We start from the raw sequence: 60,948 nt of genomic DNA, 5'->3' as shown, positions 1-60,948 counted from the left end.
CCAGGCATGCAAAGCTGGTAGAGACTTACCCCAAAGGATTCATGGTTGCAATTGCAGTCAAAGGGGATTTTAACTTTTGGGTCACAGAACAAAAAACATTTTGTAACTTAAAATGTTAGAATGTTGTGTAAATTAAATGTTAAAAATCCCAATCCTGATTGTAATACAATAAAATGCAGAGAAGTCCAAGGGGGTGAATACTTGTGCAGTCATACTGTAAATGCACCATTTCTCGCACATGTAAGGGGGACACAGGAACAGTGGGGTAAAGGGCCCCTCCCACCAGGAGACAGGACACTGCAGTGACGTAAGAATTGTACCCACTCTTTCTCCCTTTATCCCCCCTTCTCTGCGATCATTGTCCTCATTACAGGAGGTTAGGACTGGCACCTAGAGGGCCCTACACAAGGACAGCATCAGATGGTGATTAGTACCAACACCTGGGGGTGGGACCTGAGCCAGTCTTCTGCCTGTCAGCCCCCTCCAAGGGATACCCCTCTCCAATGCCCTCAGGTTTGGTCGGCAATATGGAGCAGGGAGGTCCCTTCTCGGGACCAGGCAAGACAAGTGCAGCACACCCGCTCTTGCCTTCGGGTAAGCGAAATTCTCCTTGAACACATTCCCTAGGTAACCGCCTACCTCAGCCACTCACACTCGCCATGGAGCAGCACGCCCGCAATGACGTCATCATTTTGCGCTTGAGCCCACGCACGCGGCCCCTGGCGTGTCCCTGTCAGGACACGTTGAGGAAGAGTCTCCAGGAATTCAGCTGGATGATCAACACCCAGAAGTCCTCTCTTCTTCCCAGTCAGAGCATGAACTTTTGGGACTGAGATTCGACAGTCGCCAGAAGAGGGTGTTTCTCCCGGGGGACAAACAGCTGAAACTGCAGTCCTTCATAATGCGCCTCAAGGTGTCTCATAACCCTAAGGTTCAGACATGCATGAGAGTCCTCGGTCTGATGGTGTCAGCTACAGAAGCAGTCCCATATGCTCAATTTCACCACCACCCTCTTCAGGCAACAATACTCAGGCGTTGGCGCAGAAGTTCGCTGCACCAGAGAATATCCTTCTCAAGAGGAATCAAGAGATCCCTGGAGTGGTGGCTGAACCCCTACCGCCTATCTGAAGGTCGGATATTCACAAAACCATCCTGGCAGATTGTCACGACGGCCTCAAGGGATATCATTTCAGGGCTGGTGGTCTCCGGAAGAAGCTCTTCTACTGATCAATCTTCTAGAAATCAGAGCAATTCGCCTAGCCCTACAGTCTTGGCTAGTGATGGGCGAAATGTTTCGCCAGGCATGGATTTGTGGCGAATTTTCGCGTTTCGCCATTGGCGGATTGTTTTGCGGAACGGATGAAAAAATTAGCCGCGGAAAAATTCGCCGCACATCCAAAAATTGCCGCCGTGCGACGAAATAATAGCCGCAGGCGATGAAATAATAGCCGCGGGCGACGAAACAATAACCACGCGACAAAATAATAGCTGCGGGCGACTAAATAATAGCAGCGCAACAAAATAATAGCCGCGGGCAATGAAACAATAGTCGCACAACATTTTCGCCGTTTCGCAAATTTTTCACCGTTTCGCGGATCTTTTGAAAGATTTGCGAATTTTTCGTCGAAACGGAACAGATTCGCTCATCACTAGTAATGGTACCAACTGGTAAATAAATAATTATATATAACTATGTGTGTGTTGTCTGCAATAACATTATAGCCATATAATAATTTACTTTCCTGCAGGCCAGGGAAATGCTATAAAGGCCACTGGTTTGGTCCTGTCTATTGATACCTCTCTGCACCCCACACTTGCTATTCACATGTGGCTGTGCGCAGTGATTGGCTGATGTGCCACAGCCTTAAAGGGAACATATACATGGAAACACTTTTGCCATTTACATTATTCCCTTTAGATTTCATGATATTAGCTTTTGTTGTTCTGCTCGGCTACTACCCAGGCCAAACAGCAGAGGGCAATGATATTCAGTATTGTATGAGCCCATATCATGTGATAAACACCTATAGAAACATACAGTGGCTTGCAAAAGTATTTGGCCCCCTTGAACTTTTCCACATTTTGTCACATTACAGCCACAAACATGAATCAATTTTATTGGAATTCCACGTGAAAGACCAATACAAAGTGGTGTACACGTGAGAAGTGGAAGGAAAATCATACATGATTACAAACATTTTTTACAAATAAATAACTGCAAATAAAATTGATTCATGTTTGTGGCTGTAATGTGACAAAATGTGGAAAAGTTCAAGGGGGCCGAATACTTTTGCAAGCCACTGTATAAAAAGGGAAAATATATGAACCTTTATGAATTGGGTACCATTTCATAGTTAAAATTGTAATTGGACACAAGTATGGTTTAAAGTCGCTGTCTGGGCTTTGGCAACTTGAGAGACCCACTAGTGATAACTTACTGCCAATACACAGACAGGCACAGGTATTTTGTTTAATTCAAGTTGGAGGAATGATGTTTGAATCCAATATGAAATATTTTTGCTGCCCTTCTACCAGAAGCACAGAAATAAAGGTGCTGGTTTCCTAGCAAAGCCCCTCACAGAAATGGGTGGTATGGGACATTATGGGCTGAGCTGGCACAACAACCTCATTATGACTGGAACTGGCACAACTAACATTTTGTTCCCCAAAAAGCCCATTGCTACAGAACCTGAGTTGGGAACAGCATCTTCCTGTGTACAGCATTAATATTCATATTCAAATGCACTCTTGTACCCCCACATAGTAGTGCTGAACTCCACTGCATCTGTCCTGACTCAAGTGCTGCGAATGCGCCTACTGACTCTGGGAAACCTGGGAGCTACAGCCACCCAGAATGCGGTGGTACTTCTAGGGGCCTGACAGCAGGCTGTGACAATTTGTGCAACAGAATTGTGCTAAAATAATCACATGCTAATGCAGTTTTAAAGCCATGCGCTAAAAGTGCCACAGTCCCCACTCTGAGAATGCTAGCCTAGGCCGACATTTCATTAGCAAAAATCTGGCACATGCAACTGACACATTGTGTGCAATGGAATCAGCTTGCCACTTGGCTACAATGATGCTGGAATTCTGGGGTAAAATGCTGCATAGTGGGTAAAAAACATAGCAATTACGCCTCAATATTGCACTTTGCTCACTGCACCATGTTCATAAATGATCGTCCATGTGTTACGATACATGTTTCGTAACTGCACCAAGCTGTGTGTGGAACGGCTAGCTTTTATCTTGGGAAATCTAACAATGGGAAAAGCTTAAAGGAAAAGTAACATTAAAATTTTTTAAGTAAAAAATCTATTCTACCCTGCCCCAATAATTGCCCTATACTGCACACCATTTATTATTTTGAATGCTTTATTAGAAAATACCTGCTAAAACTTGGCATCCGGTAATTTGAAATAGGGCGATATGGCGATGCAGGGAAGAATCCACTATGCGACGATCAATTGATCGATCCTAGCCTTCCTTCTGTATAGGAAGGAGTCGGGGTAGGATCTATTAAAGTCATTACCTTCTCAGCACCTCGCTGCACATCTCTATTACATCCACCTACATTCCTGGTTGTCTCCCCTGTTCTGTCAGAGCCATTATATTGTCCAACTGCTCACAGCCACAGCATCGCCCTTGTCCAACCTCTCTTGCTTCTCAGCTTTGCAATTCTATAAGCAATGCTTCCTAAACCACCAATACACCCAGCACCGGATTTACATTTAAAGTCCCATACGGAGCTGTGGGGAGAGGTCCCTCTTGCTCCGTATGGGAGCAAAATTAAAAAAAATTCCTGCGGTGCCCCTACATATCTGCCGCTATAGGCCGGTCCTTTGTGGCCTCTCCACAAATCCGGGCCTGAATACACCAACAGATTCACTTGCTTGGCTCAGTTAACAAACAAATAGATATTTGTCCAATTTGGCTGCCCATGTGCTGGAACAAAGTGGCCCATTCTGATCATTTGCCACCAGGCTAGGAACTGGATACTAAATAAAGGCACATGCCAATCTGTTGGGAGGACAGCTTTAACACAATAATGGGCTCTACAACAAGCTAGGTTATCTGACCTCCCCCAGGTATATCTGGGAGATTTTCAAATATATATTTAGACAGGCCCCCCTATAAAGCCAATAAGCTGCATACTCTGTCTGGAAAAAAACTCCAAGGGGACAATAATTGCAATAGGTGCCTTAGGAAAACTCCACCTAAAAGTATTGCACTGGGCTTTGTGAATAATGGTTCTTCCAGAGACATCAGTGTCAGCATTTTATTGGTCTGAAATTTACATAGCAATAAGAAATACTTTTCCAAGGAATAAGAAAATATCAGTAAATGATTAAGCATTCCCGTTAAAATATAACTTAAAGCAATGTATAATGCCTGGTATCCTATGCTAACAATTAGAATCAATGATACTACACAATAATAACACATAATGTGCAAAGGATATTGAACAATTGGTTGTACATAACAGATTGTCACTAGGTCACACTATATATTGTGATTCAGCGGGTGTCACATACTGCTTCCAGCTGCCTCTCAGAATCTTGGATGTAGGGACAGGCAAACTTGATCATTCTGGCTCTTGTTGAACTACAATTCCTTTGATGACCTTTATGAGATGCTTTTTATATTCAAGGCTGTTTTTAGGGTGCAATAGAGAGGGCATGTATGCTGGGCACCCACCATGTGCAAAAGCTGGATGTTAATGTCTTTCTAATGCCAAGGAACAAATCTGCCCATACATTGAAAGATGCTCTCATTTGGCAAGGTTTGGCCTTCGGGCCAAACAATCAGATCGCAATGACGAGGATGCAGGCTGATGGGGCGAGGACTGTATCAATGAGCTGATGCAGTCCTCAACCTGATGGGATTTAAAAGCCTGCCTGATTGATAACTGGTTAATTTTTGGGCAGGCAGAAAGGTTGCCAACATGGTCTAAAGGGGCCAAATCAGCAGCTTAGATCTGCCTATGTATGGCCACATCTAGTCTACCTATGGTCGACTTGGAAAGGCAGGTAAAATGGCCAAGTTGTGCTGCTTTAGAAAGGGGAAAAAAAGGGAAAAATATAGCAATTACTTTTGGCACCAACCAGGGCCGCCATCAGAAATCACGGGGCCCCCCCTCCTCCCACACCCCCTCCAGTGACCCATCAATACAAAAGACAGACAGACATTGGTAGCCAGGGGTTACATTTTGCATTGGTGCCAGGGCAGGTACCCCCTAAATCAGGGGGCTCAAACTCAATTTACCTGGGGGCCGCAGGAGGCAAAGTCAGGATGAGGCTGGGCCGCATAAGGGATTTCACAAAATGCAAGCCTTCATGGACTTTTTTATCGGATAATGCAAGGCACGGCGGGCGGGAGCTGCTGATTGCGGAAATGACGTTATGCCATCATAACAGTTGTTATGGGAAGACGTTCTGTGGGCACAATTAGCTCCTTAGTTAGCAGCTAATTGTGCACACAGAACGTCTTCCCATAATAACTGTTATGATGGCATAACGTCATTTCCGCAATCAGCAGCTCCCGCCCGCCGTGCCTTGCATTATCCCTTGAATCGCAATAAAAATCGTGATCCATTCATTGCTTTTGCGAAGGCATTGGTGCGGGCCACAAAATATTGTACCGAGGGCCGCAAATGGCCCGCGGGCCGCGAGTTTGAGACCCCTGCCCTAAATCATTGCTAGCCAGCCCAGGGCCCCCTAAAACATCAGTGGTCCTCCCCCAAATTACTCATACTCATACCCCAGGGCACCCCCAGCATCCTCCGGCTCCCCCCAAGCATCCTCATGCTTCCCCCAGGGCCCCCCAAGCATCCTTCAGCTTCCCCCAGGGCCCCAAGTATCCTTCAGCTTCCCCCAGGGCCTATAAGCATCCTCCAGCTCCCCCACAGCATCCTCCTGCTTCCCCCAGGGCACCGCCAGCATCCTTCAGCTTCCCCCAGGGCCCCCCCACGCATCCTTCAGCTTCCCCCAGGGCCCCCCCAAGCATCTTTCAGCTTCCCCCAGGGCCCCCCAAGTATCCTCCAGCTCCTGTGATGTCCCCCTCTATGTGCCGCCACTCCCAGCTGCTTCTGTGCGTTTATAAGGCTGCACTCCGTGCGTGTGACGTCAGTACGCACGGACGCAACCTTATAAAAGTGAGGATGTAGCAGAGAGCCGCGGCACATAGAGGAAGACACAACTAAAGATTGGGTCCGGCCCGGGCTTGATGAAAGGGGGCCCAAGCTAAGGGAACTCTAGCGCGGCCGGGCCCCCTTTAAAGCTAAAAGGGCCCGGGACGATCGTACCAGCTGTGCCCCCCTGATGGCAGCTCTGGCACCAACCCCAGCACCCGCCACCTTTGAATTTGGCCTTTACTGTCCTTTAGGATATTGCAGAGCTATCAAAAGAGATTTAAAAGAGGAGTCAACTATTTCTGGGTGATATATCATTCGAAAATGATTGCTAATGATAGGGTGGTCACTGGGCACTGAATACATTTCCTTTTTGTCCATTTATTAGGGCAGTTCTGGGAGGGATCCTGATGTATGATGGCCACTACTGCTGCCAACATAGCAACAAGCAATGCACAGCTGAGGCAGACACTGCATTTCACAGGGGGGTCTTTCCCACGATAAAATATTCTTCCTAAAATACTGGTGTCACTCTGTTGTCTTATACAGGAACACTAACTGTGGAACAAATCTCCCAGGACAGAGATCAGTTTGCCAAACTAGTTCGAGAAGTGGCAGCCCCTGATGTGGGACGCATGGGTATTGAAATCCTCAGTTTTACCATCAAGGTATGACAAGCTGGGAACAATATGGCAAATCCTATATCAACTAGTTATTATATGCCTTACATTCTAGTGCATTGTTAGCTAAAATTACTGCAATAAGAGATACTTGATTAGAAATGCAAGAAAATGGTATTCCCTCTGGCTGTAAATGGAACATATTTCCGCTACAACTATAACTTTGTGGAAATAAAGGTGTGTTTTCTCACAACAGGAAGCTGCAAGTGCAGCTTTGTCCTTAGAAGAGATTATTGGAAATGCTCATTTTTGATCTGCCTTAATTGCAAAGCAGTGTCATTGAAATAGTTTAAAATCTTCCTCGGTCTCCTTTCTCTCTACGGGATGTGTATAACAAGGTTGAATATCTAAGTTCCCTTGGTAAAGCTCAGACTGCTGCTGTTAGGAGAGATGCTGATATTGGAGTGGCTGAAGCAGAACGTGATGCTGGTATAAGGGTGAGTGGTAATCCTAGAAGTAGAAGTTACTGGACCCTATAGCAAAATAAGTTTAGGGACCCTCCTCTGTCTTAAGGAATCTGAATAAGACATTTGCTTAAACACCTACTGAAACTGCCTGTTAGTCCAGTGTGCCACTGGGCCCCCTATACACCTGCCTTTTCCCCATTAGACAAGAATGTGACAGCAGAACATGCAAGTAATATCTAACTTCCCACCCCGGTAATTAATAGTAAATGTTGAGCTTCAAAGGCAATGTTTTACTAAAATGTTTTTTGCTATAGGAAGCATTGTGCAAGAGGGAAATGCTTGATGTGAAATACCTTGCTGACACAAAAATGGCTGACTCCAAACGTGAATTTGAAATGCAGAAAGCAGGGTTTTCCCAGGAAGTTAACACTAAAGTAAGTAAATCCTTTCTAATGTTTGGTTATTAAATTATACTAACTACTGATATCAGGTGCTGCTTGATATAGATTTTAGTTCTTTAAATCAGTAATAGTTACATAGTTACATAGGGTTGAAAAAAGACCAGTGTCCATCAAGTTCAACCCATCCAAGTAAACCCAGCACACTTAACCCACACCTACCAATCTATACACTCACATACATACACTATATATACAACCACTAGTACTAACTGTAGATATTAGTATCACAATAGCCTTGGATATTCTGATTGATCAAGAACTCATCCAGGCCCCTCTTAAAGGCATTAACAGAATCTGCCATTACCACATCACTAGGAAGGGCATTCCATAACCTCACTGCCCTCACCGTGAAAAACCACCTACGCTGCTTCAAATGGAAGCTCCTTTCCTCTAATCTAAAGGGGTGACCTCTGGTGCGCTGATTGTTTTTATGGGAAAAAAGAACATCCCCCAACTGCCTATAATCCCCTCTAATGTACTTGTACAGAGTAATCATGTCCCCTCGCAAGCGCCTCTTTTCCAGAGAAAACAACCTCAACCTCGACAGTCTCACCTCATAGTTAAAATCTTCCATCCCCTTAACCAGTTTAGTTGCACGTCTCTGCACTCTCTCCAGCTCATTAATATCCTTCTTAAGGACTGGAGCCCAAAACTGCACTGCATACTCAAGGTGAGGCCTTACCAGGGACCTATAAAGGGGCAAAATTATGTTCTCATCCCTTGAGTCAATGCCCTTTTTTATACAAGACAGCACTTTATTTGCTTTAGTAGCCACAGAATGACACTGCCTGGAATTAGACAACTTGTTATCAACAAAAACCCCTAGATCCTTCTCCATTAAGGAAACCCCCAACACACTACCATTCAGTAGATAGTTTGCGTTTATATTATTTCTACCAAAGTGCATAACTTTGCATTTGTCAACATTGAACCTCATTTTCCAGTTTGCTGCCCAGTTATCTAATTTTGTCAAATCGCTTTGCAAAGCAGCAGCATCCTGCATGGAACTTATAGTTTTGTACAATTTAGTGTCATCAGCAAAAATAGAAACAGTACTGTCTATGCCCACCTCCAGGTCATTAATAAACAAGTTAAAAAGCAAAGGCCCAAGGACTGACCCCTGCGGTACTCCACTAACCACACTGGTCCAATTAGAAAATGTTCCATTTACCACCACTCTTTGTACTCTATCCTTCAGCCAGTTCTCTATCCAATTACAAATATTATGTTCTAGGCCAATATTCCTTAATTTGATCATTAACCTTCTGTGAGGTACTGTATCAAACGCTTTAGCAAAGTCCAAGTAGATGACATCAACTGCCATTCCAGCATCGAGGTTCCTGCTCACCTCCTCATAAAAGGCGACTAAATTAGTCTGGCAAGATCTGTTACGCATAAAACCATGCTGGCACAAACTAATAGTATTGTGAACTGCAATGTATTCAAGTACCCTATCCCTTATTACCCCTTCCAAAGTTTTCCTACTACTGATGTCAGACTAACAGGCCTATAGTTTTCAGTAATGCCCAATCTCCAGTTGTTGTTTGACTATGACTACCCTTAATCCTAAATAGCCTTCTGCTGGCAACAGTTAGAGCTCCATTAAATAGGTTGGAGACATAGCATATATAGAACATTATCAGTTAGGGTAAGATTCTTAAATATCAATATCATTTTCATAAAACGTGCACATTTTCAAGGATTCAGAATTGGGTGAATCCAAAGTGTTCCGCCTTAAAATGATGTGACTTTATAGCTCTGGGTAATTTTTCTGTTCATAGTTAGTGCTTTTTTTCTTCTTTTTATCAAATTTAAATATTCAACTTAGAGTTTGGAGTCTGTTAATGCTTTAGCTAAGTTTTATGGAGGATTCAGTATTTAAACCTTATATTGTTATGGTTAGTTGATCCATAAGAATTCCTTGATATTTGTTTGTGTCCTTTTAGTTTACTGTTTGTTCCATGAACTGTATCCAATTACTTCTAATTATTTTCTCACATTGCTGTGTAGGCATTCCATCCCTCCTCCGCAATAAAGAAATTCTAATTCCAAAGTCAGGTTGATTTGGACTTTGATTTATGCCTTAAGACTTTGGATGAAATAGTTGTAAAAACAGTAGAACTAGAATGACTATTATACTCTGACTAAATGTCCTTTGTGGTTTTCATTTTCTGTTTTATAATTTTTATAGAAAGCAGAGGCCCAGCTGGCTTATGAACTGCAGGCTGCCAAAGAACAGCAAAAGATCCGACAGGAAGAAATCGAGATTAAAGTTGTGCAACGTAAGAAGCAGATTGACATTGAAGAGAAAGAGATTGTCCGTATGGACAAAGAACTGATAGCCACTGTCAGAAGGCCAGCTGAAGCAGAGGCATACAGAATGCAGCAAATAGCTGAAGGAGAGAAGTAAGTAAATGCTTTAACTTGATTTGATTACTTACCTGATTTGGCTACAAATGTAGGTAACATTTGTTCACATTACATGGAGGTCCCATTTAGGTACATTCATGGCCTGTCCTCGGCCTACGGGTTTTTTTCACCCTGCTTGTTCTGTATTTTAATAAGCCCCAACAGATATCAGCCAGGGAGGGTATCATTTAGGCAGATACACAGGCTAATAGGCTGCTGACTCAGTAAAGAGTGGCAGAGTTCACATTCTGTGTCTGTAATTTTCTGCTGTACATTAAAAGAAATGTCTATTGTATTTAAATAAGTAAAGGGATGTTTTTCTCCCAGAATTTTCCCTTTCCAGGGTGAAGCAGGTGCTCTATGCTCAAGCTGAAGCTGAAAAGATTCGGAAAATTGGAGATGCTGAAGCTGCTACCATTAAGGCTATTGGCAAAGCTGAAGCAGAGAAAATGAAGCTGAAAGCAGGGGCCTACCAGCAGTATGGTGAAGCAGCAAAAATGGCTATGGTGTTGGAATGCCTACCCCAGGTGCCTATTTGTTTCACACTGACTAATAGTGGTAGAAATGCAAAGGGTCCCTTTTTTGTTATTTTTTGTATTATCTTCTTTATAAGGAATAGTAAAGGGGGCTGCTTCCATTGTTATGCAACTGTTTAAATACACTATCTAGTTTTATAAGGTTTAGTGCCTATTGATAATTCAGATAGTGGTTATGACTCTTGTGCTCTTTCTTTCTCTCCTCTCTTCTCTCTCTCCTGTGTCCAGTCGTGTGTCTCTGTACAAACTATGGCTCCTGCTATAGAGGTTTTTTGATGTTTGGTTTACTAGGCCACCAAAAAATATCAGACCAATAGGCAACATACCCCCTTCTAGTTTCTTGTGAGAGTATTATTACATAATGTAAGCTCTACAGAGCAGGGACCTCCTTCCTACTGTGTCTCATACCACTATGTGTTATTTATTGTATTTATTATAACATTTGTCCTCCCTGTGTGTAATTGTGTATATTGTAAGATTGTACATCGCTGCATATCCTTGTAGCACTTTATAAATGAAGTAATACATACATTCATTCATACATACATAAAAGGGTATTGGGAGGTGATAAATAATTGGTGTAATGATGCATTTTATGGGTGTGTTGTGCCTTATTCTGTAATACCCACTCAGCAAATATGAGCTAGAGGCTTTGTGAGAGTGGTTGATGGGTGTTACACAGAGCTGGCTATGCATAGAGATATAATGCAGTGCACGAAAAGTGTGCCACGTAATTATTTTTATTATTTTTTTTTAGATTGCTGCCAAAGTATCTGCTCCTCTGGCTAAAGTGGATGAAATAGGCATTCTTAGTGGGGATAACAGCAAAATAACTGGAGAAATGAATCGGTTGCTTGCTGAGGTCCCAGCTTCAGTACAAGCACTTACTGGAGTGGATCTCACGAAGGTAACTACACGGACCAGCAGGTGGCACCATTGTAACAAAATTAATTTTTACCTTAATATCTTTGAATAAAAATGATGACTGTAAATTGCAAAAGTGCTTAGAATTATCACCCTCAGCCATTTACTCACTTATTTTAAAGGTTTACTTGTCCTGTAAATTGGATGATCTGTTATTTGTTTAATTTCCACATTTGTTAATTCTGCCCTGTTTATTAGTAGGGTTAATGTAACAAACCATAAAGGACATGGCATTTTCTTTTGCATAGTTTCAGAGCAGTGCCATCTAGTGGCCATTAAGAGTGCTTGTCAGTATTGTGCTTATCTGTAGAATGTTTGAATGCAGATACGTTCATACATTAATTACAGTAAGCTCTTCCTATTATTTTTTAAAGTTAAATGATGCTTACAAATACAATGTATTTCTCAATGCCAAAGCATACAATTCCTTCTATCAGTTTTAACCTGTAAATGATTACATTACTGTGTTGTTTTGCTTTAAGTTCATTGATCTTCCTCTTGCTATTGTTGCAGATTCCCCTGATCCAGAAAGCCACAGGCATCTTGGCGTAAGGATAAGAATAATGAGTCCACCTCCATATGCACTCAACATGAGATTGCCTTCAACAATGACAGGACTCTATTTTTTACAAAAAAAAGACAATTTCTCGTTCATTTTAACTAATCTGGTGCCTTATGTGTTAGGGCCAGAAACAGGAATAGTCATATCTATCTTCTATTTTTAAGTTTGTTCATGGATATTTTTTCAAGTAGATGGTTACTGTTTGTTTGTATAATTCAAGCTGTTTGTATGGCAGAGTTCTGCTTTGGCTGGAGTTGCTGCCTCTGTGCCTTCAGTTTCTCTGGCCTATGGTGTATGCTTTCTAAGCTACCAAAATGCTGCTTTTACCTGTCAATGCAAGAACTCCAGCCATTTTGTTTTTCATTTCACTATAGCCCTGAAACAATGTACCACCACTCTGTGTTAGTGTGCATGGGGGGTCTCTTGGCTCTATATAAGGGGAAACCAACCTTTAATCCTTTTAGCCTCTAAACTGCGTCTCCAACATGGTTGGAAAGTCATTGGCTGTAAGCCCTCAAGGTGAAGGAATGCAGGCTGGACAATCCTGTACAATATACAATATTGTGTTTCTTTTTGTACTTCCCAGCAATAGGCATCCACCATTGCTCTCTGCTCTGTTTCAGCATAAATTTGAAGGAATATGTTAATTTTTGTGCAGTCAAACTGGGCACACGAGAGAACTGCTGGTCTAACTGAATCAGAGACATGTTCAGGGAATGATACATAGGGCATTTGGATTAAGGCTTCTGGGAGAAGAAAGTGCAGAGGATCACCGCCTATTAACTTGAATGGAAAGCATCATGGGTCACCCTGCATGGGCAGTTATTGCTCTGAAAGGTGCTAGTCTGGATCAGAGCGTTGCTATATGTAGTGCTGTGTAATTAAGGTGCTGTGTGTAGCTGTGCACACTCTGCAGGTATGATCTGCCCTATATTTACTTTGCATTTTATAGAAGGTTATGTAAAAATATAAGGATCGTGGATTGCTATTAAATGCAGAAAAACAAGAAAGTGCTACAGACATGTATGTAGTTGGGGATGCCCTTGGCTGGCCCCATGCATTGTTAAATATGATCTCTTCTCTTATGCATAGCCTACATAGCTGCTGACCTGTCAGGAGTGGCTGATTTGGCAGCCAGTCTTGGTGCCTGTGAGGCTAGGAGTGCTAAATGGAACCTTTCTTATCTCCCTTGCTGTGCAGTGAGAAACTAGTGCCCCTATGGTGCAACTTTTACTATGACCAAAACGCTTTATTGCTCTCCACAGAAGTGTTCATGCCAGGGATACATTTGGTATAGAAAGAAAGGAGTGCTCTAGATACATTGTTATATAATATCTCAAAAGGAAGAAACCCTTTAAGCAAGTTATCTGTGCAATTTTCCTAAAGCTTGTGTAGTTTACTCTTGTTGAAATAAGCCACAGCACTATTCTACACAACTGCCATTATGCACAGCCCGCAGCTGCCTGGTGGGAGTTGTATTTGTGCAACAGTCAGCACCCTGCTCTAGGGGCATGGCTAAGGTATTGCTTATTGTTGCACCCTGTATCTGCCTGGGTACCCTTGTTAGACAGCCATATGGGGATCTTAAATATGATTGATGGGGGGTGGTTATTTCAGAATACACTATTATATTAATATATTCTTTATGTAGTCCATCGTTTTGGACCCGATGATCTGGGAAATATGTGAATATTTTGTGAACTGTAACGTTATTTTTATTGGTTGCTTTGCATAACATGGACAGTGTAAGCAAGCGTTACTGTGGTTTCAACAATGTTTAACACAATTATTTTGTTACATGCTTTTATTTTGATTTTATGTTCTTATGCTTCATAATACAGTCTTTTACCTATGAATATATAATCTTGTTCAGTTCTCATTATTGGCAAAGGTGTAAAGGGTAAATATTTATTAAGGGACATTTTTCTTTGATGCTTATTTTTTCCTCTCAAGAAGGACAGTTGTATAGGCTGCATATGAATCCATGTGCCACGAGCATATATCCTTTCATTCTGCTTCATGTGCTTTCTACACACATTTAGCTATTGGTAAGTCTCAGTCCTTCGTTTTTTGCAGGAATTTGTACCTTTCCCATTTTTGTAGGCTATTAGATTTATATGAGTACGGCACAGATCTTACTCCTTTTTTCACACAGGCGCATGTAAGTGCTCAACACAGGTGGAACGGAACATGCTGCCTTTTAACTGCATTCAACACTGCATTTTTTTGCGGTAGAACACTGCCACAGAGCAATACAGAATGAAATTCCCTTCTGTACGAGCCCTAAAAGATGCTCCTTGGCTACTTAATGATTCACATTGACTTTTTGATTGTGGCCAATAAAAGCTGCTGGCTCAGTCCCCCAAAACCAAGTTGGCAGTTTACTGACCTGTCTATTAGGCCTCTCCTACAAAGTGCCGACCAGTATCAGTATCAGTATAAATCAGCAAGTCAGCCAAGAAATAAAGAGAATAAATGAGATCTGTATGCAGCTTACCAATCTCTGTGTACTGTTATTATAGGGAAAAAGCAAATCAGTTGAACACAAAGAGGACACTGGGAAATGGCACGACAATGATTTACAGCAGATTTCCCAGATCACCAAATCACTTGAAAGCTTAGGGACACATCTGTGTATGTTGCTGGGCTGCTATGACTGTAAGTACATTGCAAGTAGTGCAGACCCTCTAGCTGGAATTTCTAGACGTGTCGTTGGTGATCTGATTTTACTGCTACAAACTAACTGGTGCCTGAAGGTCTTCTACACACAACTAGTTTCCTGCTGGGAGAGAGGCAGAAGGGAAAGATTAGGGGAAGAAGTTCATGTTCAGCCACCAATAAACCCCCCACTTTAGCTGCAGTCTGCACCTTGCTCTGGATTTTTGTAGGCTACAAATTCAGGCCCCATTGCCAGCTCTGCCGCTTATGAATAGAGCTGCCAAATGTATAGGCATATTCAGGGGGATAGTTAAAGCTCATGCAGAGACTTGTGGGAATTCTATGTTCAGGGAAGGCAATGTATTCTTTGTACACATGTTTCTTATAGTAAATGCCCCTTACTGACTTTTTATTAATACGCAGGTTCCCACATATACCAGCAGCCCTCTCTATGTGCTCAGAGAACCATTTAACCATACAATATTACAGTGCAGCCAACACTTATAATTCCCATGTTTATATATGTAGCCTTAGCATTACTGTCAGAATTTGGGTGCTTAAACCCTTCCAGGAGACCCGTGACCATCTTTGTACTCCTCATTTTAGCTTCTAGTATCTCCTCCTCCCTCATAGAGTACAGTACAAACCTTGGGTCATTGATCATTTTATTAGTTTAGTGGTTATAGCATCTCACCACCCTGGCCCGTCCATGTGTACAGTCTGTTATTGTTTGTATGTTTCCCCTCTATTATACCGGGTTTCAGAAAATGCTTTATAAAAATATATATAATGTGTGTGTATATGATATAAACTGTACTGCTGATAGGGCATCGGGGTGGTTTCCTTGGTGCTGCTTGGTTCTACTCTTTCTAGTGTATGGAATAGGAAAATCTTCTTGTGCCTTTAAGCCCTTTACCTTTCTGTTTCTAGGTTGAATTCTGGGGAATAATTTACTCGGTGGAGCACAGGCATCAAAGTTACAGCCTGCAGTTATTGTGAACTACAACTCCCAACAGCCTCAGTTACTCCCGAGTATGCTGGAAATCATAGTTCACGTGAGCTGGAGATGCGGCTTTGGCATGCCTGGTTTAAGAGACAGTAAGACATGAGGAGGCCAATTCACTAACATGGATGCTGAGTTGCACCAATGTTACCATAGCAACCAATTTAGTGGTGGCCAGTCATGTTGGGAAACAAGAGTAAGGATCTGATTGGTTACTAATGGCAGCTGCACTGATTCAGTTGAAAGTTAGAAAAGCAGCCCAAAGATATCTATGATTTTATTGCTCTGTTAAAAATGTCTATATTTGAATATGTCTGTATTATTCAACCCTCTCCCCCACAACCGCTTAAATCCTAAGAGTGAGAACATACTATAACCTACTATATACAGTGGAGGAAATAATTATTTGACCCCTCACTGATTTTGTAAGTTTGTCCAATGACAAAGAAATGAAAAGTCTCAGAACAGTATCATTTCAATGGTAGGTATATTTTAACAGTGGCAGATAGCAAATCAAAAGGAAAATCGAAAAAATAACTTTAAATAAAAGATAGCAACTGATTTGCATTTCATTGAGTGAAATAAGTTTTTGAACCCCTACCAACCATTAAGAGTTCTGGCTCCCACAGAGTGGTTAGACACTTCTACTCAATTAGTCAACCTCATTAAGGACACCTGTCTTAACTAGTCACCTGTATAAAAGACACCTGTCCACAGAATCAATCAATCAAGCAGACTCCAAACTCTCCAACATGGGAAAGACCAAAGAGCTGTCCAAGGATGTCAGAGACAAAATTGTAGACCTGCACAAGGCTGGAATGGGCTACAAAACCATTAGCAAGAAGCTGGGAGAGAAGGTGACAACTGTTGGTGCGATTGTTCGAAAATGGAAGGAGCACAAAATGACCATCAATCGACCTCGCTCTGGGGCTCCACGCAAGATCTCACCTCGTGGGGTGTCAATGATTCTGAGAAAGGTGAAAAAGCATCCTAGAACTACACAGGAGGAGTTAGTTAATGACCTCAAATTAGCAGGGACCACAGTCACCAAGAAAACCATTGGAAACACATTACACCGCAATGGATTAAAATCCTGCAGGGCTCGCAAGGTCCCCCTGCTCAAGAAGGCACATGTGCAGGCCCGTCTGAAGTTTGCCAATGAACACCTGAATGATTCTGTGAGTGACTGGGAGAAGGTGCTGTGGTCTGATGAGACCAAAATAGAGCTCTTTGGCATTAACTCAACTCGCTGTGTTTGGAGGAAGAAAAATGCTGCCTATGAACCCCAAAACACCGTCCCCACAGTCAAGCATGGGGGTGGAAACATTTTGCTTTGGGGGTGTTTTTCTGCTAAGGGCACAGGACAACTTATTCGCATTAACGGGAAAATGGACGGAGCCATGTATCGTGAAATCCTGAACGACAACCTCCTTCCCTCTGCCAGGAAACTGAAAATGGGTCGTGGATGGGTGTTCCAGCACGACAATGACCCAAAACATACAGCAAAGGCAACAAAGGAGTGGCTCAAGAAGAAGCACATTAAGGTCATGGAGTGGTCTAGTCAGTCTCCGGACCTTAATCCAATAGAAAACCTATGGAGGGAGCTCAAGCTCAGAGTTGTACAGAGACAGCCTCGAAACCTTAGGGATTTAGAGATGATCTGCAAAGAGGAGTGGACCAACATTCCTCCTAAAATGTGCGCAAACTTAGTCATCAATTACAAGAAACGTTTGACCTCTGTGCTTGCAAACAAGGGTTTTTCCACTAAGTATTAAGTCTTTTTTTGTTAGAGGGTTCAAAAACTTATTTCACTCAATGAAATGCAAATCAGTTGCTATCTTATTAAGTTATTTTTTCGATTTTCCTTTTGATGTGCTATCTGCCACTGTTAAAATAAACCTACCATTGAAATGATACTGTTCTGAGACTTTTCATTTCTTTGTCATTGGACAAACTTACAAAATCAGTGAGGGGTCAAATAATTATTTCCTCCACTGTATAATCTCACAACATGTAGACGTCGTGCCACATCTATAATGTCACCCCCAAGAAAGCCTTTGGGATTCCTGATCATTTATACCCTTAGTACAACGAAGCAGCAGATACTGTATAACAACGACTGTTATTACATTACATTAACATTTATTTATAAAGCGCCAACATATTCCGCAGCGCTGTACAATATGTGGGTTACATACATTGGACATACTGAGTAACATATAAAGCAATCAGTAACCGATACAAGAGGTGAAGAGGGCCCTGCCCAAAAGAGCTTACAATCTACAAGACTGTAATGTGATTTATCATTATTATCTGCATGTGAATGATGTGCATGCCATGTGACACCATGTGACCTGTGCTGCTCTCTCTCACTGGACCCTATGCAAGTGTTTCATACTTAGTTACATAGTTACATAGTTACATAGGGTTGAAAAAAGACCATTGTCCATCAAGTTCAACCCATCCGAGTAAACCCAGCACACAACCTATACTAACCAATCTATACACTCACATACATAAACTATATATATACAACCAGTAATACTAACTGTAGATATTAGTATCACAATAGCCTTGGATATTCTGCTTGTTCAAGAACTCATCCAGGCCCCTCTTAAAGGCATTAACAGAGTCTGCCATTACCACATCACTAGGAAGGGCATTCCACAGCCTCACTGCTCTCACCGTGAAAAACCCCCTACGCTGCTTCAAATGGAAGTTCTGTTCCTCTAATCTAAAGGGAGGGCCTCTGGAGCGCTGATCCTTTTTATGGGGGGGGAAAAAAAGAACCTCCCCTATCTGCCTATAATCCCCTCTAATGTATGTACAGATTAATCATGTCCCCTCGCAAGCGCCTTTTTTCCAGAGCAAACAACCCCAACCCTTACAGGCTAACCTCAGTTTAAATCTTCCATCCCCTATACCAACGTGTAATTGTGGATAACAGAGTACAAGTAATTATGCTGCACTCTAGGGGGCTGATTTACTTACCCACGAACGGGTCGAATGGAGTCCGATTGCGTTTTTTTCGTAATGATCGGTACTTTGCGATTTTTTCGTATGTTTTGCGATTTTTTCGGATTCTTTACGAATTTTTCGGATCCAATACGATTTTTGCGTAAAAACGCGAGTTTTCCTATCCATTACGAAAGTTGCGTAAAAAGTTGCGCATTTTGCGTAGCGTTAAAACTTACGCGAAAAGTTGTGCATTTTTCGTAGCGTTAAGTTTTAACGCTACGAAAAATGCGCAACTTTTCGCGTAAGTTTTAACGCTACGCAAAATGCGCAACTTTTTACGCAACTTTCGTAATGGATACGAAAAACTCGCGTTTTTACGCAAAAATCGTATTGGATCCGAAAAATTCGTACAGAATCCGAAAAAGTCGCAAAATATTCGTTTTCAAGTCGGAACTTTTCCAATTCGGGTCGGATTCGTGGGTTAGTAAATCAGCCCCTAGGTGTGTATGCTATGTAGCTGCACTAGGGGGGGTGAGCAATAGGCAATCCATGGCATCTGCTCAAACACATTGTGATGAAATGGCCCAAGTATTGGGTTTGATACCTGCCTTACTAATGTTACTAATTATTATATGAGTCAAGGTCTTGTTAAAGCAGGGCTAGGCTACTATTGCCCCTGAATTACAGCTCTTGGCATCCCCATAGGTATGAATTTCTTTATCAAAGGCAGGGTATATTTTCAAATATTACTGGAGAACTGCTGAACAAAAAGCTAAGTAATTCAAAAACCACAAATAATAAAAAAAATGAAGATCAGTTGCAATCTGTCTCAGAATAGCCCTCTCTACCTCATAATAAAAGTTAATTTGCTGACGTGTGTGAGGGGGCAGTACCCAAAGCAAAATTGCAGCCAGACGAGGCAAATTACCTTGTAGTTAACATTTCTTCAGCGAAGCTGGTTACCTAGATATAACAATGTGGGTGATTGAATTCCAAAAGTATATTAGAGACATGAAATTTAATGTACATTACAAAGTACTGATGTGAAGAATATTGAACGGAAACCTGATAACACTGTATATAACACAATGTGCTAAATTAAAAAAACTAGGTCATTTATCCCTGAGGTCACTAATTATTCTCTAACTACATTTGAGAAGGTGGTCACATATAATGTAAAAAGAATGTGGGATGTACATAATACTAAACCTTTGTATGTTAACTTGCCCTTTGCAGAAAGGAAGGCCATTGCCTCTCTTAAAAATAATAATTCTATTATAATCCGGAAGGCAGACAAAGGGGGTGCCACGGTTATAATGGATATAATTAAATATATATGCTGTGAATCTGACTTTAACTTTCCAAAAGGAAGTTGACCTGTTGTTGATGCAGGCTTCTGAGAATGGTGTTATTCCCACACATGTTAGGGCTCTGGCACACGGGGATATTAGTCGCCCTCGACAAAACTCCGGGTTCGCGGGCGACTAATCTCCCCGAGTTGCCATGACCCGCCATCCAACCGGCGAACATGTAAGTCGCCGGCGGGATGGCACACGTGACGGCGCGATTTCGGGAAATCGGCGAAAAAGACTCGCGAGGCTTTTTCGTCGATTTTGGGAAATTGCGCCTCCGCGTGTGCCATCCCGCCGGCGACTTACATGTTCGCCGGTGGGATGGCGGGTCATGGCAACTCGGGGAGATTAGTCGCCCGCGAACAGGGAGTTTTGTCGCGGGCGACTAATCTCCCCGTGTGCCAGAGCCCTTAAAGAGTTTCATGTTATCTACTTCCCAAGATTGACAAATATCTTGATAACTGACCAGGCAGACCAATTGTATCTGGCAAAGCTTCAGTACTGGAACCTTTGTCTAAATTTGTAGAGAAGTTTTTGCAACCAGGATACTACTGATCCGCTAGGTAAACTTCGTAGCTTTGAGAATTTAGAGCTGTGCAGCACTGACATACACAGTTTATATATGTCAATCCCACAGGATGAGGATATATAAGTGATAGACGATGCACTTCTTGAAAAAAAGTTATGGCACCACCTCATATATTTTCTTGTTGATTGCCTATCACTTGTACTGCATAAGAACTACTTCAACTTTGTGGGAATGTATTGCTGATAACATCAGGGCATGTCAATGGATTGTGCAGTTGCGCCCTCAGATGGTTGATGCTCACTGCAGGGGTATTACCCATCACTTATGTGTGAAAAAAGTTTATTAAGTCATATTAAGCCACACCCTTAAATCCAGGTGCCTCCTTCTCCTCTGTTGATAGTACAGCATCCCCCAGCACATAACAGTTACACACCATACGGACCCCGCTAACAACTATTTGCAAATGCTAACAAACTCACAGAACAAACCCCTGCAAGGTTCACCTCCCACAGGCAGCATCGGGCAGTCCTGTTTTGGCTACACACTAGACTGCACATGATGAAATCATGCTGGAGACCTATTCATTTAGTTAACCAAATCTGAATCTACTCGCAGTCTGTTCATTTAGATCCAAGCATATCAGTTGATTTTGCCCAAAAAAGTCCAAATTAGCCAACTTTATCAGCATTGGTAGGTGTTCTAATAACTGTGCAGAATAATGCAATTAAATCTACCTTTTCGCCAGTCATGGATTGGCAGCAATTTCCCACATTTTGCCATCAGCAAATTATTTTGCAAAACTGCATCAAAAATTTGCAGAAACAAAAAAAATCACCACAAAAAAACAGAGAAATGTTGCTGAATTATACATAAGTGTGTTTGTGTGCCCCACAACCTATATTTGGCACATAATATACATAATAGTGCTGTCTATGTCACGGCTGTGCAACTCGAGGCCCACGGGTCAGATGTGCCCAAAAGATTTTTATTGCTCCCAGTATGCTCAGGGGCTTCATAGACTTCACTATATGATATGGTCCTTTTAACTAAAAAACGGCCCTCCAACATGCTGTGTGACATATAATTGGCCCACTACATGTAATAAGTTGGACAGCACTGGGCTACATAAATGTACAGTAATACAACTAACAAAGGTAGTGCCCCTTGGGCAATCATAGATCCACATAGGGAATTTGTTTTTATTCATATAGCAAAACTGACAAACAAATGCCACATATGTATATATAATGTATATATAATTTAGTCAATATAATCAGTGGGTAAAGATTTTTACCAGTGTGTATAGGAGGTTCTCTTATTATTTTAATCCGATTTTAATAAAAACCAATAAAGAATTATATTTTATTTGTTCTATAGGTGTGCCAGAGTTACATATGTGTCTTTCCGCAGAGTTACATATGTGTCTTTCCGTCTTCTGCTCTGCTTATAGGAGGTTCCCTGACATAAGTGTTTTGGGAGTCCTATAAAATAAGTGACATACAGCATTTGTTACTGACACATCTCTCTGGATGCAAGATGCAATAGTTTATATTTACTGAGTAGTTTAGGGTCCAACAATGAAGCAGCCTGGTCATTGCCAGAATAATGAATGAGCTGCACTGTTCCTACACTCACCGGCACCCTTACTAGTAGGAAACTGACCCCCCTCATATATAACTTGTATATAACATTTCACCAGCTAAGGCCAAACCCCCTGAGGGTGAGTATAACGCCCATCTCTGCCCACTATTCAGGCCAAGGAAGGGACACCCTACATGCTAAGGAGCCCCAGTTACACCTGATTTAGCAGCAGCAGCAAGATAACCCATGATGAATTAATGGATCCTTCCAACAGGAAGGAGGTTCTGCACATATAAGGGCAAACTAATGGCATATAAACCTCACTCATGAACAGGGTACATTTCACTCTGTCACATCACTGCTCACCAACTGACTAATTGCTAAAGCGCTGTGACAGTTATTCAGTTGGTGAGCATTGTGGTGAGAGGTAAGTGATCTTCCCTTCAGAGAGATTATTTGCCAAAAACACTTTATTTTATTCCAAAAAGAGTGGCTATAATGATAGTGCTGTACCCCTGAGACTAGTGGGGGTTGGATTTTAGTTCATTTTGGCAAAATTCTTCTAAAATGGGCTTTGGAGATGACTTTAATGCTGGCTCTGGCTGAGAGACACAACCAATATTTGACAGTTGGGGGGGGATACCAGCAAAACACACTCCCCCCATTAAAATATTGTTATTAATATAATCATTTGGGTTGTCCTGTGCTGTACTGGACAGTATTTATCTTTTTCTAGAAGTGATGGGCTCTTAGATTAGGGCACCTTTAACCCCCAAATGACTACCCTGCATTGATGTATTAAGGGGTACTAAGGCACGTACTTGAAATCTAAATCTGCTATTATTTCCAGCAGAATTGCACTATTTTGCCCTGAATAATACACAGTGTTAGAATATTCAATTATTATTCCATTAATATCCAATTTAGCACCTATGTTCATAAATCCAGGCCCAGGCCTAATTTTCTGTTTCTGCCTCTCTACAGCTCTCACTTATCAGTTACTATGGAAACACTGTTTGCTTAACTACTACTATGGTTTTTAGTTTGGGGGGCTTACATCTAAAACAATGGTTCCTAAACTGTGGGGATGGCCTCCTTAGGGGACCCAGAGCGATTGGATGGGGGCAGGGTCAGAAATGATGGGGCTATATAATACCAAATCATTAGCCCACTGGTCATCTGGACCCCCTGGTTGGTGGGCCCTACCGACAAATATGGTCCCAATAAAAATAAAAAGCCACTCATATGCATTGCCAAACCCCGATCTGCCCTTTCATGACAAATCATACCTTTAAATATCTTGGGCCTGATTCACTAAAGTGGGATAAAAATTATCGCACTCTTTTTTGCGTTAAATAGTTGCGATAATTAGCGCACGATTCACCATAGTATTATTGCGTGTGTTAAGTCGCAATTTTCGCATGCAGTATTTTTCTCACTAGTTTTAACGCATGCGTTCATTTCCGCGCTGAAAAGAATACGATCGCATGATTCACTATAACTTAGGCGCACTAAATATCGCATTTGGCTATGCGAAAATTAACACCTACTACAGGCAGGCGAAAAATTATAGAAAAGTACAGTAAATGAGTTTTTGGCAATAAAATATGGACTTACAGTGTTATTTATTCAAGTATGTGTCTTTTTACTCAATTTTACTAAAGTCTTGGCATTTATGGGATTTCGCTACTAATATACAGTACTATAGCGGTGAATATTTTGTCGCGATAATATACAGTACAATAGTGGTAAATATTTAGTCGCGATATTATACAGTACAATAGTGGTAAATATTTAGTCGCGATATTATACAGTACAATAGTGGTAAATATTTAGTCGAGATATTATACAGTACTATAGCGGTAAATATTTAGTCGCACAAAATACATTACTAGGTATAATAATAATAGAAAAGTACAGTAAATGAGCTTTTGCCAATAAAATATGGACTTTGCAGTGCTATTTATTCAAGTATGTGTTTCCCCTAGAGTGACACAGCCGCCAGTTTGCAGGAAAATGGTCATTTTTAATACAGTCATTTTACGAAAGTATTGGCGTGTATGGCTAACATGGCGTGCGTTCATTTGCGCGACTATTTATATGCGGCTACAAGTGATGAAATGTTTCAGGAGGCATGGATTCGCAGCAAATTTTTGGACGTGCAGCAAATTTTTCCACAGCAAATTGTTTCATGCATTTCGCAAAACAATCCGCCAATGGCAAAAAAAAATTTGCCACGCAAAAATTCCCCGCACATCCAAAAATTGACACAGGCTTCAAAAAATAATAGTCGCTGGCAACAATTTTTTTGCCCGCACACATTTGCTCATAAGCATAAGCATCTACTATTTATATGCTGCCTTTTATATGTGGCTAATATTCATATGCGGCGACAATTTATATACACTATTTCTAAGCTACTATTTATATCCGGTGACTAAACGAGAGCGTTATTTAGCGCATGTACCGGCAAATACCGCATTGAAATAGAAATAGTCCTCGCAAGTTAAATAACACATGCAATATCGTAAAATAGCGCAAGTATGCTTATAGTGAATCATGCGAAAAGTCACGAAAATTAAGACACAATAAAATTTTTACTGCTCGCTATAAATAGCGCACATTATTTCGCACTTTAGTGAATCGGCCCCCTAGTCTTTAGCCCATTTTGCTGAATAGTAAAACTTGCGTTAATTAGTACGTAGCGTATTTTCTGCCGAGTGTGATAACTCTAGCTCTTCTTTTTTTTTCTTACTTATATTTTTATTGTTTTTTGGGGTTTTTTTTTGCAAATAAACATTTATACAGCACCTCTCTAGCACTCTGTGCTCTCCCAGGGCAAAATGTCGCCAGTTTTATGCTGCCGATTATCGCGTGCGTAATGTCACGACAATTAGCGCATGCAATCAATAGCGTGCATGCGAAAAATACCGCGCACGCTATTTATCGCGACAAAAATATCGCATGAAATACTGCACGTAAAATGGTGCAAGTATGCTTATAGTGAATCGTGCGAAAAGTCGCGAAAATTAAGACGCAATAAAATTTTTACCGCACGCTATAAATAGTGTACGTTTTATGGCACTTTAGTGAATCGGCCCCCTTGTCTGCTATGGGACCCCTGACCTGTACTGCCCTGTTGGTGGCCCTGCCTAAGCCCAATTATTCCCTAAATGCATTCTGTCTGAAGTTTACTTGCCCTTATATTATATTCTATGGTCTCTCTATACAGATTGCTATAGTGCTGTTCCTGCTGGACTCTGTGCGGTGTTTGCTACCTGCGATTTTCAGGTTTTCATTGATTCCTGAGAGATTTTTTGGCTTCCCCTTTAGTTCGATCAATTCCATTCTGATCTGAGCTGGTCTAGGGGAAGCCACTTTCTACTGAGGGTCTCCCTTGGGTGCCCCGGCCTTGTGCCGGCCCTCAGGTGTGAGGAACCCCTTACTATCTGAACCAGAAGAGTTTAACATCTGGCACTTCTGGTTCCAACGGCACCTTCTGGCACACTTCTTTTAAGAGGTAATCTTACTGATCTTTAACCATTTATGTAGCAAGTCTGCCCAGAATACTGTCTGATACTGATATGTGACTGGGAATAGAAAGCTATAACCACACATACATGTCCTATTGCTGAGACTGCCTGTGTCTGTGCTGCCAATATAATGCCCCATTGTATCACTTGCCTTTAGGTGGCTGTACTTTGAGGCAGCAGAATGCCAGAGGTAAAGGTAAGGAATCACTTTATTCTCTCATTTTAAGTAAAGGGAATGTGGAACTCTGCTCTCATCTAACATGCTCTTTCTTTCTCTTTTATTCTCCTTGAGTGCCTGGTTTCATTATACACGATTTGACACCTTGCATCATTTTATAACATATATAGGTGGAAGCTGCCATATCACTCACCTCTCCGCAGATACTGTATCTCCTATAATTTAATGGTAATGGCACTCAGGGTGCTTTAAAGAGGTTTGTTGCCAGGGAGCATTTGTAGATGGGGACAAATGTACAATAGATGGGTGTAAAATCCTTTCTTTGAGACCATTTTGTATTACTTCTTACTACATACACTGTCTCTCAAATTTAGCCTCTACCCTGGCAGCATATAGACCCATTGAGAACTGAGTGCCTAACGTTCTTTTACCTACAGGTGCTTTTCACAGTCCTGGAGGACTACATTAAGCTGCAGACCATCGACGAGGCCCTTCTTGGCTACTATGGTAAGTATTGTAAGTTTTTGACCCCAGAAATATAAAGTTGTCACTCCCAGCATTCCCTTGTAAACATTCAGAACTTTTCTTCTGCTGAACTTCAAGCCACTGTCCAGTTTCAGGGCTACTAATTCTCTAATTTTCCTTTGGGGAGGGGGACCAGAACAATGCTATTACCGCTGATGGGACAACTATATTAAAGGAGAGGTTATACACTATTTAGCGATTACAGTCACTGGTAGTATCTAGCAAATTACACCCCTCCAATAATATGGGGATTCATTCTCCTTTAGCTGAATAGTACTCTGCAGTACATGACACGAGTATATGATAGAGCAGCCTGTGATTTCATTTAACCCAAAATGTATTGGGAAAAGCGGAAACATGGCCACTGTCCTTGGCAAAGGCCTCTGTGCTGGGTTCTTATATGTAACTGGTTCCCTCTGTAAGCTCAGTGTTTAATTTCAATGTGTTTCCCTGCAGAACATCACTACCTTCGAAGGTATCCGGACACCGACGACTGGTAAGTAACATGAAAATGATCTTATCAATTATCTTACCTTTCCCAGATTAGATTGTAAGCTTTTTGGGAATATTTATAAGAGCAAATACTCTAACTTTGCCTTAATCTTTCTTTTTCAGCTTTTTCTAGAGCCTAAAATGTTTTTTAGTTGATTATTATTTTAATACTATACTAATTTTTATACTGTATAAAGCACCCAAACAGACACAAGTGATATTCCACTCTGCACCCTACAGTGCATTGTGGCACATTTTGTATCTGCTCAAATGAATAAGTGCATGTACAGTAGAAATACAGTGAAATAGTAGGTAGGAAGTGTCACTAATGATCTGTTGGGATTTTGCTTTTTAGGGATCATTTCATCAACCAATATTATGTTGATAACGACGTTGGACATCTGCGGGACATGGCCCACTTTATCCTTATGGATGCCTATCGGGTAAGGAATCCAAAAGAGAAGTTTAGATAAACAGGGAAGAAAATTTAAATGCAAATGTTTTGTGTGACTCTAAATGATGAAATGGGGAAAATTACATTAAAAACAGGGAATAACATGAGCAGATCCAGACCCTCCCTGAACAACTAAAGCTATTCCCATTATGCAGTTTAAAGGATTAAATAGACCCATAAGCCAGTACAAAGTTAATATGTGTGTGCAGGAACTAATAAGAAAGGAGTTTGTGAGTTTTGGCTACTGTGTCCTGTAAACCAGGAGTAGCTGAAAAATGCAGAAGGCCAAGCCTCCCTTTAAATAACTGCAACTTGAGGCCAATAATGAAACTAAAGCAAAATTGCTTTATAGATCTGATTTCAAGGGGAACAGCTAAGATATATAGATTCCTTTCTCACATTGGTACCTTCCTTTATGTTACAGAAACAACTTGAGGAGCTGGAGGTAACTCTTTATGACATCCATAAGGTCCTGGCTTTATCTGAGGTAAGTGCCATTATTATTATATTTGTTATTATTATTAGTGAGGTTATTTATTGTATCAACTGTATCCCTATTATTATCATTTGTGGGTTTATTACTCACCATATTCCAGCAACTGCCCTTAATAATATTATCAATGCTATTTCTTTTATACCCTCTAAATACCATTACTGTGCCGCTGTTACAAATCAGCAGTAGTTTAACGCAGAGTCTTGTCTCTCACAGCAGGAGCATGAGGTGGAGCACATACTGGACCAATATGAAGAGACACAGCAAGCCCGGAGAGTAAGTTTCCTGCCCACTTTACTATTCCAGAAGATTTTTATGGGTGGTTTGTTGCTGAATTCTTGAGGCCACAGTTAATGTTGGTCAGGCTATAGGGAATAATGTGCAATATTGTGTTTTAAAAGAAGCATAGTGTAGATTTGTGCAGGTAACAGAAACAGGGGAATATTGTAGATAAAAATAGTGCTTTAAGCCATAGCAACCAACTGCTAATTGCAAATTTTGGATGAATATTAAATCCTATGTAGTGCTGCTATGGGTTCTAATATCTGGATACCAAAAGCTCATAAATAATAATAATATTAAGATAGTACCTTTATATTATCAGAGCCAATGACTGTCAAGAACTCTCTCCTATTCTCTTCTTTGCAAGATAATGCAGGAACTATTACAGTAACACCATGTCTAAATGCATATATAAAATGTCCTTTTTCTCCCACTTGCTCGCAGGCTTTGGGACCAAGACTCGAATGCCTAAGTAACAAGATCGTGGCAAGGCAGAAGGAGCTGGAGGAAGCAGCTAAGTATGTATTATACATGTGATACATTTCCTACTCAATTTCTGACACATAGGAACACAATGAAAACAGTGTGAGCTGTCACTCTAGCATTCCCCATCCCTACAGCAGAGCTTGTACCTATAGCAAACTCAGCTCTGTTACCCACATTTGGCACAGGGCACAGTTTTGTTGCAGGTATACTAGTAATGTTATGGTAAATGGCTAATGTTACATTATGCCGTCAGTATTAGTGTTTCTGGTCTAAAAACTTTTAAAACCGAATACAACTTTGGCTAATTTTTAATTTTCTTTTTTGTGCAGGATCAAATCGGAAGAACAAGAAGAGGAACCCCCTGTGGTGGTGCCCAGGCTGAGCACCAGGAAGAGGCTTAGAAAAGCCATAAAGAAGAGATTTCAGAGGATTCAGGTAATTTATTTAATGTCATTTTCTTTTAGACCATCTTTATTATACCACGTGAGCCACTTAGGATTTCATAATTATAATTAAAGATTATGTGCAGCCACAACCCCTTATACAGTACCTGCCATTGGCCATATAATGTCATGTTCCCATAAACCACCTTTACTGTAATATCTCAGTCATATCATTCTGTGTTTTCAGCCATAATAATTAACAAAATCATACAGAGGGCTATGTTTTATTGTCATTGTCCCTTCCCATATAAACTAGGCCGGGTGTTTGCACAGTGACATTCCAGATGGCTGATATGCTGTAGGCCCAGAATAAGTCTTTGATATCCAAAACAACAAAGTACATATCTGTCATTTATTCTCTTTTTAAACATTTGTAACCAGTTTGTTCTTTTCTTTCCAGCGTTCCACCAGACAAGTCCTGCTGAATTTTCTCTCCCTTTTCCGAAACCCTCCACCTCCCTGACCCTCCTGTTTTTTATCCCTTATGTGTGTGTGTGCTTGTATGTGTGTTTGTATGTGTGTGTGTGTGTGTAAGTGTGTATGTGTGTAAGTGTGTGTGTATGTGTGTGTGTGTAAGTTTATGTGTGTGTGTAAGTGTATGTGTGTGTGTGTGTATGTATGTGTGTGTGTGTGTAAGTGTATGTGTGTGTGTGTATGTTTGTATGTATGTATGTGTGTGCATGTGTGTGTGTGTATGTGTGTGTACCTTTCTGTATGCATGGATTTCTGAGTGTGTATAGTTGTATGTTTTGAATTATGCATGTGTATATGTGCATTTGTATGTGTAAATATGTAGATCTGAGTGTATGGGTGCATTTGTGTGTCTGGTGTGTGCATGATGTGTGCATGAAGTAGTTATACACAGCCATGATCCAGGGTGATACACCGATTGCCATTTGGAGTCAGAAAGGAATTTTTCCCTTCAGTGCAGATTGGCCTGAGCGCTAAGGGTTTTTGCCTTTCTCTGGATCATCGCCTGTTTAGGTCTCTGTGCATCCCATGAAGTTGCTGCTCCCGGCACCATTCTGGCTCCACCCATCGCGCAGGCCTAGCCAGAAGGTATCACCCCTAGGGGGGGCTAGAGCCATTTTTGCACACTAAAGGGCAGGGAGAGGGAGAAAGTTGGTTTCTCGTGGGCGCACTACCCAATCCCTGCCCTTTAGCTGAGCCATGTTTGGGAGCCGCAGCTGGTATTAGGGAATGCCCAATATTTTATTATTTATGGCTATGATATTAATAAATCCTGTGCCTCCGGCAGATTTAGCCATAACCATGTCTCTGTGTTGTTATTGAATACATGGGGTGCTGGTACATATTGAGGGGATAAGGGGGGTTCTAGCACCTCATTATGATAAAAATGGCTGGGGTAATTAATATTGCTAAGTGTACGGCAGGGTGGGCTAAAGCTGGTGTTGCTGATAGAGAGGTTTGGTTGTGGAACTGGGTTGGTTACTATCTCTGCAGGTGGATTATTAGAGAGGGTTTGGCGTGGGACTTATAACTGGTTAATATATATACAGGTATGGGACCCGCTATCCAGAATGCTCTGGACCTGGGGTTTTCTTGATAAGGGGTCTTTCCCTAATTCAGATCTCCTACTAAAAAAATTATTTAAACAGTAATTAAACCCAAGAGAATTGTTTTGCGTCCAATAAGGATTAATTATATCTTAGTTGGGATCAAGTACAAGGTACTGTTTTATTATTACAGAGAAGAAGGAAATCATTTCAAGTGAATTACTTGATTACAATGGAGTCTATGGGAGATGGCCTTTCCGTAATTCAGAACTTTCTGGATAATGGGTTTCCGGATAAGGGGTCCGATACCTGTGTATATATATATATATATATGGCTAGGAGATGGCAGAGAGGGGCACAATAGACAGCGACAGCATGTGTTTATGTACCCTTATCAATGACTTGGTGATGTTCCTGCTATTGACAGACCATTGAACCCACCCCATTGCCCTTGGAGATAGGGGACAGGTTGGAGTTAGGGTAACAAGTAGAGCCCCCAGTATAAGTGAGAATCTTTGGTCCAATTGGGACCAAACACAGCTAGGACTGAAACTCAGAGTTACTTATAGTGAAGATTTTGACAGGTGCATTTTTGTCTAACCTTTTACATTTAGGAATAATTTACAGAAATATTTGTAATGGCACGGTTAAGTTACAGAAATTCCTGGAACCATTCACCTACCAACCTTATAGTGACCTGGGGGAAGGCTTCTGTGAGAGGTAGGGGGGCAAATGGCAGTGTGAACAGGAGCTGCCACTCACCAACACATTACAGTACACGCTACTAACATGCCAATCCCCACAGAAATATATACCCACTGGGACAGGCTATATTTCCTTATTTTGGACAATCAAATACAAAAATGTAATTGTTACTTTGTTACAGAGCAAGATTTTAAGGTCAAATGTTTTTTAAAATTATATTGAAGGATTATTTATATTCAGACAAATGGCATAAATGTTAGCCCGCAAAGTAAGTCTTTCCTAAGGCAAAACACATCAGGTTGGGGTTTTTCTAAAAAAAAGGCAAATCACAGATCATTAATGGCATTAATAAGGCAACATTAGTAGACATTCATAAGGCCAGACAGTCTTATTGCAAGGCCAGGGCTTAAAGCCTGTGTAAGTAATGACTGGGAAATGTTATGGTGTAACAGGGCCCTATTTTCAAAGTGTCAAATTAGAAATCTGCGCCCTCAGCGCTGGTTTTATATGGCTTTTTTCAAGCTAACATCCCTTTCCCAACCCTTTGCTTTCCAGAATTCATGAAACAGCTTTTTAACATGTTTTTTACCCACATGTGATGGCATTTAAGCTGCAATGTTTGGTGTATATATAAGCCTCTCTGTTACACACCTTTTGTTAACATTAACATTTGAGAAAGTTGTTGAAGTCTCCCCTGGCACCAAAAACTATAGATCCAGTGCCCTCTGCTGGCAGAACATTGCCATGACATGTGCCGTTTCCTATATAGAAGAGGCAGAGTTTCCTCAGGCTGCTGTTTTTGTTCCACAACCACAGCACTCCAGTTTGGAATTTCAGCAGCTATCTGGTTGATAGGGTCTAAATTACCATAGCAACCAGGCAGTGGTTTGAATGAGAGACCGAAATATGAAAATGAGAGGGACTAAATAGAAAGATACGTAATAAAAAGTAACAATAATAAAATTGTAAGCACCCAGAGCAATCATTTCTTAAAGACCAATTGCAAAGTTGCCAGGAATAGGATATTCTATTGTATATTAAAAGTTGAACCACCCCTTTAATTCTTAGTGTGCAAGGTCCCTTTTAGTCACACTCCCTATCACAACCCCTGTAGGTTTTTGTAAGCGTATAATTATATTGTGTGACTTTGTATTACTTATCTTTCTATTTAGGCAGTCTACCTCATACTAAAAAGTTAATTGAAAAGTGTATCTCTAATAAATGAGTGCCTTGGTATATGCGGAACGGATGAAAAAATTCGCCGCACGTCCAAAAATTGTCACCCGCGTCAAAAAAGAATAGTCGCGGGCGTCAAAAGAATAGCCATGCAACGAAATAATAGCCGCGGGCGACAAAATAATAAATAATTCACATTTTTAGGCGATTTTCTGAATTGTCATAAAAACCAATAACTTTAGGAAAGCTTTACAGATTGGTAATTTGGTGTAGAAAGGACTCTTTACCCTTGTTGGATTTGTCAGAATGTGTACTTTCCAAAAATATATGGTTTTGTGGGGGTCACTGTATAGTTAGGGGAAGTTTCGGCACATAATACACTGACAGGGGGCTCTGTGTGCAAAAGCTGAGCTGGCAGGCGAGAAATCCTTATGCGCTATTTTCATTTTGGGGTCAGTACATACTGCAGACTTTGGTATATCTATGCATATTGGGCATCAAACTGTTCAGTAGACCTCTGGTGTTTCTATTTGGGGTGATTTGCCTTTATCTGATCTTTAGCAAGAAATTGTGAGAGATAAATGCGGCAAATTGCAACATTTTTATGCGATTTTCTAAATGATTTTTATTGGTTTGATGCCAGAGTTCCCAAACTTTGCACAGTCAGTCACTGGGTGACTACGCATTCAAGTTTTTTTTTTAAAAACCCGCAAAGTGGGAGGGGCCAACAACAGCCAATCAAATTTTACCCATTGACTTTTATGGGAAAATTGAAACTGCTGCCAATCTTACAGCTTTGAGGCTACACTCCCCATACTTGAATCACATAGTCATGGGGTCAGCCTGAATGAAAATATGATGACTGTTGAATGCCCAAAAGTGGGCGGAGCCACCAACAGCCAATCAGAGTTTACCTATTGACTTTCAATGGGGAAATTCAACCTGATGCCATTCTCACAGAATTACAGGAACAGTAACACCAAAAAATGAAAGAGCTTTAAAGTAATAAAAATATAATGCACTGTTGCCCTGCACTGGTAAAACTGGTGTGTTTGCTACAGTAACACTACTATAATTTATATAATAAGCTGCTGTGTAGCCACGGGGGCAGCCATTCAAGCTGGAAAAAAGGAGAAAAGGCACAGGTTACATAGCAGATAACAGACAAGTTCTGTAGAATACAATAGTGTTTTATCTGTTATCTGCTATGTGCCTGTGCCTTTTCTCCTTTGAATGGCTGCCTCCATGGCTACATAGCAGCTTATTTATATAAATTATAGTAGACTTTCTGAAGTAAACACACAACTTTTACCAGTGCAGGGCAGCAGCACATTATATTTTAGTTACTTTTATACACTTTCATTTTTTGGCGTTACTGTTCCTTTAACACCAGGGTCCCCAAACTTTTCACAGTTGGGCACTAGTGGACTGCAGTTTTAGTTTTGAAAAGTGGGGGGAGCCACCAACAACCAATTAGATTTCACCTATTGATTTTTATTGGTTTGTTGCCAGGGTTACCAAACTTTGCATAGTCAGACACTGGGTGACTACGCATTTAAGGTTTTTTGTATTTTTGTAAGTGGGTGGAGCCACCAACAGCCAATCAGATTTTACCTATTGACTTTAAATGGGGAAATTCAGCCTGCTGCCATTCTCACAGTATTAACGCCAGGGTCCCCAAACTTTTCACAGTTGGTCACTAGAGGACTGCAGTTTTAGTTTTGAAAAAGTGGGCGGGCCACCAACAGCCAATCACATTTCTTTCATTGTTTTCAGTGGGGAATTTTTAACTGCTGCCATTCTCACATGTTTAATATCAGGGTCCCCAAATTTTGCACAGTTTGTCACTGGGTGACTATGTTCCAATTTTAGAAAAGTGGGCGGGGCCAACAACAACCAATCAGATTTCACCTATAGACTTCATATGTTTCAATTTGAACTGCTGCCATTTTTTAAATATTAATACTAAGGTCTCCAAACTTTGCAGAGCTAGTCACCTGGTAACTGCGGTTCAGAGTTTGAAAAAGTGGATGGAGCCACCAACAGCCAATCAGATTTTAACTATTGATTTTCAATGGGGAAATTCAACCTGCTGCCATTCTTACAGTATTAACACCAGGGTCACTAGGGGACTGCATTTTTAGGTTTTAAAAAGTGGGTGGAGCCACCAACAGCCAATCAGACTTCACCTATTGATTTTTTTTTTGTTTAAATTTAAAATGCTGCTTTTCTCACACTATTTATGTCAGGGTTCCCAAACTTTGCACAGTCAGTCACTGGATGACTACATATTCAGGGTTAGAACAAGTGGGTGGAGCCACCAACAGCAAATCCATTTCCACCCATTACATTTCATTGGTTTATATTTAAGCTGATGCCATTATTTAAATATTAATTCCAGGGTTGTTTCCAGAGTTAGTCACTGGGTATTTGCTGTTCAAAGTTAGAAAAAAAGTGGGCGGAGCCACCAACAGCCAATAACATTTCACCTATTTACTTTCAATGGTGAAGTATAAAATGCTGTCAGTCTCACAATTTTTATGCCTGAGTCCCCAAAATGTGCAAAGTTGGTCACTGGGGGACTGCAGTTCAAAAATAGGAAAAGTGGTTGGGCCACTAACAGCCAATCAGATTTCATCCATTGAATTTTATTGGTTTAAATTTAAAATGCTGCCGTTCTTTAACTATTAATGCTAGGGTCCCTAAACTTTGCAGAGTTAGTCACTGGGTAACTGCAGTTCCAGGTTAGAAAAAGGGGGTGGAGCCACCAACCGCCAATCACTGTTGTCACTCATTGACTTTCAGTGGGGAAATTTAAGTTGCTGCCATTCAGACACTATTAAAACCAGGGTCCCCAAACTTTGCACAGTGGTTTTTACTATATAACTCTTGTCCAAGGTCAGAGAAAGTGGGCAGAGCCCATTCAGTGACTTTATGTTTTTCAACCCAACATGAAGTTTGTTCCCAAACTTCCCTTTCTAGTTTGTGATATTCTTACTACCTTCTTCTACCCTGCTCTATGTATATACTTATATATATCTTTTCTATAGTATACTAAAACTAGTTCAATTAAGACTTCTTTAATAATTTTTCCTTGCCTGCCAAATATTTTTTTCCCAATGCATGAATTATTCACTTTATAATAATTAATTGACTGGGTGTATATGTGACTGGGATTAAATGTATGAGTGGGATTATGTGTGTGACTGGGTGCATATGTGACTGGATTAAAAAAACACAGAGATAAGATTTAATGCAGTTCACAATGTAAAAGAATGTATGTCAATGATGAGGTTTGCTAATAAAGTTACATTAGAAGAAAACTTCATAAACTGTGTCTGGATATGCAAATGTCAATGATGATGTTGCAGACAGAAAATGGCTGCCTGGTTAAAGCAGATCTTTGAATTTGGAAAATGGGACAGTTCAGGTTAATGGAGGGGGATCAGACAGAGAAAATTATGCAGTTCGGGTGGGGAATATGTGCCCAACCTAAAGACATGGTAAGGATTTATAGGGTTTACATGCCCTTTAAGGCAAGAAAGCCGTTAACATCTAAAGCATACTACAGAACGTGGGACCATTACCACTCCTGGTGTGATCAGCAGGATCTAGATTTTAGGGAATACAACATTCAGGCAGTTCTGGGCTTCCTGCAAGCTGTGTTGGCCAAGGGACTCTGTTTAGGATCTCTGAAAGCACAAGTATCCCTCCCTGGGGCCTGAACCTTGTGCACAGCGCACTCCTTGAGTCTCCATTTGAACCACTGGAGTCGGTTGATCTTCGCCTCCTGACGTGGAAATAGCCTCCATTCGACGCGTTTCAGAGCTGAGTGTATTATCATGTTCCCCCCCTTTCCTAATCTTCCAGGAGGATAGAGTGGTCTTACTACAGTTCCAAGTTTTCTGCCCAGGGTGGTCTTATCTTTTCATATTAATGCGAAGATCATCCTTCCTTTTTTTGCAATAATCCTCAAAATTCCACCATTTAGACGTGGCGAGAGCACTAAAAATATATACTGCTCGTACCAAATCGTTCAGAAAAACCGAGCCCTTATTCGTTCTCCTTTCAGGACCTGGAAAGGGCACTCTGCTTCCAAAACCACACTAGCTCGTTGGATCAAAGAGACAGGCGGTCTTACCTGGCACAAAAGAGAAGGCCACCCCTACGACTGCGAGCTCATGCTACCAGGGCCTTGGGAGCCTCTTGGGCTCACAGAAATTTGGCATCAGCTGATCAGATTTACAAAGCGGCTACCTGGTCCTCCTTACACACCTTTACAAGATTTTATCAATTCAATACTTGCCTAACTGCAAGTGGCAGTTTCCTTTTCCTTTTTTTATTTTTAAAGTTAAAGTTATATGCTTTTTTCCTTACTATTAAAAATATAGAAGATTCAGTCCTCTCTGCTGGAGGCAGTAACAAGAAAGGTTTGGTTTGATGTTTTCTGTAACTTTTTTGTGTAACCTTTTTAGAGTTGATAATTTTAACCAAATAGAGTATGCTTCTCCCAGGGTCACCCTTTCTCTGTCAAATAGAGAGAGCTAGGAGACATACTGTTCAGAAGGCCATAGAAATGTTAGTATTTTGCACAGCATGCTCAAATCTGCCAGGCAATGCTGTATATAATAAATAATTCACAATAATGTGGAGCATCTCTACCAATTCCTTTGCGAATACAGCTTGTGGATGCTGGGAGATAATGCTGCTCCTAATCCTGCTTTGATGTGGATTTATTTTAAAACTCACTTTTTCTCTTCAATGGGAACTTAACTCTATACTATCAAAAAAGCACACAGAGGAATACTGAGTAGCACTTTTCACTTCACTAGGCAACAAAGATTCCTAATATAAAACCATGAATGTCTTAATATTTCATGATTAATATCTCTCTCATCAAGCCACAGAATGTTACAATATGCAAATTGCAGCAAATATCCTGGATTAACCATTTCACTGGCAGCTGATTTGCGTGTACCAACTGGCAAGAAATAAGCACTTTGCACTGATTAAAGGAGAAGGAAAGGTAAAAACTAAGGATGCTTTATAAGAAAGGTCTATGTAAATACAGCCATAAGCACTCACAGAAACACTGCACTGACTTCTCTGTCAAAAGATTTCTCTATGTCTGTAATTCCCGTGCCAGAGACACGCAGCTCTCTCCTGCTCCCCCCTCCCTCAAGAATACTAAGAACTCACCCCCCCCCCTTAGGAATGTGGATCTGAGCCAATCAGCAGGAAGCTGACTTACTAACTGAGCATGTTCACTTTGTCTGGGTGTCTGTGCAGGAGCGAGGCATTATGGGAACTTTCTTTACACAGCTCAGTGTTTTTTCTTCCTGTTTGGCTTCTGATCATCTGAACAGGTGAAATATGGGGAGACTTAAGGGCACTATTGAGACAACTGAAGGTTGGGGGGTCATTTATGAACACTGGGCACATTTTCCCATGAGCAGTAAACCTTGGCAACCAATCAAAGAAATTATACATTATATACCTCTTGCTTTCCACCACAAATGAGGTATTACATTTCTCTTGTCTGTAACCAACATTTTAGGTGAAATATGTAAAACAAAAAAAAGAGAAGTTTAAAAGTCATTTTCAGCTTTTTCAATAAAATGATTATGTTTACTGACAAAAACATTGTTTATAAAATCCCTGATTCTCCCAAGTCCACCAATAAAGAATATGTATTGTTATGTATTAGTAACCCGTCCAATAAATAAAACAGGGTTTTGGAGAAAGAGTGAAATTCTAGCTTGCCACAGTCTTACCCAGATTTTCAAACTCTTATTCATGTATGAGATTTTTGCAGGCATATTTTATCAATGGGCAAAAGCAAGAGTTCACCCTTTCATTAATAATCTTTGAAAAATCCTATAGAAATGAATAGAGATAATTGGCATTGGACTGTAACCAGCGTGAGTTTCGCTCTTTGATACATTTGCCCCTTAAATACCTAAAAGGAACACAAAAGTTAGTTAACGTGGCATAACTAAGGTCTGAAAGTAAAACCTCCACAAGTATTTTAGAATCTTTAGAATCAAGTATTTTAGAAACATTTGGCCCGTGATCTCCGAATTGTTTGGCTGCTCTGACTGCTTAACTTTGTGAAGATTTAAAGGGTATCAGTACTGTGATTGACTGGCTCCTGCATTGTTCACACCTCAGATTTGAGATGTAATCCCCTGTATTGTCCACACTTGTAATCCCTTGTATTGTTCATACCTGTAAGACCTCAGACATAGACCGCATTGTTCACCTGTTCACACCTCAGACAGATTGTATGAGCAGTGCCAGCATTGCATTATTGTACATAGTACAGTACAAACTGTTCATGTTAGAGTGGTAGTAGTGGTAGTAGTACTTGCATAGTCATGATAGGTTTGCCTGTCTCCTTCCCTACTCTTCCTGCCCGTGTGTGCCATACTCTGCCTGCCCTATGCTGCCTGTGTGTGCCATACTCTGCCTGCCTTATGCTGCCTGTGTGTGCTATACTCTGCCTGCCCAACCCTGCCTGTGTGTGCCATACTTTGCTTACCCAACCCTGCCTGTGTGTGCCATACACTGCCTGCCCTATGCTGCCTGTATGTGCCATACTCTGCCTGTCCTATGCTGCCTGTGTGTGCCATACTCTGCCTGCCCTATGCTGCCTGTGTGTGCCATACTCTGCCTGCCCTATGCTGCCTGTGTGTGCCATACTCTGCCTACCCTATGCTGCCTGTGTGCGATACTCTACCTGCCCTATGCTGCATGTATATGCAATACTCTGCCTGCCCTATGCTGCCTGTGTGTGCCATGGTGCCAGGTATGGTCTTAAATGCTCTTGTGATAACATGGGTGTGATTTGAAGTGGGTGTGGTTTAAAAAAGTGAGTGGTTAGCACTGGCTTACAGTAATCTGCACTTAACCACATAGACCAGAAAAATTCTGGCACAGTTGCGCAGTATCAAAACTTTGGCAATGCCTCTTCTCTGCCAAATAAATAGCTAATGTTACTCCATAAAAATAGTTCAAATAATGAGTTTCATTAATTAATGAAAGTGGAGTTTGCCCTAATTTTAAACCCTACACTCCTTCCTTCCCCCAACTCTGCGCTGTCATTGCTTGATATGTACGTTACCTGAGTTTTTGCTAAAGTTACAAGAAGGGCGAAACCGGTCTGTAGTTGGGAATCTGATCAGCTATTATCCTGGCTTCTGCTTTAAAAACCCAGTGGGTGAGCTTTAGGCTATAGGATAAACCCATGTAAATGAGATTTTCTTGGAGCTCATTGGAATTCATTACCAGAATTCCTTTTGTTTGCTTAAGTTACATGAACTGCTTCAGTTTAGGGGTCCAATAACTAGTCATTAGTAGTTCATAAAAATTGTAAAAATAATTAGTTATGGTAGTTTTTTTAATTGGGGGTCAGTGAAGTTTATACATAAGTTATGTAAGTTTCTTTGAAAGTAATGTAAGTTTTTGCTTACATTATGCAATTGCATAAGAGTAGAGGCCCAATGATGTTCTGTATAGGAAGGAGTCAGGCTAGGATCGATCAATCGATTGCCGCATAGTATATGCTTCCCCTGATACTTCCCCTGCATCACCGTATCGCCTTTTTTCAAATGACCGGAAGCCAAGTTTTAACAGGTATTTTCTAATAAAGCATTCAAAATAATAAATGGTTTGCAGGATAGGGCAATTATTGGGGCAGGGTAGAATAGATTTTGGGGCAGGGTAGAATAGATTTTTAGTGTTACTTTTCCTTTAATGTGCTAGTAAGTCAGTCAGTTCATTGGGGAGCAGTGGAATTTACCTTAAGTTTTTTAATTCATTGGTGGTCAGTGAAGTTTGCCCCTACAGGCCTGTCAGGCTTCTCTGTATTGTCTTTTGCTTGATATGCAACATCCCCTAAATACAAAAATACTAAATACCCAGTATTGCACCTATCAACAAAGGGGAACTCTGCAGCTACTGCCACCTCTGACCCAGACACAGTTTTGGGCAAAGTAACTGGTGCAGAAATTGTCAGTGATATTACATCTGAATCTGATTTGCTTTGAAATACAAGAGAAACTACCAATTTTGATTGCATCAGCTGTAATTGCATCAACCACAACCACAAGGATCCGTGAGAAAAGGTCCTGTTGAGGACCAGAACATCAGATTTTTTATATGTTCGCAATAAACTTGTGACAGTTTTAAATGTTGTGCCGGTCGTGAATTCTGTACTGCTAAATAATTAAATTTGGCTGTGTACCCCACAAGATACAAAGTATTTGGCTTTGGAGTGCCAATATATATATATGTATATATTGTAATATAATGTGGTGCACACTAGATGTCGCTATAACATGATAATGCTTGATGCACAAAAGAATGTAACTTGTTGGTGGGGGAGGTCCGGTAGCCATCTTAAAATGTGCAGTCTGATAGAAATACAGATCCCTAACAGCAACAGTGTGTCCTGTGTCTTTGTTAAAGGAAAAGTAACACTAAAATTAAGTAAAAAAGCTATTCTACCATGCACCAATAACTGCCCTATCCTGCACACCACTTAGTATTTTGAATGCTTTAATAGAAAATACCTGCTAAAACTTGGCTTCCTGTCAATTGAACTACGGCGATACTGCGAAGGAAGGAGCAGCATCCACTATGCGACGATTGATGATCGAGCCTAGCCTTTTTTCTGTATAGGAAGGAGTCAGGCTAGGCTTGATCAGTCGATCATCACATAGTGGATGCTGCTCCTTCCTTCGCTGTATCGCCGTAGTTCAGTCCAACTATACATGCTCCTTGCAAAGTCCCAGTGTCCCTTGACAGGAGATTGACAGAATGCAAAAACTAGGTGTCATTGTTGAAGTTGATGAGCCCACTGAATGGGTAAATTCAATGGTCATAGTAGAAAAACCTTGCACAGGAGAACTATGGATTTGTCTAGACCCCAGAGACCTAAACAAAGCAGTGAAACGAGAGCACTATCAAATGCCTACCCTAGAAGACATTACTAGCAGACTAGCAGGAGCAAAGCATTTCAGTGTCCTAGATGCCAGGTCAGGGTATTGGCAAATAAAACTAGACCAGGGTAGCTCAATGTTAACAACATTTAACACACCACAAGGAAGGTACCGCGTTACACGTCTTCCCTTTGGTATTCACTCAGCTCAGGAAGTTTTCCAAAGAAAGGTTGATGAAACATATGTAGGGTGTTGCAGCTTATGTGGATGACCTTCTGGTTTATGGTAAAACTCTGGAAGAACATGATTCAAACTTAAAAGCCATGCTTCAGAGGTCCAGGGAAAAAGGAATTAAATTCAATATGGACAAATGTACTCTGAGAAAAGGGGAAGTCAAATACTTTGGACATATCCTGTCAGCAGAAGGCCTTAAACCTGATCCAAACAAAATCACAGCAATGGCTAATATGAGACCACCTGACAGTCGGTCAGGGCTTGAAACAGTTTTAGGACTGGCTAATTACCTGGCAAAATTCATTCCACATCTTGCTGATATTCTGTCACCCCCTAAGAGAACGCTTAAAGAAACATTCTGATTTCCAATGCGGATCTCAGCAGAATGAGACATTTAACAAAATGAAACAGGTCATTTCCAATGCTGGAACTTTAACATATTATGACACAAAAAAGGAAGGTAACAATACAAGTGGATTCATCCAAACAAGGCCTTGGAGCAGTACTGCTGCAGAAAGGGAAACTTGTTGTCTATGCATCCAAGTCATTCACAGATACAGAAGTGAATTATGCCAAATATATATGCATGTATATATGTAATATAATGTATACTAAATTATAACATAATTATATTATATATGAATATTTACTGTATCAGATCTAAATAAAAACACACAGGTATAGGATCTATTATGCAAAATACTTGGACCTGGAGTTTTCTAAATAAGGGAATTTTCTGTAATTTGTATCACTGTAGCTTGAGTCTGCTATACATCATTTAAACATAAAATTAACCCAAATAGGATTGTTTTGGCACCAATAGGTTTTCAAGCAGCTAAGTTACAATCAAGTACAAGGTACTGTTTATTACTACAGAGAAAAAGGAAATAATTTTTAAAAATCAGAATTCTTTGCTTATAATGGAGTCTATTGAATATGGCCATCCTGTAACTTTGGAGCCTTCTGGTTATTGGGTTTCTAGATAAGGAATCCCATACCTGTAATAATATACTTCAACTTCTACCTTTTCTTCATGCTATGAACTGTGAAAACATTCACAGTAGAGGGCAGCAGAGGATCACATACAGGCATACAGTTCTTCAGTAAATTTATACTGCGCTCATAAAAGCTAAATTAACTAAAGTTAAGTGAAAAAATAAGAAAAGTTAAGTATAAGGGCTGGTCTTCACGGACGCTTGGAACACAGCATGTTGCATTCCACCTGTGTTCGGCGCTTACATGTGCTTGTGTGAATGTGGCACATTTCAAGACTGAATTGCATTTTGTTCTGCACTGGAAACACAGGGTAAAATGCCCATAAGGATGAACCCTAAGACTGGAAAACCATGATCCTTTGAAGCAAGGACCCCCACTGGTTTCGAGGACCTGAGCAACAGGACCCTGGGGGATTTCTCCAGGTAGCCTGGTGAGCCAGTTTGATCTTAAAAATGTTAGTGCAACTGTGTGGTATGGTGTGTCCTTTACTCAGTAACTGAGGTTTATACTTGTGTAGGCAATCATTTCTTTGGAGTGGTTAGCTGAAAAAGAAACAGAGTGAATGTGGTTTGTATAGAAACTATATGCATAATAAAATACATACAGTAACTAAAACTTGAGGCTGAGGACACTGGTTGCCCTTACTAATGCTCAGTGTGTTAAATCTGCTACTTATATTTATTCATGAGTAAAGCAAATGTTTAGAGCATGTGGCAAGTAGCCATAATCATTACACTAATGGTCCATTGTGTGCTTGTTTCTCCAATCTATTCTCTCAATGGCCCAGCTTTTGTTTGCAGCTGTTGTGGAGGAACAGCTCATTGCCAAGGCATCAGTGTAGCGATCTATACTACTTTATGAATAGTGAAAGCAGATCTAATAAAGGAGAGGTGCAGGAAATAGCAGACCAAAAAGGTTTACCCTTATGTTTATTGGTATAACAAATATATACAATGCCTTGCAATAGTTTTCAGACCCCTGACCGGTTCTGTCATTTGCTAATTAACAAATCCTACGCTAAAATGTTGTTCTTTGTGATATTTCTATTCCATAGCACTGAAAATGCATTTATATAACATTATATTATTTAATGTTACAAATAAATCTCAAGGGGAACCCATACAGCCCCCACCAACCCAATAAATAATGACTGTCTATGGCATCTTAAAGCAATACAGACACATTCCTTCGAAAATCTATGGGAACATGTCAGTATTAGTAATAAGTTGTGACACTCAAAAAGTCCACAAAACCTGCCCCCAGCCTAGCGATACTTACCAAGCCCAACACTCAGTCAGGCTGGGCTGGGGGCAGTGCAATCCTTCCATAGTCTAATTACAAATGGAAACTGTACTCCAGCTTATGGAAGGATGAATGGAAAGGACTGGCCTCCTATCATTTTCTGATAGTATCTTTGTTTTTCAACTGAACTGAGATCAGAGATTTAGCCAGGGTTTTTAGGGGGCATTAACCTTTTTGTTCCTGAGGCACTCCAGTATTCCCTTGGCTTTGTATTTTGGATAACTGTCCTGCTATAGATGAGGTTTCGCCCAAGCTCTAGCTTTTAACAGACTATTATAGGTTGCCTTGCCATATTTCTATGGCTGCATTCACCTTTCTTGTGCTGGTGGGCCAGTCAGCTCCAATACTCCTGCCCACTCCCAGAGGAAAATCCCTCTTAATTGCATCATGTTTTCCATTTAAAATGAATAGAAGCAAGACAATTTACTTAAAAAGGACATATGATTCTGATGATCCAGTCTATGCATGCTCTGTTCCTATTTCACATTGACTATTTGTCTTTTATGTCATGTTGCCCACACCCAACCAACTGGGAAGGAGAATAGAACACCACTTGGTTTTACTGGCTGTCAGGTATGCAAATGTGAATATATTTTTACACATTTAAGAAAATATTTAAAAAAAGCTTTATAAACTATTTAGGTTTTATTATTTACCATCTGTATCAGTATATATGTAGCTCTTTTCTCTATTTTGTTTCAGCTCTGCCTGAGCATTTGGATCAGTATGTATCTTTTTACTGTGCAGTTTGTTCTAATTGTCCCATCATATTCCCTGCAGCACTGCTATAATTAGAATAAAATCATTCCTACCTGCAGTGGGTGAGCTTAATAAGATTGTGCAGGTGAATGCTAATGAGCGGGGGAAGACAATGATATTTCTGCACTGTGCTCAACCCGACAGAACAATATACAGACTATATGAGGCACGTGGTGGGGTTTGGGCTAATCACTGCTGAGGTGTATGTCTATCTGCAGCACAGACAGCACAGGGTCACTGTATCCAATTGTGTAATTGGAAGAATGGGCGTTAGCACCATGGTGATTGCCATAGAAACCAAAAAATAAGATACACAAAAAAATTACAGAAACAGGGAATTAACTTATGTTTCACATTGCTATTATGCAAGAATCAGAAAGGCAGAAAATGCCCTTCTGGTAAATACATTTTTGCCCATATCACATAGAATGAACAAAAAGGCTTTCTTATACATATAATGTGCTGCCACCTATATAGGCAAACATAATGTTGGTGTTTGTGGCCAACTGGCTCTGGGATCAGTACAGCAGATCAGATTGCGCAAGTTACAGTAAGGACAATGGCACCAGAAGTCCCTCCGCTGCCCATCTGCACAGTACCAGAGAATCAATGATTCCAGAAAGCTCTGAAAGGGAATAAACAAAAAGCATGGAAATTGTAATTGCTTCTTCCATTTCCCCTTTGAAGCTGTCTTCTCAGGGGATTCTCCTGTACATGACGCTAAGGCTTTGCTTTATGATAACCTTCACAATATGAACATGCTGTGCTTTTCTATTGACAAGTGATGTCAGCAAGAGGACAGCTTCTGCTGGGCTATCCACTGGTACCAATATACAATCTGTTGTGCAGAAAACACTCAAACCTTACAAACAGATGGCATGCTCAGAGGTAGGAGGAGTCCAGTAACAATTACATAGGATGTAGGCACATTTCCTGCAACTGAAATTAGGAACTTTGCCACCTACCTAGGCTACTGCAGGTGCCTGAAATACAAAAATATATACAGTATCTAGTAGTAATAAATTGAATAAATCTAAACTGGACCTGCTGAGTAATCCTGGAAATGATATACCGCTCATCTGAACGGCTTTATTAGTTTAACTGGGTGGTAGAGAATATTTTAGCATTTTTAACCCTTAGCACAATGGCACACAAGGAGATTTGTAAGACACGGGAATCTGTGAAGCCTGTAGATGATCAATCTTCTGACCTTTCCCTAATGTGGAGATTGTGTGATGTAAAACACTTTACATGTAGCAACTCAGCATTATTGTAGGAAAATACCTTCTTCCAGTCATATCCAGTCACAACGGTACTATGAATTTCTTGGAGGCAGGTGGTAATTATTTAAATCACATGAGTGGAAGTGTGAATTGTTGTGAAATGGCTGATGTTAAAAATGTATTATCCTTATGCAATGTGATCTAATTCATAGGAAAGAGGAGAAAAAGTACAAGAGACAGGGCAGTGTTGTGGGTGGTGTGAGAAGATGGAGCATATTTGAAGACATAAGTGAAGAGACGGTGTGAGGTGCACAGGAGTGAAGTGATATGAAGTTAGCAGAAGTATTTTATATGTTATCCTTCACTTAAACGAGAGCTGTAAGGAAGATCCTAGAAGCAGAGGTTAAGGCAGAAAGGGGGGTGGAAGAAGGCTGGTTAGCTGGAGGTTGACGTAGTCTAGGGGGGAATAGAAAATGTGAAAGGATGAATGCTGTTTCCCAAAGTACATAGTAAATTTCAGACAAATTACTATATATTAAGTTGGGGGTACAAAATATAATAATAATAATAATCATGTCTAATACAATAAATAAAGATTAGATGAGCTACAATTCTCTTGCACCACTTAGGTCCACTTGAAGGGCACAATGTTGCAAATATAAGCAAAACACTTACCATGGTAACTGCCTTGTCTCTTTTGCCACTTTGAATTCTAAATTAAGAACAAGGACAACTCATGTCTATAGACCTTTAATTTCTCGGGAGAGACTTGCGCTGACATACAACTCTCTAGATAATCTTTACTCATATAAAAGACTTGAAAAACTAAAGCTGCTAACCAACTTAATAAATATTAAAAACTCATCATCTGCCAAAATGTAAACTTCTAAAATAAGCAAAAATATGTGACTACATCTGCTCTGGTGGCACTGAAATAGCAGATATGGCTGATAACTTGCCCTGCCTCAACATGATATGCCTAGGGAATATGCAACATTTGTTCATTCCTGTGGATGCATATAGATAGATAGATAGATAGATAGATAGATAGATAGATTCAACTTTATTGTCATTACACATGTACACGTACAAGGCAACGAAATACAGTTTAGGTCTAACCAGAAGTGCAATTAGCAGAAAGTACAGGATAAAGGTTCTAAGTGCATTTAAAGGGATATGTGCAGGTAGAGCTATAGGTACTTATTACAGAAGATTCATTGGTGAGCATATATACAGACTACAGATTACTAGTAACCATGCTTATGAATTTACAATGGATGAATCGTATATACAAGTATTATTAACTGTTTGCAGATAGATATGAACATAATATACAGGTTGCTAATTTCTACAGACAGGAGTTTACAAGTGAACATTTACAGATAAATATGAACATAGGGTACAGGAATTTACAAGTAGACATGTGCGAATATATATGCAATCAGAAGTTTTACAAATGTATTGTAAATGGATATTTGTATTTTTGTATTTTCAAACAGATATGTACATTGTGTTGCAATATTAAATAGTGTAAAGTGTAATTAGTATAATGGTAAGAGTATAGGGTTGTGAGATGTAAACAGGTGTCAGTGGGGGGCAGAGTTCAATAAGGAGACAGCTCTATGAAAGAAGCTGTTCCTCAGTCTGTTGGTTCTTGACCTGAGACACCTGAAGCGCCGTCCAGAAGGCAGGAGAGAGAACAGTTTATGGGCGGGATGAGAGTAATCCTTAAGAATACTGCGTGCTCGACACACACAGTGTTTCTTTTGAATGTCCTCAATGGCTGGAAGTGGAGTCCCTATAATACGCTGGGCAGTTTTCACCACTCGCTGCAGTGCCTTACGCTCAGCAACAGAACAGCTTCCATACCAAACTGTGACACAGTTGGTTAAGATGCTTTCTATTGTGCAGCGATAGAAGTTCACCAGAATAGCTGAAGATAGCTGATTCTTCTTTAGTGTTCTCAAGAAGAATAGACGCTGGTGGGCCTTCTTGACCAGGCTAGAGATGTTAGTAGCCCAGGATAGGTTCTCCGAGATGTGGGTCCCCAGGAACTTGAAGGATGAGACAGGCTCAACAACCATCCCATTGATGTGAATGTCCAGTATTTGTGCTTCAATTGCCAATACCCATCAATTTCCACACAGTCAATAGCATGGAGTCCTAGACCGAAAAATATATGTATAGATATTAGGGCTGATTCACTAAAGTGCGTTAATTTTTATCACACCCTTTTTTGCGTTAAAATTGATGCGAAAATTAACGCACGATTCGCTACAGTATTACCACATGCGTAAAAATTCACGCATACGTTAATTTGCGCACCGAAATAATACTAACGCATGATTCACAAACACTTAGAAGCACTAAATATCACATTAGTCTATGCGAAAATTAACACCTACTTGAGGCAGGTGGTAATTATAGAAAAGTACAGTTAATGAGCTTTTGGCAATAAAATATGGACTTTGCAGTGTGATTTATTCAAGTATGTGTTGGCTCTAGAGTGATGCAGCCTCCAGTTTGCAGGTAGCCAAGCATATCTTACCTTCTAAGCTTCATTCATTGTAATGACTGGAACCTCATTACATTATGGTTGATCAATGCAGTTTCTTGGCCAGGCAGCTACACATTAGCATGGCTTCATATTGTCATTAAAAATTGGCTTGTAGCCATGTTTATGCACAGGTAATTTGTTGCACAGCCAATGATTTAGCCTTGTTTTACATGGTATGTCCTATGAGGACATGAGGACAAATCTTACTTTACTGGATTAAATAACCTAATTGTGAACAGGAACATTTGCAGAAGCTGTTGGCCAATAGTAACACGACCTGGAACACTGCGTACTGGACATCTTAAAAACAAGTGAAAGATGGAAGAAAACACAGAGAGACATTGTGATACCTGCGGGTATTTTCCTATAGGAAGTTTTGAGAACAATACATTCCAATGTTTGCAAACACAGGAGTCCCCTTGAGTATATGAAGTCACAATTCGCTGCCAATATCTAATCAATATGCCTACAGGCAAACTTGTTTTGATGCTTAAAGTACAAGTGGCCTGTTATCATAGGGGTAAGAAATCCTGTGCAAATAGTAAATGTAAAGGCTACATCATCAGATCAGTTGCAGTTAGTGGCAGCTCTAGAACACTGGGGCTTGTGTAGCCAGTCAGTCTTGTGCTCCAGTGAGGAGATGTTGTGCGATCAGTACCCCAAATGGAGATCCATAAGGGCTGTGGCACACAGGGAGATTAGTCACCCGCGACAAATCTCCCTTGTCGCGGGCGACTAATCTCCCTGAAATGCCATCCACTGGTGAAAATGTAGATCACAGGTGGGATGGAGCAGAAGTTGCCTTGAGAGGATAGCATTTTGGGGAGATTAGTCGCCCGCAACAAGGGAGATTTGTCGCGGGCGACTAATCTCCCTGTGTGCCACAGCCCTAAGAGAGTGAGAGAATTGATAGGTGGTGCTGATACCATGTAAATTTATAAAACAAACTGTATGTGTAACAATGTAAATAACCAACATTAAATAAAAGCAATAATGAAAGGGGACAATGTAACTATGTACTAAAAAAGCTGATTATCTGAGGTCAGAGAAAAACATATTATTCTTACCCACCATATGCCATCTTCTGTCAACTAATAAACATCAAATACAGCTGTCCCCTATCCCTTAAGACACCTCCCACACCCATCACCCACCTTCTTTCAGAGTTCATTTGATTAAGCTGGATTAACTATTCAAATAATGTTGTAAAAGCATTAAAGAAAACCATTCATTTAAATTGGAGAGGGACTGTATTCTTTGAAATATGTGCTGAAAATAAATGTGTGGGTCCATTTTTTAAATTCTAATTGTTAAAAAATGTTTTTTATTAGATAATGATAATCTTTATTTGTGACTGTACTTAATAGTAAAATGTGAGCTGTTGCATAAAATCAATACACAGCACCGTTGTGTGCAAAAGCAAATGGTGTGCCCATCTACAAAATATAAGCACAAAGCTGTAGCTGAAATAAAACAGAATTGGGGGTATCAGAATACCCCAATTGCCCAAGGCTGGTTATTGTATTGAAACAGCAGGTGGGGAGTTGGACAGCCTTGCACTAACAGAAGGAGCTTTGAAAAAAGGTCAGTATCCATGATTATACTAAAAGCTTTGGCAGAAGGCGAGAAAGCACTTGGGAATTTTGGACATAAAATACACATGGATCAGATGTCTATACTAATGTTTTCAAATGCTCAGTGCACTATAGCAAATAGTGCAAGGAATGTCCTACAAAGGAATACATGAAAGAAGGTATACGTGCAAAAATTAAAATAATGGGTAACTTGAGTATATTGTGAGTGTATCCATAAACTCGGGTAAGTCAGGGTTCCTCCACCACTGGGCCACGGATCAGTGGTGGGCCATGTGCTGAGTTGCACTGGGCAAGCTCTGATCCTGGCAGTGGTTACATGACGCATCATGTGTAACGCCGTCAGTACATGTGCAGCTTCCATAAGAGCTCCCATAAGCCTCCAAACAGGAGGCTTGTTCTTCACCTGAAATGCGTGTCCCAGTGGAAAAATTTTCTTGCTTGAAACTGGTCTTTGGTGCAAAAAAAGTTGGGAACCACTGAGGTAAGGAACAGCAGCATAGAGTAGGTGCAGTGAATCAGCAGAAAAGAAGATACGGTGCTACTGGGGACATCTTCATATGTGCAGATATTCACTAATAAAGGATTGTAGTAACCTTGTGCTGATACTTTGTTAAGCTTTAGTTTGCCTTCAGTTTATTACAATGTAAAATTTACTGACTGCGTGTTTGTGCAATGGAAACAACTGGACATGCTTGCTTTCTTTAGAAAATCTACCTTTACACTCATTTGAGCAGGGAGGGATTGGCTGCATTAAAAGAAAATAAAGCAAACTGCCAGAGTCTCAAGTTGTCAACCTCAGTCTTTTATTCTGCTTATAGTTATGTTTGGACTAAACATTGTGGCTGCCACAGGTCATTTTTTAAAATGTAGGTTCATCTAGAATCATTTCAGGTAGAGGCTTGGTACCAGTGCTGAAATATAGAATAAACAGTTTTAGGCCAATGCCACGTGCGGATAAACACAAGCCAAGAACTCCCAAAAAAAGCCGAGCTGAGGAGCTGAGGATAAACACAGGCCGACAATCTGCCCCATGTGGCATTGCTCCAAAAAGTCCAAAAGTGCCGGATCCCTGTTTATTATCAATATATATCCTAAAGGTCTTCTGAATTATATAGGTACTTGTTTCCTAACTTGTACCTCTGGGCTTTTTTTCTTCACATATACAATAAATTTCAAAATTATTCTTATTTTGGATTTATACTATCATTCTCTTACTTAACTGAATAAAACATTCAACACTAAAATTGTGTTTATTGCAAAATATTTTTTGAAACTCAAATGTAGTTTTTTGTAAATATGGTGCTACAATAAGAATTTGATTCCTATAATTAATGCTTTGAAGGGCTACTTTTGGAGCATTGATTGCACATGGTTTAAAAGTAGGGTTGCCACCCTTTGGGAAAAAATAGCAGCCTTCCTATTGTTTTAGCTTTCTTCCCTGTTAATAATATTGCCACCAGACATCATTTTTACCAGCCAGCCAGGTATCATACTGGCCAGGTGGCAACCTTTTTGGGAATGAGTGTAGTCCACTCTTCCAGGAAGAGTACTAGTTTGCTCCAGGTTAGTCAGATGATGCGTCAAGGGACGGTGACATTAATAGTGTAGACAGCACTGTTGCACTCTCTGCACTAGAAGAACCAAATTTCCATTTTAAAAAATTAACATTAAATTAAATTAACATTGCGCCCCCCACAAAAAAAAAGAAGAGTGGCTGGGAAGGGGTGATTTTTATGCAACAGAGGAACAACTGCAGGCTCTGTTACTATAGTTATGGCATTGGCCTCATTAAAGGAGCAGCCTTGTATCTAGTTATCAAAGGCAGATGCCCTTCCCTCAGAAACAGACAAATTGAAGTATCTGCAAATAAAAAGACTTTTTGTAATGATCATACCAAATGGTGTTTCTGTTAAAATAAAATTGTCATTAAATGAAAGTAGTACTGCAAGCACAAGGTTGTTAATAAAACCAAAGAAGTTACACCAATGTCAAATTGTCTTAAGCTGTTCTGACTAGGGATGCACCAAACCAATAATATTTTTGAAGAATGGGCATCTAGAGCAGGGGACACTTGCTTCTTGTTACAGTTTTCAGGGATTCACAACCTGGTCACATTATACTCTGTGTGTGTGAGACAGAGAGGGAATATGATTCTTTTATAGTGTTGGGAAGAGTGGGTTAAATTTGTTTATGTGTGTATGAGAGCATAAATCTTCTTGCATATGATGCATTTGTGTATCTGTGAGTCTACTTCCTATGATGTGTGCGTGTCTGTGAGTCAGTTTGCATGTGTATGTGTGTAAGTGTACATTTTTGTACAGTAATTGGGGGAGCATGGATACCTGTGGCTGCTGCACAAAGGGAACACGCCATTTCACTATCTGAGCTATCAGATTCTGTTAGGAGAAGTTAGATTTTATTGTGTGTATATCGTTTCCCATAAAGTATTTTATGTTCTGGCTCAATGCCCCCATTGATTGGCAATTCTTCCCATTGATTAGCAGTGACAGTACTGGTGCCAGAATTACAGGAAAATTAGATGAGTTCCCAAAGGCCTGATATGGATATTAAACCTGTGCTACCATGAAAAACAAGACTCGGACATAAGGATGGAGGCCTTTTGCCTAAATATTATCAATTATTGTTGTGTTGTCCTGACTTTTCTTGCCAGCTCTGCTTACCTCTTGCTCTCTTGACCCTATGCCTTCTTATCTGTGCTGCTGAACTTACTCCAGCTCTTGCTCACATTTGCAATTCTTCTCTGGCTTCTGGAATTTTCCGCTCTTTGTTCAAATAGGCCTGTGTTAAAGGAGAATGCAAGTCAAAATTTAAAAAGCATACTGCCCAACAGTCCTCCTATTGTTTAGTAAAAACGCCACACTTTTGGCTCACCTAATCAAATATTTACTCAGTTACACTTACTTCACATTTTCTAGAACAGGCAGCCATCTCTAAAAAGGTATTCTCCCTTCCTTTCACTCCTTGCTTCATACTGCACATGTGTTTCATTCCCTCCCCCCCTCCCCTCTGCCAGATCCGCTTCTGATTGGCTGGTGGGCATGTGTAGCTCAGAACAGGAGACAGGATCAAGTTACACACATGCTCAGAGAATAGGAAGGCTGCCGCTGGCACCTACAGGAAGGGGAGAGAGATTTCAGTGATGTCACTGTAGTCTTCACACTGCTGTAGGCTGCCACCACCATATCTCAGAGAAGCAAGCAGGGATCTGAAAATTTAGATATGCAGTAAGTACTTAAAAAGAATGCCTTTAGACTTACTTTTAATTTATATTAACCTTTCATTGTCCTTTAAGCCTAGTCTTAAAAAGGCCACGCTGGACCTGTCCTGTCTCTCTACTTACTGTCCTGTCTCACTTCTACCGCTTGCCTTCAAAATCTCCCATGTTACTAACTTTTCTAACACCCATAATCTGTTGGACCTGCTTCAATCTGGTTTCTGGCCTGCGCACTCTACTGAGAGTTACAAACGATGTTCAAGCTCCCAAAGCCGCTTTTCTATGTTAATCCTCCTCGATCTATCCACTGCATTTAATACTGTCAACCACTCCCTCCTGATGCAAATTCTGCATTTGATTGGTATCCGTAATCGACTGCATCCTGGATCTCCTTACCTCTCTAACCGATCCTTCACTGTCTCTTATGCTAACAAAACCTCATCTCCAGTTCCACCTAATGTGGGGGTGCCACAAAGCTCTGTACTTGGGCTGTTGTTGTTTTCCCTCTACACACTATTTTTGGGAGATCTCATCTGCTCATTTGGCTTTTAATATCATCTGTATGGTGATGATATCCAAATTTATTTTTCGACCCCTTGATTAACAGTAACTGAAACTGAGACTCTCCTTGGAAGACTCCACATAGTCCACTGCCATGTTTCAGTCCAAGAAACAAAAATGTTTCGTTTTAATCAGCCTGCTACAAATTAAAAAACAAAAGTAATTCTCTGGGTCATTATTTATAAAGACACTCTTCCTTGACTGTAAGGGTATTGTATAAAGGTTAAGTCTAGGAAATCAGGTTGATTACTTTGCCCTCATCCCTTGGAAGATTTCCTGCAGACGCCCATGCTCATTCTTCTCCCTGACTTGTAACTACTGCGCACTCTGTGCTCACATAAAAAATACATAATATGCAGTAAAAAGGTAATAAATATTGCCAGTAGATTTGCCTCATATGCTGGGAGTGACACACAAATACTGCGCCTGCCCTATTTCAGAAAAATGCCTTTGTCACACTGGTCAATCATCAAACTGCGATTGGAAATGTATAGAAATAAATTTCCAGCTTTGTTACGTCCTGACAGAATTATGTGATCTCATTTAAATCCCAGGGACACAATAATCCAATATCCCATCAAACTAAATGACACTGAAGAGTATAGAGCACAATTCTGTATAACAATTCTATACAAAGGAACAGCACTCTGTTAACTGTTTATTAATAAACTAGGGTTGTACCACCTAATTATCTGGTCAGATTTGGGGGAAATTCATTAGTTTATCACATTAGTGGAAATTCTAAGGCGACACTGGCGAAGCTATTTCTGAAACTACTCTCAGGGCTAATGTTACATTTGGGAGCACTTTAGTATTTGTGAGCTATGGGTTAGCATTCTTATTTGCCAAATACATTTTCAGCAAGTAGCAGCACTGTTCCGCCGTACGCGGTGGGCGGGTCAAAACGAGTCGGAGCCGGCTAAGGCCAAGTGGGCGGGGATATGGTTAGAAAAGGGCGGGAATACTGCGGAGAGGAGTCTTTGCTCCGACGCGGGATGTTCCTGCGGGCAGGACAGTAGGAGGGATAAGGGTGGGCTCATGATACAGAATTACTTTCCATGCAGAGAAACAAAATCCTTGTCCTGGCTGCTCACAGATACACGGGGCACAAGGAAGAGCGTTACTATTATAAACAATATAGTCTTCCGCTCACATACACTGATAGTAAGGGATTTACTGTAACGTGTCCCCTGGGCTCCGTCCCCTCGCTCAGTCAGCTGTGAGATAAGCCTGTTAACCCTTTCCTTGCTCGCCTTTTGTGTATGTCAGACCTTGCTCTCCCCTCCCCCCAGCTTGCATTCCCTCTCATTCTCCTGCTTGTCTTTCTGTCCCCTTCCTATTCATATTGTTCGGCAGCCGGCCCTGTCACATTGTAACTGTATCCCTGCATCCACATGCTCCTGTTAACTCTTTCCTACTCCTTTACACTGTCACTGCAGTGCTGGGCAATGTACATACACTATAGTAGCCTGACACTCAGCTTGATCCCCACCAGTGCCCCCCTTGCCCTCAGTGCCCCCATTACCCTCAGTGCCCCCCCCTTACCCTCAGTGCCCCCCTTGCCCTCAGTGCCCCCCCTTGCCCTCAGTGCCCCCATTACCCTCAGTGCCCCCCCTTGCCCTCAGTGCCCCCCCCTTACCCTCAGTGCCCCCCTTACCCTCAGTGCCCCCCCTTACCCTCAGTGCCCCCCCTTACCCTCAGTGCCCCCCCTTACCCTCAGTGCCCCCCTTACCCTCAGTGCCCCCCCTTACCCTCAGTGCCCCCCCTTACCCTCAGTACCCCCCTTACCCTCAACTGGACCGGAACACCCCTGGTAAAACAAAACCGGTGCTCCTGTGGCAGCTCATTGTTGAAGTCCTAGCTCATAACCTTGAGAGTAAATAACCTAATGGAATTCTATGGGACTCCATGTAACTCAATAGGGACAAACAGTTTCCATTTCAGTAACCCTCTAGGTGCCAGCAAGGACCCAGATGCCCGAATGGAAAATTCACAAGTGATGTTTCCTTTTAATATTGTAATGCCTCTGGTGTCATTGCTAACAGTAATACGTTGGGTTTATTCATAACAAAATGGTTGCCTAGGTTTGCACACAGTGACATTTAACATTTGGCACAATGGACATATTGGGAGAAATTGAAAATACTTTAAAAGAAAATGTTTTTGCCATAGACAGACCTAATATACTATTTGACCTAATTAACAATTAATAGTTTGGCCCTGGGGATATTATTTACGTTGAGAACACAACTTAATCCCCTGGAGCAAGTATTGAAATGGGGAAAACAATAAGGCAGGAGTCCCAGGGGTACAGGGCACAATTACATATCAGCGTATTATGGCATGGAGTATAAAAAACTTGGTTTCCATTCCCACATCCACCCTGCCATTCTGTGAAATTTAGGAAGCTTGCTCAATGGCACATATCATTTTCATGACGTCTAAAAGAAATACTATCGCCTGAGCCCATCCAATGCCCCTGACAATTGTGCCATTGATTTCCAATGGCAGTGCCCCACCCCCACCCACTTCTATAAGATCACCCTGCTATCTGGCAAAAGCCTCAAGGTCGGGAACTCCCACTTTACAGACACCACACAGCAATAGGAGCAAACTCTTGAAAGATCCCATATCTCATCTCTCAGGGGCATATCAGTAGGCTACATAGAGAGATGCTATAACCAAAGGAGGATCACATTCATTTGGGCTTTGAATTACCGCGATGCTGACTTGTGCAGGCTCTGCATTATTGAGCTGAGCTGCTGCATTGATGCTGGAGGAGTAGATCTCTCCTTGCAGCAGAGGCAGCAGCAGCTACAGCAACATCTCTGTGGCTTGAAGCCCTTTTTTACAGCAGCAGCTTGCACAGGCTGCACACAGGCACCCGTCCCCTCTCCCTTTCCTGGCAATATCTCCTGCATTCATTCAGCTCCTGCTCATTTTACTGGGAGGGCACCATGCCCCTGCAGTCCTACACCAGAGACAAGGACAAGACACCCCTCCTGCGCTGGGATGAGGTGCCAGATGATTTTGTGGAATGCTTCATTTTATCCGGTTACAGGAGGCTGCACCTCACTGCCCAGGAGTGCCTTGCTTCCATATTTCAGCCCACCAACGAGACCCTAAATTTCTGGACACATTTTATCCCTTTGGTTTTGTTTGTCAGCAAGTTTTACCATGTCTTCTTCTTGGCTACAGAGCTGCCCTTCCACCACCCAGCTCTGCTTCCTCTCTGGTGCTATGCCTCAGGAGTGCTACTGACATTTGCCATGAGTTGTACAGCCCATGTGTTTAGCTGTCGCTCCCTGCGCCTGCGTGCAGCCTTCTTCTTTCTGGACTATGCTTCTATCAGTTACTATGGCTTTGCCAGCACAGTGGCATACTCATACTATCTGCTTCCCAGACTGAGCCTGCTGGACCCAGCTGTGATGACACCTTACCTGCAAAGCTTGGGCTGGCACCAAGTGGATTATAGCATGCTCATGGGGCTGTATGGAAAACTTGTGCTGCCTGTGGCTTTTATCCTAGCTGTGACCTGCACAGTGGCATGCTGCAAGAGCCGAGCAGAAGACTGTTCTTACCCATTTGCTATCCGCACTTTTGTGTTTGCAATGCCTCTCAGCATGGCTTGTCCAGTCATGATTGAGAGCCTTCTGTTTGACCTTAGGAAGAGAAACCCTACTCTCTTTGTTCATTTTTATAGGAGGTATTTCTGGTTGCTGGTAGCAGCATTTTTCAATGTCAGTAAGATCCCAGAAAGGATTCATCCAGGGCTTTTTGACATTATAGGGCACAGCCACCAGCTCTTTCATATATTCACTTTTCTTAGTATCTATGATCAAATGCACTATGTAGAGCAGGGACTTGAATTGTTTCTCAAATCTCCCTCCAGCCCCCCTACCCTCCAGGGAACCATAGGATATATGCTGCTTTTAACTCTGTGTCTGGTTTTTGTAGTTAGGACCTATTTGAAAGGACTTAGTAACACCAAACAGGACTAACATTAGCAAGGCACAATTGCTGTGGTATATAATGGGGCACATCCACAGAAAGAGCATGCTAATACTAGTGTTTTTTCTAGCAGAAGAGCATGCTATTTAGGGAACATATGTTTTGGTGCAAAATTAACACGAATACAATGTTTGGCGCTTGAGCTGCTATTCTGTTAAATACAGCAACTTTGTTGCACCTGGCTTGCTGCCACAGGGGAATAGAGCAGATCTAGCACTGAAAGACTGTGCATCTATAATTGCTTTGCAGGAGACAGTTTCTTGCTGATGTGCACAGTGTAAAGCCAGCACTATACCTAATTGCCGCTCAAGAGCCTATTTCATTAGTACATTTACCCCACTGTTCCCAATTCCCATATTCCATTGCTGTCTTAGATTTCGCTGCACCAAAGATGAAAGTGATGTTTTACTACTGAACCTTTTAAAAATGTATATTCCCTGTACGTCACATCCCAAAAACATTTAGAATTTTAGAATTCAGAGCCCTGTCTACAAAATAAAAAACACCATCAAAGCTGCAAAGATGGTGCTATTCAAATCATTTGAGACATATTTTAATGTTGAGTTCTATCTCTTACCCCCATGGGTAATACAAAGTCCTACATTTGTTGTGTTGGAGTCAAACTTGCTTTTTGGAGGAAGAAAATCTAAGTACACATTCACTATGCATAGTGATGCCACAGCCAATATCTTTGACTTGAACTTAAAAACTAGCTGCTAAAATGTGGCAAAAATATGCATTTGTCATAGGAATGACTTGGCTGAACAAGTTTTCGTGGTACCAAAATCATTTTATGTAGATGAATGGATGCATCTTTTAATTGCTTTGTGCAATAAATAAAGGGCATTAATAGTTATATTAAATTTAGACATTCAAATGTATGAAAGACTTGTACAGACTAGTAACTTGGAATTATATATTATGATGCTTGTATTTATTATGTTTTGGGTTATCTGCACTAGGACAAGCTTGGGGATGTGTAGTGGCATTACCTGACAGCTAATGTTCTCTATACTGTGCAATATGTATATCCTGATACATAGAGTCTGCATTGTCTGGAAGAGAAGCCTACCATGATGTCTGGCCTTTTGTCTTATTCATAAATAGATGGTCCTTCCTGGGCTAACTGCACAATGCAGACCTACTGTGGAGAAGAAAAGTTAACCTTTGTTGTGCTGGAACAAAATTCTGTTTGTTTTCTTTTTATAAACTATATATAATCTGTTATTTGCATGGCATTCCTGTAGCACTTAACACTTCTGCTGCCAAAGGAATGAGGACAACATTCCACTTCCCTGCTTTTTATTTGACAGTAATGAGCTTAGTTAATAATTTGAACTACTTCTTTGAAAGTTTCTGCCTGTAATCTGTTTCCTTAAAGGGGGTTAAAGAAAATGTATTTATATTTTATTTACAAAAAGAAGAATACACAGGCATTTTGTGCATTAAGCCTTGTATTGTATTAACTAAGCTCCTACAATGAATTGCTGAAAGTGAACCATTTCAGCATGTAAAATGTTGGACAGGACACTGTATGCATAGGGACAACAGTGCCTGCGTATACTTTGTAATACCAGCTCTCTGAAATCTCTTTAAATAATAATTAGTTCTTACATTTTTAATGCTTTGCTTTCCTTTCATTCCTTATGTCTTAGATATTGGCCCCTCATTTTCCTCTTTAGCAAGTGTGTTTTAACTAGATTAAGGGGATGCAAACCCGTAAATAAAATGTTGCTTATGAAAGAAAATGTCATTCTAAGCAAGTTTTCCATATACATTCATTGTATATTTTAAGTACTGTTATTTGTAAATGTAGGATCACTGTTGTCTGTCCCTTCTGTTCTTCTGCTTCTTGAAACAATGTAGCAGAAGTCATCCTTGCACTCTTTAACAGGTCTGTTAATCTGCTGGGTTCTGCTACTGGGTTCTGCTACATTGTTACTTACGTTGGAGCCTTCAGAGAAGAACCATAAGACGTTCTGAAGCAGCCACTGGATTTCATGTTAAACTTAAGCTGCCTGGTGTAAATTGACTAGGAGGATTTTCCAGCCCTGCATATAAATAGAATGATGGAGTGAGGGTTACTGACAGCTTGAGATTCTAGATCAGCTCCCTGTCGTAAATTCCTCCCCACACTAGAGAGAGTTAAAGTCAATGTGTGCAGTCGTTTTTCATTCACATAAAGTGTTCCAAATCATTTTGCATTGGAAACTTATTCAAATCTGTATATACACACACAAGGGTAAGCACAAAACCACATCCGTCAGCTTTTTGTGATTTGAAAAGGTGTTTTCCACATTTAACCCTGAAGATATCTATAGTAGTCAGAAAAAAAGATCAGGCTTATGATGCAGGCTTAAAAGCATATAATAGAAAAATGTGTTGTCTTGTCCCAGTTTCATGCAGATAATGCACATGGAATAAAAATGAAGAGATTAAAAGGCATTTTAGGACACATGCAGCTTTAACAGGATTTTGCATTGACCTGTAACGTGAATCATTAAGCTTTGCCCAGTGGCAGCTTGCTTCTATTGATCATTCTCGGCCTTTCAATTCCGAAACTGCACAGAAAACTGTATAAATGGTATAACGGTCTCTTCATCATTGCAGTGGAAGAAGGACATATAATTTAATGCACCCTAACGTAACACACTGCAAATGGAGCACAAGGCAATTATTCTGCCGGCACAACCATCTGCATTACCAGCAAGAGAGGCACTTTCTCATTGACCTTTATAATGTGTGCGAAAGGCACAACCCATGATCAATACTGAAGGGGAGTAAAGGGTCACTCTGCCATATCGAAGAAAGGTCACATCAAATGCATAATTTTTTGCCCAGTGTTTAAATGTAAGTGTAAAATGTTGCAAGGGCGACCTTTTTGTTCCATGATTCTTTACCAGGCTTAGTAGTTTGGAAACTGCAAATATAAACGAGTTCTGTCATTCTCTCAATTAACCGGCTGAGATACTCCTATCCAAGAAGCCATATCTAAAACCTTGTGTTGGTTAAGGGTAATGTCCCATGGAGAGATAAGTCGCCCATAGTAGCAGAGATCTATC

The 60,948-nt window shown here is 40.8% G+C and overlaps 2 protein-coding genes and 2 long non-coding RNA genes across 4 annotated transcripts in view; 3 read left to right on the top strand and 1 right to left on the bottom strand.

Moving 5' to 3' along the window:
* Positions 1-527: 527 nt before the first annotated feature.
* On the top strand, positions 528-12,182 carry LOC100490322 (flotillin-2). The gene is made up of 9 exons (XM_031902737.1): positions 528-594; positions 738-1,277; positions 6,677-6,795; positions 7,101-7,244; positions 7,529-7,648; positions 9,867-10,081; positions 10,428-10,611; positions 11,378-11,527; positions 12,058-12,182. The coding sequence occupies exons 1-9, from the start codon at positions 528-530 to the stop codon at positions 12,094-12,096; spliced, it is 1,578 nt and encodes a 525-aa protein (XP_031758597.1). The 3' UTR covers positions 12,097-12,182.
* A 2,358-nt stretch (positions 12,183-14,540) lies between these two features.
* LOC108647695 lies at positions 14,541-16,090 on the top strand. The gene is made up of 2 exons (XR_001924656.2): positions 14,541-14,764; positions 15,695-16,090. It is a non-coding gene; the product is annotated as an uncharacterized LOC108647695 (long non-coding RNA).
* Positions 16,091-46,969: 30,879 nt separating this feature from the next.
* Positions 46,970-52,951, bottom strand: LOC101732111. The gene is made up of 2 exons (XR_004222801.1): positions 52,761-52,951; positions 46,970-48,090 (listed from the first exon to the last, which is right to left on the bottom strand). It is a non-coding gene; the product is annotated as an uncharacterized LOC101732111 (long non-coding RNA).
* Positions 52,952-56,431: 3,480 nt separating this feature from the next.
* Positions 56,432-60,948, top strand: part of paqr9 (progestin and adipoQ receptor family member IX) — a 6,950-nt gene continuing 2,433 nt past the window's right edge. The window contains exon 1 of the mRNA XM_012963313.3: positions 56,432-60,948. This exon is cut by the window's right edge and continues 2,433 nt beyond it. Coding sequence (XP_012818767.1) covers positions 56,833-57,876 — 1,044 coding nt within the window. The 5' untranslated portion in view covers positions 56,432-56,832 and the 3' untranslated portion in view covers positions 57,877-60,948.

The sequence above is a fragment of the Xenopus tropicalis genome, chromosome 5, assembly GCF_000004195.4.
Source record: "Xenopus tropicalis strain Nigerian chromosome 5, UCB_Xtro_10.0, whole genome shotgun sequence".
Lineage (NCBI taxonomy): Eukaryota > Metazoa > Chordata > Amphibia > Anura > Pipidae > Xenopus > Xenopus tropicalis.
The sequence above is the reverse complement of the archived record's forward strand: the minus strand, read 5'-3'. Positions and strand labels throughout refer to the sequence as shown.

Excerpts from the sequence above, each read along its gene's own strand:
- LOC100490322 (XM_031902737.1), top strand. The coding sequence starts at position 528 with ATGGAGCAGGGAGGTCCCTTCTCGGGACCAGGCAAGACAAGTGCAGCA. Across the intron at positions 6,796-7,100 it reads TCCTCAGTTTTACCATCAAG|AATCTTCCTCGGTCTCCTTT; the intron begins GTATGACAAGCT and ends GAAATAGTTTAA. Across the intron at positions 11,528-12,057 it reads CTGGAGTGGATCTCACGAAG|ATTCCCCTGATCCAGAAAGC; the intron begins GTAACTACACGG and ends CTATTGTTGCAG.